This window comes from Pezoporus flaviventris, unplaced genomic scaffold (genome assembly GCF_033815535.1).
Source record: "Pezoporus flaviventris isolate CSIRO_AGI_PZ_B2104156 unplaced genomic scaffold, CSIRO_AGI_Pfla_v1 ptg000040l, whole genome shotgun sequence".
In the NCBI taxonomy this organism is placed as follows: Eukaryota; Metazoa; Chordata; class Aves; order Psittaciformes; family Psittacidae; genus Pezoporus; species Pezoporus flaviventris.
Window position 1 is genome coordinate 2,384,416 of NW_026892588.1, and position 72,089 is coordinate 2,456,504.

The 72,089-nt window shown below is 44.1% G+C and overlaps 2 protein-coding genes across 3 annotated transcripts; one reads left to right on the forward strand and one right to left on the reverse strand.

Annotated features, from left to right (window-relative positions):
- Positions 1–2,113: 2,113 nt before the first annotated feature.
- On the reverse strand, positions 2,114–42,359 carry CAB39 (calcium binding protein 39). The gene is made up of 9 exons (XM_061465429.1): positions 42,336–42,359; positions 19,865–20,021; positions 12,728–12,892; positions 8,881–8,999; positions 6,081–6,249; positions 5,317–5,376; positions 4,036–4,101; positions 3,587–3,730; positions 2,114–2,769 (listed from the first exon to the last, which is right to left on the reverse strand). The coding sequence occupies exons 2-9, from the start codon at positions 19,976–19,978 to the stop codon at positions 2,581–2,583; spliced, it is 1,026 nt and encodes a 341-aa protein (XP_061321413.1). The 5' UTR covers positions 19,979–20,021; positions 42,336–42,359; the 3' UTR covers positions 2,114–2,580.
- Positions 42,360–53,668: 11,309 nt separating this feature from the next.
- Positions 53,669–56,387, forward strand: LOC133275462 (transcription cofactor HES-6-like). Of its 2 annotated transcripts, none has more exons than XM_061465431.1 (4): positions 53,669–53,766; positions 54,221–54,316; positions 54,456–54,534; positions 55,231–56,387. In XM_061465431.1, the coding sequence occupies exons 1-4, from the start codon at positions 53,704–53,706 to the stop codon at positions 55,674–55,676; spliced, it is 684 nt and encodes a 227-aa protein (XP_061321415.1). In that variant the 5' UTR covers positions 53,669–53,703; the 3' UTR covers positions 55,677–56,387. The 2 variants fall into 2 exon arrangements, with proteins under 2 accessions (XP_061321415.1, XP_061321416.1); XM_061465432.1 differs by having other exon boundaries at positions 54,459–54,534.
- The last annotated feature ends 15,702 nt before the right edge of the window (positions 56,388–72,089 follow it).

The following is a 72,089-nucleotide window of genomic DNA, read 5'->3' on the forward strand; positions in this document are numbered from 1 at the left end:
AATTACTTACATCTCTAATGCAGCACTTTGTCTTTATTCCTTAAAAATGCTTTTGCAAGCCATAATTTTCCATGATTTCAAAAAGCTGAACCCCTCCAAGGCAACGGAGGAGAAGAGATGCACATCCACAAGAAATTCATCCTGTTCAGCAACAACAGTAAAGACGAGACATTTTTCTTCAAAATTTTATTTCAATTTAAATTATGGGGCCAGCCAGATTTTTTTGGATAAGAAACGCATTTTCCTCAGGAGAAATGAAATGCTACCACGGAAATAGAATTACAATTGTATACATCTCTTATTTAAAAGAAAAAAAGAAGACAAAACAAAAACCCAAAACCCGCTCGCACTTAAATACCTTTTAGTAATACCCTTAAGCCTTCAAGCAGATAAGAAACCACTTCCAGAACAATAGGTTTTTAATACGAAGAGCACGTCAAATGAGCTGTAATTTAAATACAACTTCTTCTCAAAAGCCAACATTCAAATGTTTCCACATATTAAAAAAAGTCACCATAGCCATTGTTTCCAAGGCCTAATATAGAGTAACCTCCATCTCCCAGTCCAAATGTTTTCACTTCTTTACATATATAAATCTTTAGCATGTCTACGTTTTTCTAAAGAGGAAGCCTTATATGTTATGGTGAGTAACTTGGCAAATAATGTTTTCCTCCACTCAGCTATGATAAACCAAAAGGTAATAGACTGTTTGTACTGAACTATAATACCATCTCATAGCCAATTCTGCTTGCCTGTGATCTTCAGAGTAAGCTATTTTCCTTCTCTAGGCAAAATGAATCGGTTTGCAAAGGACACATTAAAAACCTTTGTAAGACCAATTACGACGTTAAGAGCAATTTTAAACACTCAATTTACTGGAGCTATCTGACTTCCATTGTGAAGGCTTTCAAACCAGCTTACACATCACTTTGGAGTTTCATCTTGCTGATTGCAGAATATTTTAATTAGGAAGAGAACAGGAAGCAACAAACATTTTCTATAGCATTCGCAATCGGATTCAGCCATGCAGAATTTGAACTCTCAGGCTCCAATCCATAAGTTTGCTTGGTTGTGATCTTAGCATTACTATATGACTGATAAATACAACTTTAATAACATTGAGCTATATTTAGTAGATTCCTTTTGTATGGTCACAGTAACAAAACCATGGTGCAAAATCAGTTGGTTTTTTTTGTTGTTTTTATAAATACTGACAGTTTGCAGCATTAAAGAACAAAAGCAACAAAATTAAATCATTTTGTTACCCTAGGACATCTATGAAGTTGTTTCCTGAAGTCAGAGGGGTCAGAAGGAATTGAATCACTCACTCACACAACTACTATACTGAGTTATTTACTATAAGAAAGAAATGATGCACTGCAGGCTCCCCAGCAGTAAGAGGAATCGATATTAATTTTGCATAACCTTTGCCGAGCTGGTGAGCACAATGTTAGTTTAACTGAATAAGGCCAATATTATCCAGTAAAAATGTAGTATAAAGGGTTCCAGTTCTCTATTTCAGCCTACCCTAAGCGATGGCACCCCATTAGATAAGTGAATTTTTTTGGGTTTTGGTTTTTTTTCCTTTTAATGCTGCAGGATTTAAGATTGTTAAATCAGCATTTCCATGTGATCTTAAGTATTCAATTACATATGAGCATTCATTTTGCAAAACTCAATATTAGGTAATAGTTACAGACTAATACAATAACATTCCTCTGCTGTACAAATTAAACCATATTTTAAAGAAATGAGCAGCCTAGGAGTTATATACAAAAGAAACCAGCAAGCGTTGTTGAAATGAAATGCAAAATGTCATTGCTAGGTCTACTGTCTGAAATACCTTTAAAGTAAAATTAACAAAACCCCTTAGAACATATTTCCAAGTTTACAAGTCAATTCTCAGAAAAATCAAATCATGTCAAAAAAAAAAACCAAAACGTTCTATAAAGCGGTGAAAGGCATATATACATTTTCCTTATGAACCTGGAGATTTCACTCTTTTAAAAGTTGCTAAGTTTCAATATCAGTTTATTTGCAAGACAACTGTTTATCCCAATAAGCTCACATCTTAGATACATTTCCCCTTTGATTACAAATAAAGCACTGCACATTTTTGTTTTTTTAAATCAAGGCATATAATCTTATACTATGGTGCCAGGTATGCACAGGTCACATTGTGCTCATGTCTCAAACAAGGTAAGTGCAAACATACAGATTTATTCAGATTCGCAAGCATGCAACCTGTTACTTAACTACATTAATACCTTCTCTCCTAAACCAAACTAGTATCTATATGTTTGCTTTCACGAACCTAGAATCTTTCTTTTCAGGACTCCTAAAACAAGCAGTGTCTTTGAATTCTGAAATGACACAAATATCAAGAAAGTCCACATTGTGCAAGAAAGCAGCAGCTATGTTTTTCAACTTGGACTAAAAAAGAAAAGAGAAAAACAAAAACCGTTCACTGAACAGCAGATTAGCAGTAATGTTCCTCATGAATCGGTAAGAGTGCCTGATGCTGAATATCTAACAGCAAATGCTGAATTTGGGTTTAATATTTTAAGGGTTTATTGGAGGTTAAGCTTCTTGCTGTGCTGGTCTCTTCAAATCCCTGATCTGTTTAACTAAATAGGTCTTCTCATCATTAAATTGTTCATCCTCGGTCCTGTCATTCTGAAACTTGCTGAGGAACTCAATAAGTTTGGTCTGATTCTTTAGAAGGATGTCTAATATAGGCTGTGTCTTGTTAGGATTGGCTACAAACACCTGCAAGAAAATAAAAGGCATTTAGCATGATAATAGGAAACAGAAGGCTAAGTTAAAAACAAACCCAGCCAGCAAAACAGTGATGACAATAACTTAAAATGTTTTCATCATTCCACATTCCAGTATCACTACAGACAAAAACTAATGGAGTAAATGCAGGCGGGGTTTTATTAGAAGCTGAATACCAGTACCAAAGTAAATTAAATTTTTAGGAGGTGACCAGCCAAAATACCCTCTGCAAAACCACTGAACACACCTTACGGTTAAATTGGTAGCAAATGCATGTCTTCCTGTTATATACAACATCGGATGTTTATCTTAAAGTTCCCTAAAACATTTATACTCAGGTTACATCTCCAAGCTCTTAGGTATTTGCTTGTCTGCTGCCAAGTCAGAAGTTATCTGCTACAATGTGCAAATTGCAATTCAGGCTTTGAAATTTAGGTGACTTGACAAAAATACTGCTACCCTTCATCAATCATGCAGCATGATAAAACCACTTTTTAACTCCAGGTTGTTTCATGATCTCATGTGAAATTATGCATTCCTCCTTATCTTCCTGCTCGTCAGCCTTCTGAATTCCAAGATTTTCTGAGAGACATCACACACTATCATACAGAAATCCCTAAGTGTTTTCTCAACTTTTTTTGTTACTTGTAAAGATAGATCATGGTAAAGACAAACATTATCTCTCTATTTAACCACACAGTAATTAAGATAAGCTCCATTTAGGCTCAGCTAAGTCCTTTACTCAACTAAGCAACTTCTGCTGGGTTTCTTTTGTCATTTGTTCTATGGTGGGGCATTTTAAACATACCTTAAACACGTGAAAGGCCTCAAATTGAATGTTACGACTCTTGTCTCGTAGAAGGTTCATCATGAGTTTGAGATTTTCAGGTTTACTGATGTACTTTGTCATAATTGTGAAGTTGTGTCTGTCCAATAACAATTCACCAAGGAGCTAAAAGTGGGAAAAGAAGCCCAAACAAAAAAATGACTTGACATTAGACGTAAGAGACAACCAATTAACATGCACATAGCCGTTTCTACACAGGGAAAGAAAGTAGTTGGTGTGTGCTGGACACCAACTAATGGAAGGACTGGACACTAAGGCAAAGTAGCTCATCTCAAGCACTAAAATACATGAAAAAATAAACTAAATACTACCCAAGGCAGTTACTTAAACCATTTCAATTCAAGTCAAAGCACATGAAATTAAAGGAATTCCCTAACTTTGCATTGAAGAAGAAAATGAAAGTGCCTTACCTTAAGTGACTGCCTCTTCGTCACATAGTTTTCCGAATGAAGCAACTTCTCATATTCACTGAAGAACTGAACACAGAATAAAGAGAAGGGTTAGGACCTTCCCAAGCATCACACACACTCTTCTTCCACATGATTATAACAAACTGGAAGAGACGCAAATCCACAGCAAAAACGCAAACAAAATCCGAAGTCTGTAGGTTCCTGTAAGTGACTACTGCTTAAACACTGCATATGCCTTATAAAAAAATCAATTACTCTTTCAGGAGCATTTAACAGTTAGATTGTAATGTGGTGGAAGTAGTTATCTCATTAGAAAATCATAGAACGTTTGGCTGGAAAAGACCTTAAGATCATCCAGTTCCAACCGCCCTACCACAGGCAGGGACACCCCTTCCAGTAGACCAGGCTGCTCCAAGTCCCATCCAACCTGGCCTTGAACACTGCCAAGGATGAAGCATTCATAAATTCTTTGGGCAGCCTGTGCCACTGCCTCATCACCCTCCCAGTAAAGAATTTCCTTCTTATATCTAACCTGACCTTCCCCTGTTTAAGTTTGAACCCATCACCCCTTGTCCTATCACTATAGCCCCTGATGAAGAGTCCCTCTCCAGCATCCTTGTAGCCCTCTTCAGATACTGGAAGCTGCTCTGAGGTCTCCAGGCAGCCTTCTCTTCTCCAGGCTGACCCCATTTTCTCAGCTTGTCTTTGTATGGGAGGTGCTCCAGCCCCTGATCATCCTTATGGCCTCTTCTGGACTTGCTCCAACAGCTCCATGCCCTTCTCACTCTGGGGACACCAGAACTGAATGCAGTATTCCAAGTGGGGTCTCATGAAAGCAGTGTAGAGGGGCAGAGCTCCTTTGACCTGCTGGTCACCCTTATTTCTTAAACTACAGTAAGTAATTCCTGGTACTGGATGCTGTTCATTAGTTTCAGGAGTCCCCAGCAGGTGGAGGGGGTTATCTTGCATTCTTTGGTTGTTGTGAGTTAATACAGCCAAAAGACAAAGACAAGGAAAGGGTTCCCTCTAGTGGAAAAATCAGATCGAGTTTTCACAGAACTAGATTTCTGCCACCTTCTGTTCTTTTATGTCTTTCTACATTCAACAGTAAGGTCTTGATCTTTAATTACCTGCTTGGCAGAAATTACTGTAAATTCAATTCGTTTATATTCTGTGTAAATTTCCAAACACAAAGCTAAAAACAAGGAACGAAAATACTGATTTCTTCAAATAAGATACACAGCGCTAGAAAATTCGGGGTATTAAAATGCATCTGCTCACCCTATCGTAATGTTGCTCCAAAAATTCTGCACTTAGCAACTTGTGTCTTGTAAGCAAATCCTGCAAAACAGCACAAAACCACTATTTTCACTAAAATATTTAAACACTACATAGGCATTCTCATTAGACAGTGAGTACACATAAGACATCCAACAGAAAATGTTGCTATTTCATTAAACGAAGAAATTCAGGACGCGAACGCATTTACCTGGACATTGTCAAGGATCTTGTCATCACTTAGGAAAGGTCTGGGATGTATTATGTTAATTGACACAGGTAAACAGTCCATGGAATTATCACTGAAGAATGCTATTTGTAGATTAAGGCTACTCTTGCACACAACTTCACACAACCAAGATTAAGACCCAGTATTTAATAACGACCAATACTATGCGTACAGTCCCAAAAGTGGTTGGTTTAGGGTAACAAAAGATTTCCCCAGAGTGAGTATCAGCATCAAATACACTCAGGTATGTAACAGAATATATTCACATATATTCAGTTAATGCATGACTTAAATAAAGTTGAAATCTTGCTTTCTGGAATAAAAGTTATTGGGAACACAGCACATACATTTAAAGTTATGTCATGCATTCTGAGAAATAAGGAACAGTGTCCTGCCTACCCATCTGCATCACACCTATTTTTTTTTTACCCCTCTCCATAGGCTTGTTTTGCCCAAGAACATAACATCCATCATCTGGATTCACACAGCGGAGAGAGCTGCAGAAGTAATAACAATCCAAATGTTCTATGTAAATTACCTTGAATGTGGCAAATGCATCTGAAGCAATGTCAAATGTTGACATTTCCACGTATCTGAAGAAATCGTAGAACTGTTCTGACCACAAGATTATTTTAGCAAGTGGCTCATGCCTGATGCATTCTCTAAGCATTATTCCACAATTTAGAGCAATTTCTGGAGACTCGTACCTATTAAAAGACAGACCAACAAACAAAAGAGCAAAAGAAGATTCTTTACAAATACCATCACAAGTTCGCAATGCAACACCACCCTGCTCATAACAGGTTTCAGTGTTATCAAGTAAACCAAAAGCCAGAAGTTAGGGGTACTTGTTTCCACATTAACCTCCGCTTTTACACATTTCTAGGAAATACTACCAAAATTATTGCCAGTTAAATGCCAAATTAACAGCCATTGCCAATTGACTTTCACAAACTGAGAAACAAGACTAAATGGAGTATTTTCTTCATACTCACAATCAGTTATTTTCGTATTGGTGGGATTGCAGACAGCTGGAAAAGCAGTGACTTGTGTCTTAAAAGCTGTTTGCTTAAACGTGACAGCAATTACACCAAACTATGTATGATACGAGCATGAAGAGTTAACAAGACTAGACATAAATTTATATCTCCTCTTTCGTTAAACCATTTTTCCAACATTACTCCACATATCATGGGCTTCAAACCTGGAATGCTGGCAACATCGTCTTTGTATTCTAAGACCAGTATCAAACACCTGCTTCTAAATCTGCACCTTCTTACAAGAGACCTTCGGATCATGTCCACCAGCGATTTGATGGAAGTGATGAAGCCATCTCTGATGGTTTCGTTTCAAAATTGTTGCTACATTTCCTTGGCAGGCTTTCTTGCTAAAATACTGTCGGTTCTCTCAGCTGATGTTAGCATACAGAAACAGCAGCTGTCGAGATCGCAGAACGGTGTGTTTACAATACATTTGGTAGAAATACACCTTTGTACTTACTACTAGTTCCTTGTTTCCCCAAGCAAACTAATAGTAGAACCCTGGATGAAGACAAAACTACCTTTCCAAACCAAGAACTCGTCTCAACATGTTGCAATATAAGCTGTTCCAGTCTAGAGAAAAGTTATATCTGTTATCTACCTGGTTCTGGAGTAGTCAAAGCCTCTTTTATATACCTTCCTGCCTCCTACACCTAAAGAATCCTTCATCCTATACTATTGGAAGCTAATTCAGATTCACCAGAATAATCCAGGAGCAAAGCATCATTGTGCATACTAAACATTAACTCTATTACTATACAAAAAACATTTACTTATGAATTAGTGTTAAGTCCTGAAATACTTTCCCATTTAAACTGTCAGGGAGATCTGAAATCTACTGAACTTTTTGCAACTCACCTCATAGTTTAGAACAAATTGACTTAGTTGGATATCAGATGTCACAATTAAGTTGCTAAAGCTAACTAAATGCCCATTTCAAACATCCTGACTTATGAATGTGTTTCAACAATCCATGTCAGAATAATGCTCTCTGAAGGGTGACAACAGACTAAAAATGAGGACAAACATGTTACAGCCCTCATCTAGTCAGAGATCAGCAAGAACATGCTGAGAAAGTAGTTTCATCTCTCTGTACCTCATACATCTTTGCCTTCTTTTGTAAATTATTTTGAAGAATTACTGAATCAGTATTTCCTTTGTGTTATGCCACAAGTAATAATCCTTTTGTCCCTCCAAGTTTTGCTTCCCCCCTAAATCAGGGCTATAATGCGGAGGAGAGGGGAAATAACAAAGCATTTCTGGTAGATGAGTGTTGATCTTACACACTTGTAAGAACTGAAACAAATATTCCATACAATTTCTTGTGCTAAACCTTTGCAGTCAGCATGAAACTAAAAGACACAAAACTCCTGCCTTCTCCATACAGAACATTTCTTGCATGATGCATTTTGCAGTGGCTTACACGAATGACCAAGATTACGTAGATTTAGAGATACTACAACAAAACAGCTTAAATAAACAACTTGAAACAACTATAAAAGTAGTACTTGAAATAGCTGCATTTTTGAAAGGACTGATGAACTCTTCTATCACAAAATAACACACTGCAAGTGCACTTTTCAGAACTTTCTTAACGCATGTAATTAGAAACGTGAGAAATTCTTTTCACATATAGAAGCACATTCTCTGTTTTGCATCTGTCTTTAACATGAAAATTTTACCACCACCTTTCTGTTTTCTTGTGTGAAGCCCACAGCTCTACGTATGTAACTACATATTCAGTATGGCACGATTCTCCAATATCCAGCACACCAGATAATACAAGAATAGAGGAAGAAACAGCCATTTGGCATGCACCATATGCCCCAAACTGCTCTTTGTCCAGTCAAGTCTAAGTTGGTGTATTTGTTATCACTTCAGGATTATAAATCACTATGAATAACAAGTCTAAAACCAAACTGAGACGAGGAGATAGGACAGCAATCTGGCAATGACAGGTGTTAAAAGGGAAAATGCAGCCTTCAGCTCTTGATGAATAAGTTCACAAGGAAATTGTTTGAACAGGATCAAATAGTATACTGAAAGGAAAACGTTTGTACTACCCCAGTAAAAAGTCTTTTGGTTCCTAACAGTTCTCAATTTTCAGTCATATTTTATGCAGAAGTATATTTTTTGGTGGCTTATTACTCAAATTTTCCTTTACTTTGGGGAATTACAGACATGAGAAAAGAAATCTAGCAAAGAAAGAAAAACCATTTCAGAACTCACTACTTCTTCACAAATGTAGAAACTTCTTACTTCATGTAAAGGTGTATTTATGCTTCGCAACATACATACCCTTTTAATAGCATGAACAATATATTCTGTTGAGTGCAGATGTATTCAACTGTGGGAGTTCTTGTACCAATTTGCCTTCTGAGGATGTTGTTGAAGATTTGCGCAACATCTTTTTTGCCCTGTCAAAAACATCAGCGGTTAAACCACACAATATTCAAATCCACTGGGCAAGTTTACAGTTAATATTATTATCATCGCACACATTCATACCTTGTGAGCTCTGGAGCTCAGTCAGCCTCTGTACTCTGATCTTAAACAGATCAAATATCCTGTTTCTTTATACCCATTTCAAATACACCAAAGCACTCAAAACATTACATCAGGTTACAGCCATATCACATTTTACGTTAAGTAAAGCCAGCTGATATCTCATCAATCTCCTGGCCTTGTTTTATACTTGTTTTTGATGATAACATACCAGCTTTTAACCGTGCTCTTGCCTGTGTGTTTCTTCCTTATTCCATTATTCTCTCCCTTTGTCTAGAAACAGACCTTAAGAGTGTTCAGAGCATTTCTGGTGGCAGTGCTAACATCGGACTTAAAACTGCAACTTATGGAAGTTAAATAAATAAATCAAAACTATAAGGAAAAATCATCCACTCACCTAAAATGCAAGTCTCACATTTTTCAGTGCACAAAAGAAGTATTAATAAGACCAGGATGCTGGAATTCAGCACGGATGATACAGAAAGAAAATGTATAAGGATAGCACCAGACAGTTTAAAAGTGGCTGGGAATGTTCTCTGAGTATGTATACACATCTCCTATTAATTTCTTCTGTCAGACCATAGCTAAAGATGGCAAATTCATACAGACATCTAACAAAAAGCTGGTTATAAATATAAGCACTTTTCAGTATCATTCAACATGCACCATTTAAAGGCCGGATTTCTACAATTAACTTTTCATTCTGGGCTGCCATAAAGATAACTTTAGGACTGTGTTATCAGATCTAAGCCAGAAAAAAACAAGGTATATTAAGCCCGGACTTGCAAATAAAGACCTGCTCAGCAACTCCACGTGAAGCTTCCCTAAATGTTATACACAAAACCCAAATGTAGATAATGTTTCTTGACAATCTCTAGCTGTAAAATGAATGCCCCGGGTAACATCAGCCAGTCTGCGAAGTAAAATATAGGCTTATTTAATTAGAAAAAAACTAAAAACCAGCACTTATTCAAAATTATTTCAGTTTCCTAATTAGCATCAAGAAAAAAAATCACGTTTATAAAAACGTAGGGTGTAGTTTTACAAATGAGATGTTTGTGAATTACCATGGGCAGTTTTGTTCGAGTGTTGTTTTCAGGACATAAGAGTTTGTTTGTAAATGTTTGTTTTCTCAATTACAATTCCATTGAAAGCCAGCCCAAAGCAACACCAGAACGCTTTGTTCTGAAATGAGTGGAGCAGTGTTTCCAGAAATTGCTTTACTCAAACTCCACATAATATAGTCATCAAGTCTCATTCACTAGCACTGCCAATTTTGCGCTGGATCTCACAATTTGTTTTGGCTCCACCAGCAAGAACAGCATTTCCTTATTATGCACAGAACTGAGCTGATAGTGGTACACAGTAATACCAAAGCTAGTTATTGTTAGAAGGATGTATTACTAAGTGATCTCGTGGCCTAACAAGGGCAAACAGGCACTGAACCCTGTGCCAACAGTCACGACTGCGAGAGGTGAGAGGGAGACTGTGCTAGTATTGTCTTCTGAGCAGAAGGATTCAGTCCCCCTTTGTCTGGGTTTTTTTCCTTCGTTTAAAAGAAATAATAAAACTAAAAAAAGAACAAAAGAACAAAACCACCAGTTGCACAAGGGAAACCACCCCTTCTACAGGCACACTAGCGCAAATCTGAAGGGAGAAAACTGGTAAGACTGCTAAGTGGATGGTTGTGTCGACTGCTTTGCCTGGAAAACAAGCTGCCAGATGAGGAAATAATTTTAAACAGGTCTTTACATACAGCAAGGTCTGACCTTAATTATATCATTAAAACATTTAGTTACTATTTTGAGGGGGTTGGTTTAGTTTTTGGTTTTTTTTTAACCATACTATTCAGATTCAAATACACTTCAGACATTTTACGAGTCAGAGTGAAGAGTCCCTGTCAATTGTTTAGCTGTCTGTCCCTGTCCTACAAAGGAAACCTTCAGGAATGAGAGTGAAGTTCTTGACTTAAAAAAAGGACATACCTACTCTTCAAGTATAAGAACCAACAGAAAATCCACTTCCTATCTCCACCGGTTATGGAGAAATCACTTCAAATGCAGCAGTAAGCCCACAACCATAGAGATTTGGGATATCAAAGACAACATCTGATGGACTTTGTAACAACTGGGAAGGTAGCATATGCTTGGAGCACAGGTGTGTTGACATTAACTCTAGGTAACAACAAAAGCTGGACAACCTGCCAGATCCCATCCTTAAAGAGCAGAAGTGGTCAGGCCTAGAAAGCAGCCTGAATGACTTGTTCTCAAGGGGGAACTGTCATACCCTCATTTAACACAGCAGCATAAAGTCCTCAAGTAGCAAACTACTCGCAATCTTTTCAAGTCCCCTCAGAATACAATGAATAGTTCTCCTTAATGAGAGCAAGCCTGTAGGAATTGTTATCATTCTCCATTAATCAGGCGATGATGAAGGTTTCCTTCACTAATAACCAGGCTGAGTAAACACCAAGCTGATAAGAATCTAGAGGTCAGCAGAATCCAGATGACGTTTCATGACTTCCTTTCTTCAGCAATTAAAGGTCATCACATTTCAGCATTCCCTCTCAGCCTTCCCAGGTCTCCTTGCTTATTTAACAACCTGAATGTTTTATGTTTGGCATAAACAGTTGTGTGGGTAAGGAAAAAATACCACTGTATTAAACACAAATCACAGGGAGTTACGGGTGGGGTGGAAGGGAGAGAAGAAAGAAAAGAGAAGAAAGCCATTGTTTTTGGAATGTCATACAACAATAGGACTTTAAATGGTTGTGTTTGCATCCTGAACAACTTGTTTATGAACAATCCCATTTTTAAGCAACCTTAAGCGGGATGGTCTTTATGGTCAAGGCTGTGGAGATACACGGGGTTTGGCTCCTTTCCTAGACCACATGCCTCTTGTGGGACCTCAGGGAAAACAGGAAAATCCAATTATACTGCCATTTCTTATAACTAAATAGGGTGATTTTTCACTGTGGCATTGAGAAGCTAAATTATTCCATGTGATGTGGTGACAAGTGCCAGATAAAGGTTTGCATATAGTTTGAATATAAATAAGTGTTGCTATTTTGAAGTAATCAATAAAAACTTGCACCTGTTGGGGCTTTTAAATAAACAGAGAAAAGATGAGGAATACAAAAAAAGGTTGGATCATTTGTTTCTAAAAAGAGCAAGAAATACTGGACTGTTAACAAAATCCACAGCTTTAACTTAGCTAATTCTCCATAAATGTTACAATAATTCTCTTTACCAAGTACTTGAATTTAATCAGAGGAGAATATAAACATGCCCTCTAGTATTATAGCTTGTGTAAGCTATGGTAGGACAACTGAGCGATTAACCCTTCTGTGTACACAACAATCAAGAATTATTCTATTATTTTAACAGAACTGTACCATCAGAATTAGTGGTTTATCTACTTCAATTCTACACTGTTTATGTGCCTAAATTCACACATTTCATGTTCTATATTGGCTTAATTTTCCAGGTAGTTTGGAAAAGGGAGCTCTCTTTTTAATTGTTATGTCCCAGCCAGAAATAAAAGCTGAAGATCAAAAGATGTCTTAATCAACTGAAGTGGCAGGAAATCAGATGTGTATATTTTAACATACACAATGTAAGTGCCAAGCTTCTTTTCTTACCTCAAAATCAATTAGTTGCAAGTCGGCTACTAAGGTACTAAGAAGACCACTGTTGTACAGCTCTTGAGCTAGCTGTGCCACAGCTTCTGTCTGTGGTTCTTTTTCATTTGTGCCATACAAGATCTCTTTCATGGCAACAAGGTTTTTTGAGACCTCCTCAGTGGCCTGAAGAAAATGGGAGAAGAATACAGTTAGAACACAATGTCATTCGTCTTTGTAATCACACACATCTGCAAGCTTCCATTAAGGGAAAAACAAGCAGGAAATGGCAACCTGTTAAAAACACAATATATAATCTCTCTGCAAATAGGACTGTTACAGGTTATTTAAAAAGGGCAAGACACATGCAATTTATTTAGCAAGTTACCAGAAGTAAAAATCTCTTCCTTTTTACTCCCTTCAAACTTCCCATTCACCCCCCCCCCCCCCAAAGAATAACAATAGGGTGTAAAACAGAGGAACGAAGGATCAGATTGGAAAACATGACATGGAGGCACATGTCTGTCTAGTGAACTGTTCAGAGAGAGCAAATGTATCCCTCCAACAGGTCCTGACTCATTAAGTTTTGACAAATGCTAGGCTCCCATTCCAGACACCGGGGATGATTTTTTTCCTTTCCAACTAACAAAACCCAAAAGAAATCCTACTTTATACTGAGTTATCTCTGTATACAAGAACAAACTGGCCAGACTGGATGGGGCTTGGAGCAACCTGCTCTAGTGGAAGGTGTCCCTGCCCATGGCAGAAGGTTGGAACTGGATGAGCTTTAAGGTCCCTTCCAACACACACCGGTCTGTGGTTCTATGAAACAGACCCAGAAACTGGTGCACTTAAAAGAACACAGTGATACAGGAGACAATCAAAAGTGTAAGATGCTTCCCATCTTACAGCAGACAGACAAGTCTGACCCTTCACTTAGAGAATCCAGTGTAAGAATTCCTAAGGTGCTGTGATGGGCTGGAGCAGCATTTAACTATTGAAGCAGAGTTATCTCATGAAAAAAATTAATTAAATTTAATTTTAAATTTAATTATTTAAACAAAAATTTAAACTAAATTTAAAAAAACAATGAGAACACTTCTAAACACTCACTTAAAATTTTAAAACACAGTTTTCTTGGAGAAAAATAAAAATAACTACTCCTTTCAATATATATGTTCACATATCCTGGCGGAGCAAAATGCTAAAAATGATAATCATAAATAGCTGGTTTAATTATATTGTATTAGTTCTGCATATGCTTTAAAGGTATGAATGATTGGTAAGCGCACTAACGTTTTATATTTAGATGAACCTACCATCAAGGTATGCGTACACTTTCATTTATGTAAGGTATTCATGATTGGTGGCACATGGAAAATTAATCAACTGAAAAAACAATCACATTCTGGATACTGCCCATCTTGTAAGGGGCACGTAAAAAGATTTCTCATTTGTGCATTACACCTAAAGAGGCTCAACATCAGCATGACTCACACACTACTCAACCCAAAGCCATTCCAGCTTTGCTAGGTATGCAAGTAAGAAGTCCATGACCTTTAAGGAGGCTCTGTATTATCTTTAGCTCCTCCACAACTTTCCACTCCCTGTTGCCCCCCCTCTTTTTTGCTAACTGCAGTTACTAGTCCCAGTTGTCTCCATTCAAAATTCCAAAGGATTTTCTGTGTACTGCGAGTAAGACAGCAAGAAGCAGGTGCTCGACAGCTCCTGAAGATGTTAAATGAGAAAGCCAGCTCATCATATTGCAATATTATTATGCCACACAACCGCTCTATTTCTTTAAAATTCAGATGAAATATCCTTTACTAAGAACAGGAACATCTGTCAAATGTGGAGATAGGAAGAGATGAATTGATGCATGGCTACAAGGAAAAGAGGAAGCAGCAATAAAAATTCTATTGCAGCTTGTCCCTGCACACTAATTTAGAAAGCAAGATGAAAGAGGAAGAAAGGCAGAGGTTCAAGTAGCTACCTATTTTAAGTAAGATGGTGGCAGGCCTGCAATTAAGAAGAACGCCAGTGGAGAATTTTTCCTTCTGGCCTAACATGAAGATACAATTCAATAACTTCAAGAAGACACACCAGGACTTTAAATTATTTCCCACACTCTTCATAACTGTCAAGACCATCTCAGCATGCTTCACTTGAACTTGGAATAACACATGACTTCAGCAGGAAGTAATGGTTAGAGACGCAGAAACACAGCTTAGGTTGGAAGGTACCTCAGGAGGTCATCAGGGTCCAACCACAAGCTCAGCCTCAAAAGTCCTGTCAAGTTGATCAGGCTCAGGGCCAGCCATGCTCTGAACAACTCCATGGAGGGACACTCTACAACCTCTCTAGGCAACCTGTACCACCTTCACCATGAAGAGACTCGCTTGTACCACTTGAACTTAGGCCAAACTATTATTAAAGACCAAGGTCTACTGACACACTACAATTCCATAAAATACGACATTTCTGTATTCCCTTCTCTTCTGCTCTAAAACTCAACATCAAAAGGACAAGAAATAAACTTTTACAAATTTGTTCTAGAACTCTACTCCTTTATATTCCATGAACTCTCAAACATATTCCAAATACATGATGCACAGAGCTCTTTTTGCCATTTCAGATGCAGAATGGAAATTAGATAGCTACACCAAAAAAATTATTGGCTACATTAAGTACCAGCCTTAAGAGCTAAGTGACAAACTAGTGGAAAAAAAGCAGGACAGACAAAAGAAGGCCAGCTTGCATCACCTAAAAGCTTTCCTAAGATACTGGTATCTCAATTGCCTAATGTGCTGCTTTAATCAAAAGTGGAATTAACAATCAGACACCATATATAAAAAAATATATTCTAACATAAGTAATGGATATTTTTAAATATATGGAATATATATACACAGACTATAACATATATTCTACATATTACACTCCAGAAATATATATTTATATATTATATATTTTCTATGTATTGATTTTTTTTTATCTATATCCTCAACTCTGAGAAGGAGCAGCCAGTGTTTTCGAGAAACATTCTGTGACAAGTCACATTTGAAATTCAGTGGTGCCAGACAGTCAATACAATGTGAGGACAAGTCAAACTAAAAAGTAAAATGTAAGGAAAATAAAGAGCACTTATTTTTCTATCAAACACAGGAAGACATTATTTAAAAATAAAACCAGACACAATGAAGTCACATGTATGACTGTCAAACCAGAATAGCAGTGTGCCTTAAAAAGCCTTAAAAACTATAAACAATGATGGCTTATTCCAGTCTTTTTTCACTGATATTCTCAAAATTTACAATTTCTTTAAATGCTAAGCAGTGCCAATACTTCATTTTGACTTGTAGAGCTGCAATATTTGAGTTTTATGAAGCAACACATACTTGTACTTTGAGAAACAGTAGAAAAAGATGAAGGACAAATAGTCCTGAAGTATTTAAGATGAGCTCAACACGCTTCAGGTCTATGGGTTCTATCCACACCATAATGCAGTTACATAGCAGACTGTTAATGAAAACATCCATCAAAAAGTAAACTAACTGTAGATTTGAGCCTGTATGTGGTGACTGTTCTTACTAATCTACAGCAGTATCTATCATAAGTAACAAACACCACTGTAATAATTCTACATAAATTTGCAACAGAAGGGGTGATGGTTTTAAACTAAATGAGGGGAAATTCAGACTGGATGTGAGGAAAAAACTCTTTACAATGAGGGTGGTAAAACACTGGCACAGGCTGCCCAGAGAGGTGGCAGATGCATCATCCCTGGAGACATGGAAGGCCAGGCTGGATGTGGTTCTGAGCAACCTGATCTAGTTGAAGATGTCCCTGATCATTGGAGGGGATTGGACTAGATGAGCTCTGAAGGTCCCTTACCACCCTAAGTATTTTATCATTGAAGGGACTGAATTGAATGGATTCCAAAATGCTTAAAAAAACAATTGAAATTTTGTAAATACACAATTACATCAGTGTTACAGGTTTATTTTAAAGTCAAAACTGATTTTTTTCAGCAGACATTTAGCATGAAGATATCACTGAAGAGCTAAACTCAATTAAAAGGGTCTTCTCACCCATTACTTCCGGAAGAAGTCCCATCTTTACCCTTTGAGTAACAGCCCCATACCATAGGCAAGGAAGATTCCTTAACCTTCAGCCTTCTTTCAACCACAAATCAACTGCATACACAAGTTACAATGCAGTAGAATTCTGTACTTGTTAACAACGTTAACTCATTGAGTGAAATCTTTTCTATGGCATATGACATGGTATTACATGTGGACAGCTGAATCAAAATAGCATACTGCATTGTCCCATACATAGAAATATACTGTCTATTGTATAGGGCTGGTAATGTGAAGAGAAACCAACCATACCTGCAATAGTCAACCCACATGTGTTAACAACATGGCAGAAACAATCATCTGAAAGCCAAAACGGGGGCTGTTATGAGCAGGTGAACCCAAGGTCAGAGGGTAGGGAAGAACAAGTTTGTTACATGAGTAAATATTTACCTTCACAACAGTAAATGTGTGCCACAAAGGGAACTGACCGTATAAAAATAAACCCTGATATCAGCCAAAGAGGAGGAAGAGATGCAAGTAAAAGACTAACTAATGGACTACATAAAGGGTTGGTCCCATTTATATGAAAGTGTTCCTTCCCCTTCCCTTTAGCCCTTCTCTCTGAAAATACACAAGCAATGGAAAACTAACAGCATCTGTGATGAACACTTTTTCAGTAATAAAGCACTTGACATTTCAAGCTTCCTCAAGACTACCTCACAGGCCTCAAAGGGGGCCTACAAGAAATCTAGGAAGGGATGTTTTACAAGGCCATGTAGAGACACGACAAATGGGAATGGCTTTAAACTGACAGAGGGGAGGATTTAGACATTAGGAAGAAGTTCTTCCCTGTGAGGGTGCTGAGGCACTGGCACAGGGTGCCCAGAGAAGCTGTGGCTGCCCCATTCCTGGCAGCGTTCAAGAACGGGTTGAACGGGGCTTGGAGCAACCTGCTCTAATGGAAGGTGCCCCTGCCCATGGCAGGGGGTTGGAATTGGATGAACTTTAAGGTTCCTTCCAATCCAAACCATCCCATGTTATATGGTCTAGTGGAAGGTGTCCCTGTCCCATTCTATGATTCAAAATCTGTATTTCCAAGTCTGCTAGCAAGCTATCAAAGAGCATCCTCTACATAGTAGCAAAATCTGTATTTTCATAACAGCATTGTGCTGCTACTGCACGGTAGGAACTACATATAAAAACAAACCCACTGTGGTACTGCAGTAAAAAAGTACTAGTTTGTCTTTGGAACCTCACCCAGCTATAAGGTATAAAACAAAAGGGGCATTTACAATTATTTTGTGGAAGAAATACATATACATTTCAAATTCCCTATGCTCGAGAGTAAAGAAAATCACAACTGTGTGAACTCAGGTTTAAGAAACAATGTAGTGTAGCAGCCACAGCTTCTCTGGGCAACCTATGCCAGGGCCTTACCACCCTCACAGGGAAGAACTTTTTCCTAAGATCTCATGCAGGGAATACTCACACTTCTTCAAGCAGAATGTGTTGCCTTCTATATGACACGGGAGAAACAACTCTACAGGCTTAGCATATTATTCCTTGTCAAAGAAGCAGCCTTGCATAAACAAGGTCTTTAAAGAAAATGGAGATATGGGATTAAAGGCCAGCAAGAAGCAAATGGTACATAATAATCTCTAGCTACAGCTCAGGAACACAGGCATGTGACACAGTGCACAGCTATGCACAATGGAATGAAGCCAGTCTGTTCCCCATTAGAGATCTAAGAAAAAGATGACACAAGAGCATGGATTTTAAGATCAAGCCACATCTCCAGGTATTAATAATGAGGCTGAGATGAAGGAGGTAGTACCATGTTCCATCAAAAAGCACATACCCTTCCTCTCCTGGCAGATGTCTTTATTAGGGACAGAAGAAAAGCAGCAACAACTGAAAATCTTCTCAGCCTCCATGGTGGCCTGCATAATAGGCCATAACATTTATCTCTCCAGTAGGAGAGAAGCAGCATCAGTAAAAAATACTATGGTATACCACAAGAGACCTGGAACATACCACATGCTGGCACTGGGGCAGAAGATGCTGATTTTAAAGAGTATCTGGATAAAGACATCAATCCAGTTAAGACCTGGATTCTCCTGCACTTCAAGCAGCAGTGCCAAATCTAGGTAAAACTGGATGTGGAGAAGCTGGCCACACTGCTTAAAAATGCTGGTGAACATAAAGAAGGTTGTGACTAACTCCTACATAGGACTATGTAAGGATGCCAGGAATGGCAGAGAACAGTTAAATAATGCTGGGAGAGGATCCAAGGATGGTATCATAGCCTGCTTCAAAAGCTAGTAAACTGGAGAAGGACATGTTTTGTTTGCTTACGTTTTTTTTGCTTGGCTTTTTTTTAATGTACTGAAATCTATGTCCTTGTGTTGAGTTTATCAGAAAAAAAACTTCACCTAAACAAGTAAATACCCTTTTATACAAGTCACTAGTTGGGATGCAGCTGCACACAGGCTGAACTTGAAAGTACATTTTAGTAAAGCTATCAAGACTATCTTTTGAGAAATAAAGGGTTGTTGACAGGTACAAATCCTGAAGCACCAAACCATCCCATCTAAAGGAAACTGCACTCACACAGCAACTTTTCACCACATCTTCATGTGGGCTGTAGAAGAGTTAAGGAAAGGTGAATGTATATCCTCTACTGACACCCACTGAGAGACAAAGTTCCTTGGTTTCAGTAACAGAGACACTCTGCTCTCAACAAGTGCATCAAGAAGCACAGACAGAACTACTGCACAATAATAAAGCCATTATGGTGGACACAAGCACCAGAATACTGTATGGCTGTGAGGTGCTTATTAAAGAATGCAACATCTTACAGTTCCAAACCAAATTACTTTAAGTATCATATTAGCTGCCAGTGGCATAAAAACGCAAACCCAACTAACATGAAACGCATGTTCAAAGGTACATAGTAACTTACCCTTTATCAGAGTATAAAACTCAAAGCTAATGACTAATTTATTCAGTTTCAACAGCTGTGAATTTCTCCCCATCTTTCGATTACAGTTTAGCAATTGAAAAGTCCCAATGGTACCTTTTCTGCCTTTTTGTCAGAGATGTCTTGCTTTTCTAGAACTGCCATACTTTCTTTCAGGTTCTTCACTATGTCTGCAGGAGACTTGTGGGACTTGCCAAAGGGGAATGGCATGATGGCGAGCCACAGGGTCCTCCTTCTACAGCTCCTGCTTCACCTGGAAAAGGAGAAAGAAAAGCATGTCAAAAAAAGAAGAGGTCAGTGTAACACCACACATAAAGATCAACAGAGCAGCAAAGGTATATATTCATACACGGACTAACCACCCCTGGCAGCTGAACTACACAGCCGAATGTCTTACCAGGACAACTTGTGCTTCTAATTCTTTTAAAACACAAGATACAGAATCTAAGAACTTGCATTACAATCATCTTACGCTACAGGAAGAAATAACAGAGTATATTAATTGTATCCAAAGCCACATACTGGCAAGACTAAACAGGAATAAATTATTCCAATTGATGCTGTCAAGCAAAATACCTTTGACACGCAAGTCATCATGTGTCAGTGGCTCTGCAGTGACTGACCAGGTACATGCTTTCAGCCATATTCATTTGACAACAAATGTAAAGTAGACGACAGAGCCTGCACCTCAGCACAGGAGCTAGGAGCACAGTGCAGATGTGGCTACAGGCAGCAGCTTATTTCCATGTCAAAACACTTGGTAAGTCCTGGCTTTTTTGTATCAACATTACTGTAACTTCATACTGAAATACAGTCTCACCCCACTCATTTTAAGGGAACAGAATTTGTCACCAGTAACAGGGATAAAAGAAGGCACCTGAAAACACTAGAACCAAACTCCTGATATTTATCTTTTTCAAGAAGATAAAACTTGTCTTATGGGAGCAGCTTTCCTTTCCTAAAACTATTTGCCTCTTGAACCCAAATACATTAATTCTTCTCTATATTTACATACATTTGCTTTTATACACATAAACACCTCTACATTCACTTCCATATACAAAATAGAAAAGTACTACTAGCATACACAAGCATACAAAAGCTTTTGTTACTAAACACATACAGCCCCACTTAATAATAAACAAGTGAATTCCATAAAGCATACTTCTATAAGTCTAATCTAGACAGAAAAAAAAAAACAGGAAATCCTGTATTAAAAATGCTGACAGTGCTACTTCTGCTGGACACAAAAGACAGCTGAAGCTGACAGGGAGGAGATTACACTGTCATTACAACCAAGGGATACTACCCTGAAAGTCGGTGAAGTCAGTAACAAGTCAATTATAACCATTACACAGTAAAGTTTCATATCTAAGACTGCACTTTGATCCTTGATTAAAATACCAGCTCGTTCACCATGAATTCCACAATGGTCATCCTGATTTTATTCAATCCTGTTTTGATCAAGGATTAAAAACACCCATTTGGTTCCGTATTTGAGTTACCATGATTTTTAACACAAACAAGTTGGGCTGGCCGAACGGCAGCAATTTTAAGGTGAAGGACAGAAGCACTCAGATCTTTAGCCAACAAAATGGCTCTCAAAAGGTATTTCAGGTAACCAGCTACAGAGATCATGCTGTTACATGCCTGCAACTGACCCAACACAGCTGATAAAAAGCATAAGGTAGGTAGTAGCATGTAAGGTAGGTATGGCTATACTTTCAGATACAAGTATCAGCTTAAGATTTAAAACAAGACCTTTCACCAGCTATTTCCACTCTCTAACAGCTTAAAACTTCCTGTTGCCTTTATTTTGTAGTACAGAAATTCTCATTACAGAAATCTTCCATTCACAATCTGCACTAAGAAGAGGACGTAACACTGAAATCAGAAACACAGGACTGGTACCCCGAGAGATATAAAATGGCCAATCCTTAGGCAAGAGAATTTTATGCCCCAACTTGGTCACATGTAATGGAACAGAAACCTACCTTTAAGAAAAGCATGACTACTAATTGTTATTTTATGAAAATGTAATGGTGTTTAAAGCAATGTTTAATGAAAATCACTCTATTTTCATACAGATATTTTATTCCTAGAAAGAGGCAGGTGTGAAATAAGTACAATTTCTCCACAACATAGATCACATACCTCGAGCATCACAGCAACATTTGAAATGTTCCCTTTATCTCTCCCTTCAATTACTACTCCTACCAAATTAGGACAGGGCCTGAAAACAAAGCTGGATCCTTTCAGGCTTGCATATCATCACAGATACTAATAGTATATACCAACTATGCAGCATATACACTCTGGAAGATGGCTGTGCCAGTGTAATAGAGCAAGATTGGCTCAGAAAGTTACTAGGTTTAATTCCTTTGCTATGTGTTAAATCCAGCAGGAATCAAAACAGTTTTTTGAGCAAATAAAAATATTCTATGGAATCCCAAAATCTGGTATTACAGCAACATATAAGAAAATAAATCAAAACCAAGGAAATACACCTGCACACTCATTTTATGGATCACAAATATGTTACTTCTAAACTACAAAAGTACATGGACAATATAAGTAACATAAATACAGGATAATGACAAGCAACTGTCCTCACGGTGTGCCCAATGTTTAGGCTTGCAAAACTTGATTTCCCTCCAGATAGTGCTCAATTTCTCATTTAAATTAAAAATAGTCTACAACTGGGACTTGAAACCCTCCAGCTTCTGCAAAAATCAGATACACACTCATGCATACACAACTCATACACAAGTTTTAGTGTAAGTACTAGCATGACTAATGGAAAATAATCATAGAATCAGAGTCACAGAATGGTTCGGGTTGGAAGGAACCTTAAAGCTCATCCAGTACCAACCCCCTGCCACAGGCAGGGACCCCTTCCACTAGAGCAGGTTGCTCCAAGCTTCATCCAAACTGGCCTTGAACACTGCCAGGGATGGGGGCAGCCACAGCTTCTCCGGGCACCCTGTGCCAGCGCCTCAGCACCCTCCCAGGGAAGAATTTCTTCCTAATGTCTAATCTCTATGTACATTCTGTCAGGTTAAAGCCATTCCCCCTTGTCCTGTCCCTATCTGCCCTTGTCAAAAGCCCCTCTCCAGATTTCTTGTCCACCCCTTCAGGCACTGGAAGCTGCTCTAAGGTCTCTCCAGAACCTTTCTCTTCTCCACAGGGGAGCACCTCTCCTATGGAGAGGGCCGGAGCAGCTCTGTTCTGGAGACAGGCTGAAAGAGCTGGGATGGTTCTGACTGGAGAAGAGAAGGCTCCTTAAGGGGAGACCTTATAATGAATTAATAACAGTTCACCAGCATGTATTTATACTTTTTTTTCCCAATTCAGGTAAGTTCCTGCATGAATTTCTCAGAAGCAATTTAGAAAAATCAGGAAATACTGCCAGCACCAGCAAGAAGGAAATCCACATCCTTGATTACTGAAGGTGACATTTTGCTTCAAGGTATTTATTACATAAAATGGACTAAATGAATTGTTCCTGCTACTTCAACTTCATTACTGGAAGGACTACAGCAGTGACAGGAACATGCTCTGGGGTCTCAAGACCCCACCAACCCTGACGCAAAACTGTATTACTGAAGAACCTGTGCCACATCCAGCCTAACAAAAAAATAGCAGGAGCAGTCCCTTTGTCTCTCTGAGCTGTACTTGATGCAGCGAGAACATAGACAGACTGTTCTCTTTTCAGCCCAGCAAAACTACCCCAAGCACCATTCTGTGCACAATAGACAATGACAACATCTGTGTGAGATCGGAAAGAACCACAACGACCCACATCTGCAAAGTGAGGAAAAAAGGAAACATCAAATGGCATCTTCTTAAGGACAGACCTTACATCATGTCAAGTGATAACTGTTACACACTACTGGCACCTGGCTGCCTTGTAAATTCATGATAAAGTTTTGACTGTGGCTTAATGAAAGGGATCAGAGGACTCTTGAAGGGTTAAACTGCAACAAGTGTACATGGACAGCTCTGTACTCTGCTGGGCTGCTTTGCTTTACCTCACCTCCCCAGAATCCTCACTGCTTTTATCCATTTGTTAAGAGAGACTGTGATTGATATTATTCAAAACTCAGGCTTTCATCACCATGTATTTTATTTTAGCAATACTCAAGCATGCCAAGTGTAACAAATTTGAAGGTACTCAAAGCACTCATGTCACGGCCACATTTAGAAATCTTAAATGCCATTGTAAATCCAAATGGACGGTCAAACATCAGTATGGCATGCAGCCAACACCCAGAGACTGAAGCTGGACTGACACACACTCAGGCACACTGGGACATTTGGGCTTTTGTGATAACAAGAAATAGTAGCCCCACTGTTTCACATAGTATATCATTCCCAGCTCTGTCTATGCAGCATGCACCAGTGCAGTTTGCTTTATGTAAAAGGCTTTATAGTTTTTATTCACCACATTGATCACACAATCAATTAATGTCTGAATGAAAACCAAGGCATTCCGTAAGTAGGACTGATTTTTAACTAAGCAGACAACACTTAAAAGCATTTCTCTGTGAGGACAACCTGCTTGCAACAAGACCAAATACAGAAGCACAATAAACAAATCCCTCTATTAAAGTAACTTTTAATAGATCTAGCAGAGAACATACCCCAGCCTAGTATTTGTTCACTTTTTATTTGAAGGGTCAGAAAATGTGCTACCTATTTAACAGAAACGTGCTACAGTTGAAAACCTGATTATGTAACAGTAGAAGGTTGGGGGCTTTTTATTGAAGATGGTATGTTTTGTTTTGGCTTTAAATAAAGCATACTGCAAGATGCCTGCATGGCTATCTTCAGGAAAAATACTAGTACAAGAAACGAACAGTAGCACTCGTCACTGCAGTGCAAGGAATTACTCCACAGACGAATGACCACCACTGAAACCTGCCCAATGCAGTCTTTGAAAGCTACAATGAAGGTAACAGAATACAAGCTGTGTAAGCAAAGACACAGAAGTAAACTCAGCCTTTCTGCTTATGAGATACCAAAAGTGACCACAACATTAACAAAGCTGGAACTTCCTTCTCTGCGTAGAAGCATAATCCATAAACAAAATACTAAATGAATTCAAGTATTCACAGTATCACAGCTCAGGATAGCAAACGTCCACTTTTCCCAAAAGGCAAAATGCTACTTAAATAGCAAAACCCAGTTCTGAGAAACAACCAGGTAAAATAAATTCAATTTCTTATCCTGCTGTAGGCCCCACAGCAAACCTGTCTGTGATTCTACGTTATAAAAATCCAAGTCCAGGGAAAAAGCACCTGTAACATCCAGCTAATGTGCACTAAAGAAAAAAAAAAAACAAAAAAATCATTTTTAATAAGGCCAAGCAATTAACAGTAAGGCTCCCCAAGACAAATGAGCCAACCCAACATCTGGCTGTGGCCAAAGAGGTCCCATTTCCCCTCTGCTCCCAGCACCACACTCCCACTTATACACCACAGCCAGCTCACCCATCCCTGAGCCAATACACAGAATAGAAACCAGACTGGTATGGGTTGGAAGGAACCTTAAAGCTCATCCAGTTCCAACCCCCTGCCATGGGCAGGGACACCTTCCACTAGAGCAGGTTGCTCCAAGCCTCGTCCAGCCTGGCCTTGAACACTGCCAGGGATGGGGCAGCCACAGCTTCTCTGGGCACTCCGTGCCAGCACCTCAGAACCCTCACAGGGAAGAATTTCTGCCTTGTATCTAGTTCAACTCACTAGGCTACCAGACAGCTAACACGTAAAAGAAAAGTAAACAATAGTGTAGGGAACGCAGAAAAAACTTCCCTTTGACCAGCAATAGCTGTGAATCAGCTCCTTCATCTCATGATCTCACTGTAGGGGCACTTCATGGTAAGGCTGGAGCTGAATCTAGAGCAGGAGTGAAGAGGGAGAATCGCTCACTGTCAGTGATTTTGAGTGATGTGATACTTGTCTGAACGCCCTGCGTGCTGACTGAACTTACCAACATGGCAGGAGACAAACCCAGCAAAAATGAGGAAGAAAAAGATTTCTGAAAGGTCCTTAAGACAAACCAGCACAAGGCACTCTCAGCCGTAAGCCAGAGACAAAGAGGAGAGGGCTGCGGCACACCACCTTCTCCTCCAGGTAGAAGCAGGCTGCCAACCTCTATCCTGAAATCATGTGTCCATTACAATCAACAATGCTAATACCACACAGGAGATGGCCTTAAGGAGATACAGTTAAGTTACTGAGTCTACAAAGGACAAAATACCTAGATTCACAACAAACAGTTGGGTCTACTCTGTCTGCAGATTTTTAACTGTCAATTTATCAGTCTATTACTGAAAACATGCTGCATCCTGCTAGAGAGAGGCATGTTTGTATTCAAAATATGATGCCTCCAGCATGTGTTTGTTCCTGATAGAACTGATTTCCCCTCAGAACCTGTTCTTTTGTTGTATGCCTCGTGGATTAACAAGGCTCATTAGACCAGTATTGAAAACAATAACATAAATCAGTTCTCATCAGGTCTTATTGTTACAAGCAGCTGTTAGTTCAGCTAGAATTCATTGCTGTGAAGTCTGCTTGAATGATAAAAACAGAAACAGATCAAGATATTATGCATTTTTAGAAGTGTTGCCTCACTCTCAGACATGACCACCATCCAGCAGGAAGACTGACAAGCCATTCCTTTGATCCAACCATTTTTTATGCAAGCTACCATCCTCTTTGGGAAAAGAATATTCAAGTACTTCAAAGCCAGAGGCAGACACTACATTAGTTATTCAGCCTGCTTGTACAAGATTATGGAATTCTCCTGGTTATCAGAGTAGCTAGCCAGACTTAAGTTACTGTTTTTCTTTTCTGTACAATTAGCTGTAAATACCATTTCTGTAAATCCCAGGGCAGGTGCCCCAGCTGGTGTGACAGGACAGCAGGCAAGTGCCACTCCAAAGCATCCCAAATACCACCATCAGCTCATCACTGCCAATTCCTGGATGCAACGGATCTCCTGAAAGGCCTCACACTTGCTATTTCATAGCATTACAAACTGCTTTTTGTTGGAAGGGACCTTAAGGCTCACCCAGTTCGAACCCCCTGCCATGGGCAGTGACACCTTCCACTAGAGCAGGTTGCTTCAAGCCCCTTCCAACCTGGCCTTGAACACTGCCAGGGATGGGGCAGCCACAGCTTCTCTGGGCACCCTGTGCCAACGCCTCAGCACCCTCCCAGGGAAGAATTTCTTCCTAATGTCTAATCTCTATGTACATTCTGTCAGGTTAAAGCCATTCCCCCTTGTCCTGTCCCTATCTGCCCTTGTCAAAAGTACCTTTCCAGGTTTCTTGTGACCCTTTTGGGCACTGGAGCTGCTCTGAGGTCTCCCCTTAAGGAGCCTTCTCTTCTCCAGGCTGAACCAGCCCAGCTCTCTCAGCCTGGCTCCAGAGCAGAGCTGCTCCAGCCCTCACAGCATCTCCATGCCCCCCTTGCTCCAACAGCTCCACCTCCCTCTTGTTCTGTTGCCCCAGAGCTGGACACAGGATTGCAGGGGGTTCTCAACAGAGTTCAGTAGAGGGCAAGAATCCTCTCCCTCAACCTGCTGCTCACGCTGCTCATGAGGCAGCCCTGAACTATTTGCAGAAGTACAGCTGACCAAAGGTAGCATCCACCATTCCCTTCAGTGTATTATTTACAGTGAGTACTCACATTCATCATTAAAACATTCCTTGACATTTTTCACATGATGTTTTCTACTACATCTTTCTGTATATGTGACTTCACACTAGATTAAACTATTTTCTAGAGCCTCAGCATTATACCAAAGTAAATTCTCAATTTTATTTTGGATATGCTAAACAAATTGAAACATGATGGCCTGTCATCCAAAATATTTGTCTAAATAGCATAGTTAGTTACTACAACATCACGTGCAAAAGCTTCCTCCCATGGAGGAAATGAGACTGATAGAGCAGAAATGGCACATACCTCAACCTCTTTCAGGGCTACAAGTATTAACTACTTAGTATAACCATGGCTTTACCTGCATCAGCATACTATCAACAGAATGGCTATAGTTGTAAATGGTATTTAACTGGCACTACCAGCTGGCAAAATCTAAGAACATACTCCAGCTCTAAGGCTTTTTTGCCATCCTCTAAATAACTTCACATCTTTTCAGCACTTTTCAACAACATTTTAAAACATGGATAGAAGGACTGGATCAACTGTCTCACATGTAAGAAGTAAAACTTTTGACATCCTAAATGGCTACAGCAACTATCTGTTTGGATCTGTTCTGGTATTTTGTGAGGAACACAATATATGTAAGTTTCCCTTCAAGACAGGTATGTTCATCTTATACCTGGCACATCCCACCCACCACTGAACACTAGCATCTTCCTTAGAATTCACTATTAACTTGCCCTATCAAGTCTGCAGCACACAGGAGCTTTAATGTGATTCAGAAGCAGTTTCACAACTCTGCATCACAGAATTATTTGTGCTGTGACCCACTTAAAAGATTAAAATGGAAAAAAAATCCCCTAAGAATGGTAACTTCATTCAGAGAAAAATAAAAATCAGGAAGGAAAAATCATCTGCTGTAACACAGATGAACAATTCAGTGAACAAAAAAAAAGGTCTATGCAGGGGGGGAAAAAAAGGGGTGTGTGTGGAATTTCTGTGTAAAAATTAAGTCCATAATGTGAGATGGCTTCTTGCTTTCTGGAAATTTCAAAGCAATTAAGTCCCCAGCAGTTCACAGCCCTGCTTGTTTCTTTAGCACCAAATGCCAGACGATTCCTTTCATTAAGCAGGCTTCTCTCTTCCCATTCAATTATTTTACTGATCCTTCTGCCTCTTCAAGAGCCCACTTCTCCAGCAGACACCTGCACCGTGCTGGGGGAACAGAAGGGCAGCTACAACCATTAGGCTTTCTAGTTCACCACAGCCTCCTAAAACTGTTACACTTTGGCTTGCACATCGCTATATTCACTGCAGCTTAACACATAGCTTTTGCAGAAACTTAAGTAGGAACTGGTTTTAAATAAGGCTGTGGCTTTTAACGGGCTTCTGACACCAAGGAGAAGCACAAAAGCTTGTTACTACGAATACTTAGATTTTGAGATCCCAGCTCTTTCTCCATATTCAAGGAAACCTCATGACTCAGCTGCTTTCCCTGGAGTACCCTTCAGTTACCCCACCCATTCGCTTCCCCACAAACCTTGCTGCTCCGTTACAATATGGTCTACAGATGAGCACCTAAATGCCTCACCCATTCCTTGCTAAACACATCTGTTAGCAAATAATCATCACAAGTTTCATTGCAAAAAGGAACTCCTACCTCTGACAGGCTGGGCACAGAACAGGAACTCACTGCTCACTCCAAGAGAAGCTGTCAGTCCATATGCCCACTTCTGGCCAGGCAGAAGCTTGACTGATTTTCTCATAGCCTGGCATCACAGTCAAACCCCTGTTGGCTCAGATGCCCTCACTGCATCATCACAAAACCCAGAATATTTGTTACATGACAAAAAATGCTGCAATTACTCACATGCCATTCTAACCACCCTTGGAAGTTCAAATGCAAAGCAAGCGTCTCCTTCATATAATGTTTCTATTCCTTTCCAGAGGATTTCTCTTTTCGTCATATTTCAATATACATTTACAGGTTAATTTTGAGAGGGAAGAAGTGGCAAAAGGGGAGGCAGAAGGTAAACTGCAGGTTCATCTCTAACCCAGTTTCACACAGGGCAAAGGGGTCTGCAGTTAACATGTTCCAGTAACTAAAGATGGCTGTACGAGCATCAGAAACCACACAGGCGAAGGACAGGAAACCTCACTAGCACCACAACATTGACATTTAGTCTTAACCAGAAAGACAGAGGAAAAGATATATTATCTAAAACATGAATTAGTTACATTATAAAGGAGGATGAGACTTGTAAGTACCAATACTAGTTGGGAATGGAAATGCATGTGGGCTCTTTGGTGCATTTTATTTTGAAGAGAAGCTGAGAACAAGTAAACCATGAGAATGGACCTGGGACTGCTTCAGATGCAATCCCCAAAAATACTACACTCAGTAAAATCATTCTGTAGAAGCACAAGTAACAAAGCTAGGGGGAAAAAAATCAAAATAGATAAAGTATTTACCCAAATGCAGTTTTAGTAAGAACCATGTCAAAGTACAACTGTTAAAAACAATGTTTAAGAATAATAATCTATGTGGCAGTTCACAATTAAAGACTTTTTATGTCAGACTACTGTAGAGTTCACCTCAGTCCCAACAGCCCTTTACAAACCAGCTTAGGTGATACTCAACCAGGCACAGCTTAGTGTCTCTGGATTTACTTTTGTGCATTACCTTGACATAAGTAGGGCTGAAATCCAAACCAACAAGGCACAGCAAGCTGTGCTGCAAAGAGATGTCAAGTCAACTGGTGAGACTCCTGAGAGGTGACTCCAAGGCCATGGATGACTCCTCAATTCTGCTATTTCTACTTCTATTGAGAGATCTCACTGCCTTGACACAAAGATTGAAATGTAAATTATTCTGAGATCAACTCTCATGAATCCCAGCTGATCCTTGCTACACAAAACCAAGAGAACTTGGCACATTGTTCAATGATTAAGAATCTCCTCTGTGAAAGGGAGTTCCTGACAACCTATGGGAGTTACGTACTAAGTCACAGAGAAAGCAGAAGGCAATCAATAAATGACCCAGAATCATGACCCCAGCATTACTGTGAACCCTTTTCTTCTAGTTCATTACATCCTCATTCAGAGAAGGCAAAAAACTGTTCAGTTCTTGGTTTTTATCCTTATCTCTTACCTAGTACTAGGAACTGACGCACAAGCAGTATCTCAGCTGATACAAAAGCCCATCATCCATTTGACGAATTTGCTTCCTGTCAAACTGTTTTTTGCCATGGTCCCTGGCACTTAAAACACGTTTGATGACAATACAAAGGGTTTACTGACACAGCTCTGCTGGTAAATCCTACAAGTACAGCTACAGCTTACACTGGTAAAAAAACCACCACCTCTGACCACAACTGCAACTGTGCTAGGGCTTTACTCATTAAGTACCTTTACAAAGAGTGCTCTTTCCTTCATGCTGCCAATCAGCACCAGCACCACCATAAAGCAGCTGATTTTCCCAGGCTAGCTGTGCGGAGGTATGCTTTAGTATGGAAGTTTCATCCAGCTTATCCTAAAATGAAAACCCTCAATTCTTCTTGAGTATGCAGTGTCAAGGACAATGGGATGATGGGAAAACACCACTAATGACAAAATCAGAGGCTACTCAGGGAAAACTCCTTTTTCCCTAAATACTCAAGATGGAGAACTAGTTTCACAGGTATTGCTTGAAAGAGCAAACAATCAAAATCAACACATTATAGGCTAGAACACACCTGTGATATTCAGATGTACATCTCATTGCTATCAATATAACAGTGTGTTTATAAGAAATAAAGAGAAATAGCTGGCTGTAATTCATAAGATCATAGGAATCATTGGACGGCTTGGGTTGGAAGGGACCTTAATTCAGCATGAAAAAAACTGCCATGGGCCTAGGAAAAAGAAAATACATTGATAATATTATCTTCTTTTTTAAACAAACTAGAAGTCATTACTGAATTCATGTCAAATTGTGCCACGGTAATAAAGAGACAAACTAGCAAACACAAGAAAACCCTAAAGGATAATTCACTCCATCCTCCCAAGAGGAGAACCAGGCAGAGTGATACAGGAATTCCACATAAATAATTTCAAGATCACCTAAAGAAGCTGTAAAAAAGTGTCCTTTACATGGTTCACTCAAAACCTCTGTCTCTCCTGCTGATTCACGTGTTTAGTCTACATCTTCACAGTCAGTAATGGCTTTGATTTTTGATACATAACCCACATGGCACCTCAACGGCCAAGACAGGTGTGTTCCTTTGGGGCAAGGCAGATCACAGAACACAGAAAGATAGATTTAAGGGCAGAGATGATGCATACCAGGGTTAGGAGAACTATCCATGGCACAAACCTTCAGGACAGATGAGACAGCAGCCAGAATTTTAATACCATGCCGTTGCATTCTCCCTCAGTATGTTTTGGGGCAGAGAGAGAGGAGTTTGAACCTAACCCTTAACTCCATGCTATGAAATGCTCTGCAGGATAGGAATCAAGAAGGGGGTATGATCTAGACTGCCCCCCAAAGTGTGTACAAGCTCTAGCTGTGCCAAGCTAAGAGTTCTTCTGATGGCTCCTCACAAGGCATCAGTCCAAATATCTATGAAACAGGAGGGTAAATCAGCATACACACTCTGAAAAGCCAGATAGTCCTAGGTGACACACACCAAAGTCCTTTTCCCAGTTGATACCACCTGAGAGTCCCAGTTACTGAGAATTACTTGCACATTAATTGGGAACAGAAGAGAAACAATACACCAGATGCCTGTGGTGAACCATCACTCCATATACACTCCACATTTCATCAGTCCTTCCCTTTTGAGGACACTTGAGTTATCTTTCCAGATGGACCATCATGGCAAGCAAACTTTCCTGCTTCCATCAGAGCAACAAATACAGAAAATAACAACTCTTTAGAAGTTTAACATTTAAACTGATTCCAGCTAAAAACCACAAGAAACACCTTATAGTTCTTTCTTCTTAGAACTAAGACAGGTTGCCCAGAGGTTGCAAAAAGCACTTTTGCATATAAGAGACGGGTAGGGGGAACACCCCAACAGAAAGGTACTTTTCCAAAACAAAGACTTTGCAACTGATTTTGCTTCAAAGCAGATAGAAGTAGCTGTTGTAGATGTGATTTTCTGAGGCAGACCAGCCCAGAAGCTTTGCAAAATGTAAGTAAAACCAGCACTGCTGTTACTTTCTCTATGGCAGTCAGCATCAATCCTGCAACACACCTCGAGCTCCACAAACCAAAAATGACTGAGAGCTATCTGTCCAGAGACAAGAAGTTAAAAGAACAAGGCTTGAAACAAGAAGCAACTAGTATCAGGCCAAGTAACACAACGGAAAAACTGAAGCAACTCTGAGGGACAGTTCCCTAATCTGACCTGCTAAGAGCAGCTCGACTTGAAAAAGGAACTATCAAATTGTTTCACAACACTAAAATAAGTGTCTCCCAATTCTCCTCTAATGCAGTTGCTGCGTAATGCTGCCAAGAGAAACTTGATCACTACCAGAAGTTATCTGTCTACAAGTTTACCAAAGGAATGATCACATATTACCGCTGTGACCACTGAAATAAAAAACATTCTGAAGCACAACAAATCTTTCAAAGGGCAGACACCAAGCTCAGGTGGAAATGCTGGCACTTCAGCTGATACTTAGAACCACAAAATAGTTTGGGTTGGAAGGGACCTTAAAGCTCATCCAGTTCCAACCCCCTGCAACAGGCAGGGACACCTTCCACTAGACCAGGCTGAGCCACAGCTTCCCTGGCCACCCTGTGCCAGCACCTCACCACCCTCACATGGAAGAATTTCTTCCCAATGTCTAATCTCAATCTCCCCTCTGTCAGGTTAAAGCCATTCCCCCTTGTCCTGTCCCTATCTGCCCAGGCTTCTTGCAGCCCCTTTAGGCACTGGAGCTGCTCAAAGTTCTCCCCTTAAGGAGCCTCCTCTTCTCCAGGCTGAACCAGCCCAGCTTTCTCAGCCTGGTTACAGAGCAGAGCTGCTCCAGCCCTCGCAGCATCTCCGTGGCCTCCTCTGGACTCGTTCCAACAGCTCCACGTCCCTTTTGTGTTGCTGCTCCAGAGCTGGTTGTGGGACTGCAAGCCAGAGTCTTCCCAGAGCGGGAGACACTGGGTATTATCATTTCAGCTACACCACTAACCTATCAATGCCTTATATTCCTCAGGGATATGTGGGGGAAAAAACAAACCAACCAACTCAAACCAACCATTATAATTGTTAATCGGTGCACCAGATTAACACTAATTTTATTTAAATACGGGATTATAAGAATTACTTTGATAAGAGTTTTCAACAGTATAACGTCATTGCTTTCCACACCGAGACACTTCAATCAAGAGCCCTTAAACAATCAAATACTCTAGAAATAAAATAACTGCAGCTACCAAAATTCACAGTCTTGATAAACTCTACATTATGCAAAATCTTTCCTATGTTCTAACAGACTTGTTCTAATTACAGAGGCAAGTCAAAAGAAATCATAATGCACACACAGACACAAAGAATTCTATATCCAAGTTCCATTTTCAACAACAAAAGTCATCAACATATTACAAAAATGCTACCTTTAAGAAGAAGAAAGTGAGGTTATGCTTTCAAGACTATCACCTAAGGTTTGAATGCAGTCAAACTGCACTCTTGGTTATAAATTCTGCAAGATAATGTATAATGGTATGTTTTAAATTTCTGAAAATAACAAATAAAATACAGTGTTAATTTTAGAATCTAAAACTCATCCTCTAAATACAAAAGGAAATCAGGGACTTCACAGAATTAAGGTATTCATCAAAATACTTCTTTTTTACACTACTAAGTCAGAGAAGATTTTAATAATGTGATTTTCAAACTATCCAGATTTCTCTTTTAGCTCTTAAAACACAGATTCTAATTATTCCATTCACAATCATTTTAATTTAGTTTGGTTACCTAATTTAGGGATTTGATGAAAGTCCAGATTTTCTCAGTTTTGGTATAAATCCCAAAGGCATGAATCCATAACACTGGAAGTTAAAGTACCATAATAAATAGCAGTGGCAAGCTACAGAAACTTCTGCTGTACTTATTAAGACTTTTCATGCTTGCAAGTAATTCTGAGAGTTAAAAATAACCCACTTAGAGAGAAAAGATTCTGTATTTCTGGCCAACAGCCCTTCTCCTTGTTCTCAGAAGAGATCATTAACAGCTACTTCTGAAACACAGGTTTGACATTTCTTCCTAGATTTGATATTGCTATGTCCCAAACCTGTGTAAATACATGAGATGCACACACACAAATATGAATAAACTTTTCCAAAACAAGAAGGAAAGCCCACTTAGCAGAGTTCATTTCTCTTTAGCTATAGATTGAAATGTACATATATACAGGCAGGAAAGAATAACTACAATCACCAATTAGAAAGCTGGGGGGGGGGGGGGCTGGAGGCTGTTTGGGTTTTTCCAAGTTTAAGGAAAGAAGAAAACTGATATGCAATTCTTTCACAGAATTTAAACTTCCAATACATTCACAAGTTTGTCATCACACACAAACACCCTGAAGTTTTTGTGACTTCTTAGGAAAATATTCCGTAAGCCTGAAATAAAGAAGCTCTTTTGGATCTAAGGATGTCAATCCCCACACCCTACCACATGGGTTAAGAGTAACACCAGTCTGACAGCACAGCTATGCCAGGACTCTGCCCAAAGTGCTCTGTGAATGGATGCAATTCCTAACAGAAAAACTGTTTACTCCAGCTCCACCCTATTACAGAGTTTGCAGTTTAAATATTGCTCAATGGCAATTATAGATGCAAACCGGAACTGTGTTAGTCAATACTGATGAGTCAATATACTGCTTTTCTTGGAGATTACCAATCTCAATAATTACAGCCAGAATAGCACTTGTTTAGAGAATTTATGATTATTTTCAAGCAGATTCCTTCGTTTTCAGTCATCATCCATGAAACCCATCGAAAAAGCCTATTCACCCCTGTCACTAGAGCCCGAGTTTACTTTCAGACCGTATTTGAAGCTGAATTTCTCATGCTCAATCAGCAAGCTCAACACCCAATGCTTCAAGATTTACGGTTTTCTAATTGTCTTGATAATTTTAGCTTTCCTGAATCATACTTTTTTCTTTAAAGAGAAGCCTTCATTCATCCCACTGACAAACTATATCAGACTACAGAAAAGACCAGTTTTTCACAAGTACTCTTCCTGATTTGATTTTTAAATAGGAAAGCATTCAACAAGGCAGAGAACAGCAAAATCCTCAGTCAAGACTCACTTGTCTACTACCCCAGAGAGCAGAATTCTACCCCAACTCCTCCTTTCTCATTAGGCAACACACAACTCAAGTGCCTAACATGTGGTCACATCCTCTTCTTGATTCTGAGACTAATACCACAGCACCAATTCAGGTGCCTGAATGATAAATGCCACTGCAAATGGCAAAGCTGGAGAACAGCACAGCTGGTCTCCAACTGCCCCATGAGAAAATCCCAACCCTCCTACCTGTCTTGGGCAGATGCCTTGGAGCATCTAAAATACTATTAGGTATCTATGTTTAGGTAATTGAATCTCACACCACAAATGGATGTCATTGGAAAAGAGCTCTGGAAGTGCATCACCACACAATACACACAACATCACACACACAAATACATGAAAAAATTCTTTGTGCTTAAGCATCATTAACTGAGAAAAAAAGAGGAAGAATAACCACACTGCTGAAGAATGCTGCGGAAAGTACTTTCATTAATATCTGTGAACCAATAAAAAGCCCACAGGACCTGAATCCTTCTGGCTTCAGTAAACTGAGTTTTATACAATGAAGTAAAAGACCAAATACCATGTCACAACTAAAGCACACAAAAAAGGATGCCCCTTTGTCAGTGTATGAGTGCTCTCTCCTGCACTGACAAACAAAAGGTCCTACTGAAAACAACCCAAGAACTATCACTTAAACTGTGTATCAAATAATAAGCAGAATTAAGTTCTGAATATGTTACCCTTTGAGAGATTCACTTTGCTCTCTCAACGTCAACATTTTTCTAACAGTACTGAGCATACACAAAGCCTGTATCAAGAACTGTGCCTCAACTCTTTCCCCTACAAGGTAGCTCTTTAAATCCCCCCGCAAAGTTTCTCCATCATACCAATCTCTGGTCAGAAGAAACTTGGGACTTGGACAGCAGGTGTTACAGGTTAGAAGAACGATGCATTCATAAACTGTGTGGGAGAGACTTCTCAGGGATCACCTGTGTTACACTCAGTGCATGTCTGTATGACTAAGGTCTCATTTAGATAGAATAACACCCCTACATTTTCTTTCCTAAACTCTTACTTCCCTGTGAACAAACTTTCATTTTGCCTTTTCTTTGTCTACACACTATATTCAAGAAAGTCCAAATGTTATATGCCAGTTAATTTTATAGCATTACAATACATCGGGGGGGGGAATATATCTTTTGACATACGTTAAAAGGAGTACCATCTGCCAAAGCAGTAAAGGGGATACTTCACACCTAACAACCAAATTCACGCGTAACAATAATGGTAAAATATGACACAAGTTACGTTTTGCCTAACTTCTACAACTGTAGCAAAACCTCTTGAAAATGCCTGCCCTAAGGAAGAGATCAGGGATTCTGTTGCACAGGATGCTCTGAATATGTGCTATCAGCACACACATCTACCACATCAATCCAAGATGCAATTGATAACTGTCTACCAGTTTATTTTGAAGCAACCTCCTCATCAGATGACCTGGGAAGCTGGCACGGCTCTGAGTGAATACCTGAAAGAACAAGAGGTATCCATCCATGCTAAGCCTTCCCAGGTGAGCTCTTGTCCAGAGGAGTGAAAAGGAAAACAACAGAGAAAGTCAGAGAGTCAACTTCTGCCTCGCAAAATCTGAAATGGCACCACCAGGCCTTCCTCAACTCTTTCTTCATCTTTCTAGGCACTAGCATGCTTTACTTAAAACCCAGTAAACAAAACAATGAAAGCTTTTCAGACAGGCATTTCTTTAGTGCCTGGGCACTTCTAGCAGCCAGAGAAAGATGATGCATTCCACATTTCTGGAAACACTTCTCAATATTTTCATTACATGTTTTAACACAGATATCTTGAAAGGAGCTAAGGCATTTCATACACACGAATGACTGAACATAAGTACTTCTCCTGCAATCACGCATATTCAACTCCCTGAAAAGCTGACATATTAATTCAATTTAATTTACAGCCAAGTTCTATCTTCAGTATTTTTAAGTGTCACATTTCAGATCTTGCAGGGTTTGCAGCTGAACTTTCAGTTACATTATTTTAGTAAGAAAAATGAATTTGTTACCAACACATATGGATCCAAAAACCCCTACACAACAGGGTACGGATCAAAGGCAGCACACAGCAATTTTTCACTGAAGCAGCCGTTTTCACTGTGAAACACTTGACAATATAACTGACCACTTAAAAATAACTCCAAGTAGTAACTCCTGAATAACTTCAACCAAAGATGTTTCCGAACTTAGAAACACACGTTAGACTAATAGTACAGTTCTGTACTAATTATAACTCCTCAGGTTTTGAACTGTCTTGCTATATTTAACTTTTTAGCGATGAATTCTCCAAGTAGTTGAAGGGGAAGGCGCAACTACAGAGTTAACAGATCTTTAGAAAAGAACTAGGTATTGTATGAGAAGTAGCAGATTACCAATAAACAGGAAAATTACCTACAACATTGTTGTGGTTTAACCCCAGCTGGCAACTAAGTACCATGTAGCCCTTGCTCTCACAGTGGGACAAGGAGAAGAACTGGAAAAAAGGTAAAACCATGGGTTGAGATAAAAAAAGTTTAATAATTAAATACTAATAATGATAATGAAAATAGAAATAACAAAAAAAAAAGAAAAAAGAAAAAAATAAAGGCAACAAGACAACAAACAACAGCGATGCACTGGAAAAACATTCAGTGAATTCCCCCAGTATTTTATGGCCTTGTGGATAGGCTTAAAATTACTTCCTTTTAGTATATCTGAAATCCACAGTCTGCAACTTTTTACAGCATCTTTTAAGTATATGAAGTATTAGCTGGAATACTCAAATCAAGGGATTTGGAAAGCAAATTGCAGCTGTTTATTTAAACCTATGCAATTTACTTTCTAAATTAATGCTGTCTGAAAAAAAAAAGGCCATGAAGGCTGCTGAGGAACAACCACAGTTATTCCTGGAAGCACACAGTATTTCATCTCCTTCCAGTCTGGATAAATACTGGATTCAATCCTTTATAGACTATTTAAATAGGGACAAATGAACGTGCCATTTTATCATCAGGTGGAATAATGAATGCACATTGATTTGCTCAGGCTAAGACTGAACTCACATGACACCAGTTTAAGCCTTAGGTACTCCATAAGCGTGCATTTTATAAGCCTAGCTCATGTCCGTTAAAATAACTCAAGACAGCCCCACCTTCTAATTTAACTTTGTGTTTGTACTTGGGGGGTGGGGGGGTGGGGAGAAGAAGAAGGACAGATCTCAGCACAAAGTTTCACCTTCTAACTGAAGACATCCAGCTTCTTTCTAATGCACACCTCTACATCTTGTGGTACAAGAACAGCAATACCAAGCAAGAACATGGGGAAAGAGACAGCCCACAAGGAAGAGAATGACAGCTGAAGTTGCAAACTACTCAGAATAATAAAACCCCTAAACTAGACAAGAAACCAGGGACATAGCATTTGTCTGGTTAGAACAGCACAATCTTGAGCACTAGCAGCAAATGGAATTTTTTATCTTGCTTAAGGTTTATCTACAGCTACAAAAATACAGTTACAGTGAACACTATGACTTAGGATCATTGGACTAAAAAGGATTTTGTCCAATGTGATGGGTATCTGGCTTTACCTTGCAGGTAAGAATTGACAAAAATGTGCACAGCCCATTCTTTCCTTATCAGAAATTGCTAAATTTACAAGACTTCAACTGTACAGTATCAAAAATACAGTATTTGAAAGTCAACCCATATTGCTGCTTTGCACATTATTCACATAAATAGCTGCAGGCTGTTGTGGTACTATTCATTCTGAAGGAGCAGATGAGTCAAATCTTATTTTTGATAGAAAGCTGCAAGATGCCTCCAATTAGACAAAGGTAATTATACTTTAATAGTTGCTCTTGTAATTAAACCATGTTTTAGGGTGTCAGAAGTACAGAAAAGCAGGGCCAAAAGGGAATTTGAAAGGTCATTTAGGCTCCTTCTTCAAACCAGCATCAACTACTAGAGCCCCATTCTACATGCAGTACAAAGACTACATGCAGTACAAAGACGACATCCTTTTAGCAAGTGTCTAATGCCTGTAAGCACATTACAGCAACTATCAAAGCTTTCAGAAAGATTTTACACAAAAAAATTAAGGCTGCAAACATCGCACTAAAAGAAATCTGCAAAAGCCCAATACAGAATTGATTCAAAAAGGAGGACACTGGTTGGCAATTCCAATATTAAAAAAAACTAGAAAGTACAGCATGGAGAGCACAAAAGTAAGGTCTCACTCAACTCCCATCCATTAATTAATAAGAGATGCATTAGCTTCCACAATAGAATGCAAAATAGACACCGTTCCTCCTGAATGTTTCATAAAAACAAACACGGAATTCCAACAGGTGGAGTTTTTCTTAATAATAACCCACCCCGATGGGAATACACATTTGTCTGTGCTTGATAGTACCCAATAAGCACAATTATCTCTCAGAGACATACTGTCACAAATTATTATTTAACTGGCACTTTTATTTTGTCTCCTTTATTTGGATAAATACATATATCTTAAAAAAAAAAATTCTGTTTTATACTTTTCCATCCCCAACCATGCATTAAATGTGTACAGAATGAATCAAAGTTTCAGAACTCTGTGTCAGTATAAAGAGAAAGCAATTGAAGTGAAATAAACTCAATTCTGCCAGCAGATAGAAATACTCAGCAGCACATCAGCCCATACATGCAAACTTACATTACAAAACCTCTATTCTGCTTACTCCCAACACCACCCAACACCATCTCCACCTGTACTAAGGTGCTTTTTCAGTGTGACCAAGTAAATTCCCCTACGGCACATGTATCACTCTACCACTGAGATTACAGTTTAAATACAAGAAAATTTAAGCCAAGCATATACTACCTTGCCAACTCAGGGTCTTGCATCACAAGACCACTATAAAGCTAATTGTAAAATACAATATTCTTACAACATCAAGCCCATGACAGATAGAATCCCACCAAAACACAGGGACAGAGGGCACCATGCCACTCTTAAACATCCAACGAGCTGCCAACTGATAAAAAAATCAAGTTATTTCTGATCCCAAAACAGGTGTCACACTTATAATTTCACAGAATATCTCTTAGCCTTTCTTTTCTCTGCAGTTAAAGGCATGTGCCACATCAACAGGTATTAGATAACAGGTATTAACTATAAATACACAGTGTTTTAGATAGTAAAAAACTATTATTTAAAAGCTTAGATGCCAAGGCACAAGCTCAGGATGATAAATTCCCTCTGACAGTATATGATTTCATGAGCTCTCTGGGTAAAAAAGGAAGACAGATTTCCTGATGGTGAACTATGCTGTTGAAAGGAAAACACAGACCCTTGAATTAGAGTTCCTGACAGGTTAGGTCTAACAAAAAACACACACACAAAACTTGGCCATATGTTGATGCTAACCGACTTTCATTTCTGATCCACATTTAAACTGCTCCTCCAAACATTGTTACTCTCTTCACTGAAACTAAAGAGCCTAGGTCATGTAATTTAATCTTTGACTCATCATGCAAATTAAATCACACCATTCCCATAAGGCTGCATATAGGCTTTAAATAAATCCTATGCACCTACATGATCACATACCAACAATTACATTTCCTTTGGTTAAAAAAGAAAAACAAAATATTGGATACATCCTGATTTCAGTGTTAGTGCTATTCACAGATTGGTAGGAAAAACAACAAAAAAAACTTTCTTTACTTAAGGAGCAGAGACTAGTTCGCAAAAATAGGATCTTCACAGCCCTCATATCCAGCTATTTCTGCACAGAGGCCTATGAGGACGATGAACATGAGTAACAATTGTACATAGAGGCCTTAGACCTGGACATTGAGAGGGCTGTGTAACTTAGTGCCTGCTCCACACCTCTCATCGATTCATGTAACACAAGACATAACAAAGAGGTTGTAACTGGGCGCTCTCCTGACCGAAGGGCTCAGTCTTCCTCGGCTGGGCAGAGCATTCATCGCCCCGCTGCCCACCCCAGACCGGACCGTGCGGCAGCGGCTGCCTCTCGCCCCAAAACCGGCTCCGCTGCTGCGGGCTGAGGTAAACCCGGCTCAGCTTTGCATCTTAATTAGCTGCCCGGCTCTGCATTTGAGGAACTCCGGGATACAAGGCGCTGCCGCATCACTAAACACAGACGCTGGCCTATGCCCTTCCCCTTCACACCGCCTCCAGCTGTTACACACCGACACCTCCACCCCAACCGCACCGGGGGCAGCACTCAGCACCCACTGGGACCTGCCCTCTGCTCAGGCCGACAGCAAGCCCCGGAGAGGCGGCACCGCCTCCGAGGCCAATCTAACCGGCAGGACCCGGCCGCCGCCGACCCAGGAGTGGGGGCCGGCAAGCGGCGGGCACCAGCCGGGCCAGGCCGCACTGCCCCGCGGCCCGCAGGACACGGCCCGACCCTGCCCCGACCGGCCGCCCCGCACGCACCAGCCGCGGGGGCGCTGCTTCCTGACCCGGCCTCACGCCGTGGCGGACAATGCGCGTCGAGCCCGGCGGCCTCCGTCCCTCCCGCCGGACCCTGGCCCGATCCCCGGCCCCACCGCCTCGGTACCTGCGTGCGGAGCGCGGCCTGGCACCTCCTCAGCGGCGTGTCCGGCGGGGCCTGCCCCTGGCGGCCCGACCGCCCCGGCTGCAGCGGCTGGCGGCGCGGCTCCGGCGGCTTCAGGCAGAGGCGCGGCGCGGCCCCGGCTCGCCCGGCCCCCTCCCCCCCCCCCGCCCCGCGCTCTGCTGCGTCGCAGCGGCCCTTCCCTCGCCCGGCGGCGGAGCTCGGCGGCGGCGGGCGGCGGAGCGCGGCGACGCTTCCGCTCGCTGCCGCACGATACTGCCCCCTGCCGGCTCGGAGGGTCGATCGCGGCGCACATGCGGGGGACACGCACCGGGGGGAAACGGAAGCTCCGCGGAAGTACCGCGGAAGTCCCAAAGCTCCCCCCCCGCCCGGAAGCACTCCGGCTCCAGTGGGAGCGGTGCGTTTGGCGCTGTGGCACCCCGGGGCTTGCGGGTCTGCGTCATCAGCGTTTGCTAACATTCCTTCTATTATTTACTGTTTTTCCAGTGTGATTAGTTATTATTCCAGTAATAATTGGAATTATATTCCAGTGTTATTAGTCTTTGTTTCTGTTATTATTTCTATTTACTGTTAACATTTTGTCCTGTAGTGGTATTTAATATTCTTCTAATTAATTACTATTTAATTTTATTATTATTTTCTGTTTTTCTTTATTGCCGTATTTTCATTACCTATAATATTGTTAATTTATACTCAATATTTTAAATTCAATAACTATAAGTACTTATAATAATGAATAATAATTTCCCCTCTCCTCTTTGCCCTAACCTCCTTCGCACCCTTTGCACTATCAGAAAACTCTCCTGGTTTTTCCATGTCACAAGCCCCAGGGCTCAGATGTGGGGCTGTGACACAGCGTCCTGCCTTCGATGTGGACTTCAGCCAGCCACGTGCACTAAGGCGCTGGGGCATTATGGTCGAAAGGTTGTTTCTGCTAATTCCCATCGTGGAATGGAAGGGCTTTGGGCTGTTGCTGTGGTTGGTAATACTCATGTATTGAGCAACCTGCTCTGGTGGAAAGTGTCCCTGCCCATGTCAGGGGTTTGGGTGAGCTTTAAGAGGCCCCTTCCAACCCAAACCGGTCTGGGATTCTATTATTCTTGCATGACAAATGCAGAGTAGCCTGGATTGAAAAAAGCCCACATCTCTCCCAGCACAGATCAAGTTGATGCTGTCCATTAGTGCAATATAATACACAAAATGATTTTAAACCAGAGAAATATATTTTTATGAAGCAAGCCATGAATTTCTTACAAGCTGGAAGGTGAAACCTGGCCCCTGCAGGTCTGACGCATTACTGCTGTGCAGCACTGTGGGACTTGCTGGCCTGGTTTCGTGAAAGGTCCTTAAGTTCCTCATGTGCTGACAGCTTCTATCTTCAGCTTATTTCTAATAACGTGTGTCCACATCACAGAATCACTTGGAATCTTTAGGGTTGGAAGGAACCTCTCGAGGTCATTCGGTCCAGCCCCCTGCCAAGGGCCACCTACAGCAGGTCACACATCTACGCGGGGTTTGAGTATCTCCAGAAAGGGAGACCCCACGACCCTCCTGGCCAGCCTATTCCCATGCTCTGCCACCCTCAGTGTAAAGAAGCTCTTCCTCACATTGAGGTGAAACTTCTTGTGTTTCTGTTTATGGCCATTGCTCTTCATCCTGTAGCTGGAAACCACTGGAAAGAATCTGGCACCATCCTGGCACCTGCCTTTGAGATGTTTATGTGCACTGATGAGATCCCCTCTCAATCTTCTCTAGACTAAAAAGGCCCAGCTCCAGCAATCTCTCCTCATGAGACCCCTGATCATCCTTGTGACATCCCTTTCCTGTCCTTCCCCATCACATCACTGTGGAGAGTTTGGGTCTGGCTTCTCAGTGCTATCATTTTTCCTGCAGCAGTGCGCTGCTGCTATGCACTTCACGCGCTGTGGCTGCCTCATCCATCGTACAACAAGCAAGTGCCATTGGTGGGAAAAGCTGCCTCTCACTGGGATGTTGCATGGGGCACAGCTCAGTGGTGGGGCTCAGAGGGGGTTAAACTCCTCTCACTTCAGCTGTACTCATAGCTCAGCGAGCTTGTATTAGAGTGAGAATCTGCTCTAGCCATGGTGAGGTGCTGGGAAGAGGGAAACACGAAAGCCTTTTCTCTACCTACACCTGAATTAGACCAATGGGGTGCAGGACCTACAAACTCCCCTGGGGACTGCAGGGTCTCCTCTCTTCCCCCATGCCTGACAGGCATTCCTCCAAGCTGGAAGTTTACCAAGTTAAAACCAAACAGACTCAAACATAAGCCAGAATAGTCTTCATACCCAGGCAACAAATACCATCCCCAGATGTCCGAGAGAGCCCAGTGCTCCGGCAGTGCTTGGCTGGCATTGTGCTGCCCCGTGTGTTGCATTTTGGCTATACATCCCATGTGCTCTGCTCTAGCTGTGTCTTTTAGCAGCCTTGCAGCAACCTCCAGTACTTCACAGTCCAACTTCTCACTCCTGTGAGATGGATTTTCTTTCCTGGACCCTTTGTAGTATATAGGCTTCCCTGCTCCAAGTCACTGTGTTTTCCTCCAGCTCCCACCGATGGTTCCCTTGGCTTGGCTGCAGTGTCCTCTGGGAAACAACTCCTTAACACCAGAAAAAAATTGATTCCTGGTACTATCTCTGTGGTGGAAAGACTTCACAGAACATGTGAAATGCTTGGCCAACAGGCCTTCTTGAATCAGCCTGCTTAGTCAGCTGTGTGCTACAGCTCGGATGCAGAGATATGTTTCTCACCGCACTTAACAGCCATCCCTGCATCCAGCAGCATGGAAGCACAGAGAGAGTTTTCACTGGGCAATATAATGTATATTATGTATATATATTTTATGTATGATATATATGCACACTTTATATATATACACAAATATATAACAACAAGTGTAAATATATATATGTTTATATTTATACTTACTTGCCCTTACATAAAGATATAAGAGATGAAGCAGCTCTGGACATGGAGCAGGCAGGGGGAGATGATGCCTGCCTGGGATGACAGCCCCTTGGGGAATGGGTTGCCAAGCTCACCTTGACCCACATTGCATAGTCAGCAAAACATTGGCAGTTCATATATCCCACTTGTGAGCTGGTTTCAAAGCCAGGATGGAAAGGGTGCGTATGTCTGCGTTCAAATTGTTAACCTGTAATTATGCTAAAAGACATTCAGGTTTAAACAGATAATACGCAGGGCACTGACTACAGTGAATACAGGAATTAAAGGCAAGCGCTGGCAAAGGGATTTGACATCAGCTGCTAGAAAATAGACACTATTGCTTTACAAATGACGGTTGGAAAAAAGATCATGCAAGGAATAGGTTCAGTGCAATTACCACCCCTGTGTGGTGGACTGCAGGGAAATTCCTGAGCAGAGAGAACATGATTTTCCTAAGCTCTTAGAAGCAGGAGTTAAATTGAACACGTGAGAGAGCTCTTAGTACACTAGCAATTCACTTATTCACAGCCAGGACTGAGACATCCATTGTGAAGTAATTAATCCTTGCAAATTAGGAAGTGAGTAAAGGTTAAAAAATCCAGGTTACTTCACTGGAGGAAACAAACAAAGGTAGTTAGAAAGGCAAGTACTTGGATGCTTTGCTCAGGAGGAACAGGCAGCTGAATGGGATCCTACTTTTTTTGCTGCTAGTTTGAGGCCCAAGGTTCAGCTCCATTAATCACCATCCGGCACTAACAAATGGTCAGAGTAGGGAAAAATAATATATCCTCCTATGAAATGAATCCTCCTTCAAGTAGCTCTGTTTTACTCACCTCTTTTCTTCCTTTGGGTGTACCTTACACAGAGCCGCTGTGTCCCATGCAGGATGCCAGGTCCTGCATGGCAGCAGCTCGCTCTGCAGAGCCAGCTTCCTTTGTGCCAGGTCCTGCACAGCAGCAGCTCGCCCTGCAGAGCCTCCCTCAACTCCACTTAAAGCCAAGAGGAGGTTGGCCAAGAGCAGGGAGGCTGCTGAGAGCACCACAAGCTCCTGTGGCTCAGCCAAAACCCAGGCCGGGCCAGTGCATCCCTGCAGGAGCATCCTGCTGACAGGATGCCATTCACACAGGGATGCTTTCCTGAAGAGAGCACCCACACAACCGCCTCTCAGATACGATTTTAAAGTAGGTCCGCAGCAGCCCCTAGGGTCTCTGTCCCACCCCATCCCCAGGGACCAAGGCTTATTTCTTAATCTCTCTGCTGCACCCTCCTCTTCCTCAGCACTACCAAATGACTGGAGGGCTCTGGTTATTTTTAAGATGCTTTCCCTGTTGGTTTAGGCTTTAAGGAAATTATGAGCCAAGTTTACTAGGTTGGGTCAGATTTAAGTATTCCCCCCCCCCCCCCTCCCGTTAAGGTTTGAAGCCCACGCCCTCTGGATAACACTGCTACATGCTTACTTGGTGCTTTACCCCTTCAAAGGACTTTGCAGAAGCTAATTAATTACCTCTCACAGCAGAGAACCACCGCAGTGAATGGTCTGGGCTTAGTGCTGCTGGTCAGCTGGATTCGGTCTCAGCTGCTGTGAAGCTAAGTTAATGCAGGAGCCGTTGCCGTGTCACACTTAAACCTGTGTTGAGCCACTCCAGCACATACACGCAGGGACATTCCCTGAGGCTCTTGTAAGCTTTTCCATGCTTCTCTTCCTCCTCATGGGAACCCTGGCTCCTGAGAAGGGCACTTCAGAGCTCTGCCTGTCTCCACTTTCAAAGTCAGGCACTGGTTTGGGGAAGGGCTCAGTGCGATTCACCTTTGAAAGAGAGATCATTTACATTCTATGGTGAAATTTGTATCACCTTTGAAACACACCCAAACACCCACCTGAGCACTGGTATTCGTCTGCAAAACTCCTTAGGGAGCTCATGTGTATCATGGCCTCTGTTGCTTTTTGACAGAGCAAACCCTAATGTTAAATGTAGACAAGAAAAGGGAAAAAAAGGGGTTGTGACAGTGGAGGTTTTTTACATGCCTCATTATGGAGAACCTGAAACAAGTGTAAGCTGCACTTTTCCCTTTACAGACCAGTGCATGGAGCATCATCCACCCTCTCACAGCACCTGACTGCTCTTCACCCCATCGGGGCTTTCATCTTCCTCACACTGAGCAACTGTGCCCCAAGAGCTAGCAGGGCTTCCTACACCCTTTGGTTCATCCAGAGGAATGAGGAATCCTCATCCCTATAAAAAAGGACAGGTTCCTTGATGGGTTTGAAGAGGGGGAAAAAAAAAGAAGAAATTAAAGAGAAGAGAGAGTTAAAACCAGACAGCATTTATAAAACAAAAAGCAGCATAAACCACTTTGCTTTAATTGGTTAAAAGAAATAAGTCTAAAACTATGGATACAAAAGACCAGCTTAGAGAGCAGGATGTGGTTTTATGTACCGTCCAGGACAGACCTGGCTCACGAATACCTCAGCTGCACTGAGGCTGACCCAGCGAGTGTTTCCCCACTTCCTGGGGTGCTGCAATCCCAGCCCTGCAGCACCAGAAATGAGCAGCAATAGGAAATGCCATTTGATAAGGACAAGGGCTGCGAGTCGCTCTCCCCACAGAGCATCACCAGTGAGCAGCCTTGTTGGTGCTGAAGGGGTGTTTTATGCCAGGGGGTCAGGATGAGGGGTCAGCACACACATACACACCTACTACACAAAGAAAGCTGTCACATGACCATGCGGAGATGAAAGCCATGTTTATCCTGGTTTATCATAGAAGGAACTAGGTTGGACAAGACCTTTAAGACCATTGAGTTCAAGCGTTACCCCAGGACTGCCAAGCCGATCACTAACCCATGGGACTGTGGGCAAACTGATCTTCCCTCATGGCTGCCCTTCATGATCCCCCCTCACAGCCACCCCTCATTTGCCCCCGTAGTGACCCACACTGTATAGCTATCACCCTTACCCCTTATGGCCACCCTTCATCTCCCCTTAAGATCTACCCTCATGGCCATCCCTCATGCCCCATGGCCGCCCCTGCTCTCCCCTCACGATTTCCCTTCACAGAAAATATATGTGTTTCACAAAGGTGAAACTTCACCCAAGCCCTGCAGCTCCAGGAACTGAGAAGCTAAAAAGACATAGACTTTACAGGACGTGCAAGGGCTAGAATATAGGATGTGCAGGGGTTGCCGTATGCGTATGCAGGGGCTGGGGTACAGGGTGCTGAGCGCTTGGTTCTGACATCTGGGGAGCCCAGCACTCCTGTTGCTGTGAAAGAGAAGCTTACCAAGCACTTGTTGCATTACAGGTGAGTCTTGTTATCACACAAAAAGCACGAGAAAGCCCAGAGCTGCCCTCCTGAGCACAACAACCCCTGTGAGGAAAGATCAAGAGCCCCCTTTGCGTTCTCCCTCAAAGGCCCCTAAACCCTCTCCACCAAGCTTGGCTCTTCCCCCTTACACTACCCCTTGGGCACAGGCAAGGGGCTAACCCTCATCATCCTGTCACCTCCTGCATGGCTTATCAGGTTTTCTTCTTCCTATAGGGCCTAGGAGCTGTGTTGCAAGCAGCAGCACAGCTGTGAAGCAGCAGATAACACTTCCTCCGGGGCAGGGAGCATGGCTAACTCACCAGGCAGGAGATAGCTTGAGCAAAGCTGATCCTTAACAGGAAGGCTGGATGGAGGTGTGTGAAAGAGAAGCTGAGAGTTACTCAGCTGGTGCCAGCCTTGTAATTATTTCCTATCCCAGGAGTCCACTCCCAAAGTACCTTGATTTCCTACCCCAGGTACCATTCCCTTGTATCAGGGAAGCTGAGCTGGGGCTACTGAGGTTTGCTGCACTGATCTTCATCAAGAGACATTCCAGAAGATGTCCGGTGCAGCTTCCGGAGCTGGACTTCCCCTATGATGAAAATGCTGCATGTCCAAAGCCATAGATGTGTTCTCTCTCTCCACCTGTAAACATCTCTAGAGCAGACAAACCTCCAGCTGCAGTCCTATCCCTGTCTACGCTATGGTGAATGCGTAGGACATTGCCCCGACAGGCCACCACTCGACCATAGACATCAAGACTCATCTCCCAGATCCCCTCTGCCTCTTTCCCACATGCCACACAGCACTTGCCCAGCCACAAACCCCATTGCCAACAATAGTGACCTGGTACCGAGAGCATCACCCCAGGCCCAAGGATTTAACCTTCCACCGCAAAGGGCATCTGGAGCAGCCTTCCCCTACACAGCCGCAGCTCCCCTCGCTTTTGGTCCTGTGTCCCATCATGGATGGTGACTGCAAATGCTCTTCTCCACACCCCATGCACAGATAAATCACGCTCTGCTTCTCTGCCCCAGCTTATTTCCAGCACTACCATGTCCTGGCTGGGCTGCAGGACATGTGGTCCCTCTGCAGACCCTGCTCACCAGCCTGAGGTGGAATAATACATAGGGTACCACATCCTGAAATGAGGAACTGCTGCAGTTTAAGTGCCCTCAATGGGGCTTTTCTTGACTCTGCTCCCTTTTCTCTAGGCATCCCATTTTCCTATGAAGTGCACATACTGAAACATTACCAGCTTTTCTAATTTTAAATCATTTCGTTTTACCACCTGGAGAGAAGGGGAGAGGGTGAACAAAAGGTTCACAGAAAACACTTCTTTCTCTCAAAATATTTATTTTCCATTAAAAAAAAAAATCCTCTTTCCTCAAAACCAGCTTTACGAGGATCTTTCAACTGGTCCTAATTGATAGGGTTGGGGATTCTTTTACTATGGGCAGAACCTCTTAGTTAACAGCTTCATTAAAGCCCCCACTCCCACAGGTACCTGCCTTCCCCCTCCTCTGCTGCCGCCGTGAGGCAGCCACCTCCCGTGCACCGAGTCTGCAGCCCAGCAGAGACCTCCAAAAGGACAGAGCTTGGCCAAACCACCCCACAGGGAGCAGGTCACGGGGGCAAGTAGGGGACACCGCTGTTTGCAGCCTTGGGGACACATTCCCTCTTCCTGTGGCCGCCGGCTGCCCCGGTCCCCTCGCCGGCAGGCCCGGGGGGCACTGCCCATTCCTGCGCCGGTTATTAGATTGTTCACGGCTCTCAGGTTTGTTTGAATAAGGGCTTTTGTTTGGCAGCACTTTCCCACGTCCCTCCGCTCGCTCGGCAGTCGCGTGTCCCGAGTCAAAGAGGAGCCCAGGCCCGCCAAGCCCCAAAGGAGGTTTTCTGCGGAGCAAGACATCTGCGTCGAAGGGAACCTGCCAACATCTGCCACACTTTTCCCCCTTTTCAAGAGCCTTTCTTTTCCCACTTCAAAAGTTGCAGGAACAGATGTTAAAAGTTGTTTTCTTTCTCCAGGGTGTGAAATGTGGACAAATAGCAAAAAAAAAAAAAAAGGAAACCTTTTTTTTTCTTTTTTTTTGGAAAGCACAGGAAAAAAAGAGAAAAGAGGCTTTGTTGGCGAAGGAGAATCCCTTTTCAGTGGAACCTGGCAGTGGGCAATGCAAAAGGAAAGCGGGAATTTGCAGAAAGCTCCTTTTAATGCTCATTTGCATTGGCCTGGTGGGTCCCTACAATCCCCAGCACAGATGTCAGCCTTCCCCCAAAGCCAGGGCAGCTCCCGCCAGCACACACACACACACACATACACACGCCCACCCCCCCCCCAGCCTCCAAAATAAAGGCCTTTGGCATGACTGAGAGGTGTAAAATAACTGTTTACAGCAAAAGCTGCTCCTCTTTTTCACTGCGGGGCTGTCTTACAAATGAGCCTTGAAATGAGCTCACCCAGAGCAGATGCCAGCAGGCAAGCCAAGGGGCTTGTCCCACCAAAGATAGGGACTCAGCTGCCCTGCATGGGCTGGGCAGGGACCATGGCTGGGCACAGGGGGCCACCACAGTCTTCTCGGACCTATGTCACACCTGGCTGTCCCCAGCACCCACCACCTTGACACCATCACCCCCCTGCCTGCTGGATTCATGGGAGCCACTTTGCTATGGGAGCATCCCTTTTGCAGAGCATCGCCCTTGCAGAGCATCCCTCTCATAGAGCATCACCTTTGCAGAGCATCCCTCTCATAGAGCATCACCTTTGCAGAGCATCCCCCTTGAAGAGCATCCCCTTTGTAGAGCATCCCCTTTGCAGAGCATCCCCTTTGTAGAGCATCCCCTTTGCAGAGCATCCCCTTTGCAGGGCATCCCCTTTGCAGGGCAAGGAAAGCAGGAGGGAGAGTAAGGCAGGAGCAGCAAGTCCAGGCCAAGGAAGAATGTGGGGGCAAGGGAGGAGATACTACCACCACCACTGAGACCAGAGAGACTTTTCCTCTCAAATTCCTGCTTTCCTTTTGCATTGCACACTTCCAGGTTTCACTGAAAATGGATGCTCCTTCATCAGCAAACCCTCTCTTTTTACCTGGGCTTTCCAATTAGGAAAAGAGAAAGGGGTGAGACCTGTTTGAAAGTTTGTTTGCTGTTTGTGTACATTTCACACCCTGAAGAAAGAAAACAACCTTTAACATCTACACAAGGTGCTGGTGGAAGAGTGTTTGTGGAGGCACTTCTCTTCCTCACCCACCATCCAAGCCAAACCCAGGTAGAAGCTGTGTGATAGGCAGCACTCCCAGCCTCCAGCACCCTAGCAGAGTGCCCAGAGCCAGGGATGCAGCCACTCCTTGTGCCCCTACCCCAGTGCAGCTGCTGCCTCTTCCATGCTGAGCCATGGGAATCGCGTGGCAATGCAGATACACCTTGTATAAACACTGGCAACACTCCACTTCCCACGTGAGCTGGAAAAACCTTGTACAACACAAGTTTTCATTGGTGAGCAAGCCGGAATGGCTGCATGAGGGGTGGTGGGATCTCCTTTCACTGCACGGGACACACCTGAGATAAGGAGCCCATCCCTGCTCCCTTTACCTGGCACTAAGGACAAGTTATCAACCTTCCCCTCCCAAACCCTCCTCTCCCGGTGCAACAACCGCACCAGCCCATCTCAGGGCCTTGCCAAGTAGGACACTTATAAAACCAGTCAACTGCGAGATACCACGTCTGGGGCCACATTTCCACGCTGAGCCCGGCAGCAGGGCGTGCAGGTATGTTTGCATTCACACACACACCCACAGCGTTTCAGCAAGGGACGTGATGTCCTCGCTGGTATCACTGGGGCACATCCCTACCCTGGGCTGGAGGAGGGAGAGGGAGCTGGGAAATCCCACTGGCTTGCGGTGCTTCTGAACCGCTGCGGCTGCTTCATCTCCGTATCAAAAAGGTGACATATTCAACACCAACCCAAAGGTATTCACCTGCGGGACTCAACAGGACACTGCCAAATCCTGCTCATTAGCAAAGCAACCATCAGAAAGCAAAAGTACGGTCATGAAAAATCCCTTCATACCTCCCCCCTGAACTAAACAGAAGGGAGGAAGCATCAAAGCACATTCTCACCCCGTGCCAAGTGTCCTCCAACGGCCCCTCTGCTTCTGCGCTAGTGTTTCAGAGGAGCAAACAGAAAAACACCTTTCCTCCCAATGCCACACAGGCCTCCTTGCCACATAGGGGAAAAACATAACAGAAGTAAAAACTCCATAGAACTAACTCACCTCTAGGTTTGTTTGCATCTGTAAGGGCCTGTCTGTTTAGTGTTCAATTCTACACACCAGCCAAAAACTAGAAGAGTTACTCATTTCCTACATCCATCCATGCGCAACAGAGAATTCGAGTTCCCAAAGGGAAGATAAAGTCTTTGTGTTTTCCCTTGAGGATGTCTGTGATCAAAACCACATTCCTATGGGTATCTGCTGTCAACAGGTTTTAATCAATCAACATTACCTTGTAATAATAATCCCTGGGAGCAGGAACTCCGGGCTCCAGTACTTGATGATTAAATTAAGAGTCTTCTTCAAAGATGTGAAATGGTTAGCAGGTACAAATAGGCAACACTTCAAGAGGCAGAGGGGGAAGAGCTGGGCAGAAGGCATTTTCCCAGGTGTAACTCAACCGCTTCCCGGCTATTGTTTCCCTCCCTGGGAATGTGTGGAAATTGAGCAAGGGGCTGTGCAAGCTGCTCAGAGCGCGCCCATTTTCCTTCCCTTCTTCCCTAACAAAAGCCGCCTCCAAAGCCCGGCGTCAGAGGCTGGACATCTGTCGCCGTTTGGGGGGGGCGGCTTGGTCATTGTAAGGAAGCAGTGACCTGTCAGCTTTGATTGATGGCCACAAACCTCCGGGCTCGACCCCTCGTGTGGGAAAAGAAGTCCCGCCAAGGCAAGTCCCCTTTCACATGCTAATTCTGGGTTATAAATACAGCACAGGAGCAGCAGAGCAGCAAAGAGCCCAGCGCGGGAACGAGAGACCCACTGCCTGACTGCCTTCGTCCCATCCCATCCCATCCCGTCCTTCCCAGTGCCTGGGTTACAATGACCGCCACGGCCACCTCCGGCAGCACCCACAAGCTGGCCAGCACCATGGAGGAGAGGAAGGTAGGTCCCCTTCACACTGCTGCAACAGCAGCCCCATGCCTGGCTGCTGGTGTGGGGCATGTGAGTGATGAGTGCGGGGCTATGGGCATCCTCTAAGAAAGAGAAAGGGGACTTGCTTTGTCATCTTAAGATGCTTTCTGTGATTTTAACCGATGTGGGTGTTTGTTTTGCTTCCTTTCTCCATCTTAGAAAGGCTCCTCTGTGTTTCATTTAGGTAAACTCTGCTTAAGATGAGTGGAAGTGAGGGAGTTTAGAGTATATAAGGGTTAGGCCATGAGCCATGAGTTAGAGATGCACACTCTCCATCCATCTCTTGCCCCTGCCGAGCATTGTGCCACCCTGCACTGGCGTCATGCAGGGGATGGGGCTTTCCGACCTCACTGAACTGCAGCAGAGATAGGAAGAACAAACATCAACTGCATTTCTTCCTCTCTCCTTTTCTTTTCCTTGCCAGTTACGGAAACCCCTCATTGAGCGGAAACGAAGGGAAAGGATTAATAACTGCTTGGACCAGCTGAAGGAGACAGTTGTGGGTGCATTTCACTTGGATGTAAGTGCTTCTTTTTATGCTGGTTTTTATCTTTTTGCTGGTGGGGGGTTGTTTTTCGGGTGGGGGGTGGGGCACGACAAGGGTGTCTCTTCTGGATGTGGTACAAACTGTTCTAACTGCTGCACTCTTTCCCTATCAGCAGTCTAAACTGGAAAAAGCAGACATCCTCGAAATGACTGTGAAGCACCTCCAGAACATCCAGAGCAGCAAGCTGATGGGTGAGTGCCTGGTTCCCCACCCTGCGAGCACAGTCAAAAGCATCTTTCAAACCCGATGAGGCCCGCCCGGCTGCTCGGGTTGAGTTTCTCCACTAGATGGGGAGATGGAGCTGGGCACTGGTTAACCCACGGAAGGTGGGTTTTCTCCTTCCAGAGCCGATTTCTGCTTTTCAGTCTGGTTTTGCTCTGCATTACCTTCCCCTTTGTGGTGGGTTGACCCTGGCTGGATGCCTGGTGCCCACCAAAGCCTTGCAAACGATTCAACTTAGAGTAAAGCCCAGTCAGCTTCTGCAATGAGCCTCAGGGAGCCCATCTGTGCGTATGCAAAACATACAACCATAGCATTGGAATAGTTTGGGTTTGAAGGGACCTTCGAAGCTCATCCAGTCCAATCCCCTGCAATAAGCAGGGACACCTTCAACTAGATCAGGTTGCCACATCCATCCTGGCCTTGCATGTCTCCAGGGACAGTGCATCCTCTCTGGGCAACCTGTGCCAGTGTTTTACCATCCTCATTGCAACAAATTCCCCTCTCATACCCATCCTGAATCCCCCCTTTTTTAGTTTAAAACCATCACCCCTCATCCTTCCACAACAAGCCCTCCTAAAAAGGACCTGGTGTATGCCTCTAAGCAGGAACACACTGGGCAGCTTTTACCTGCTCACCAACTCCCCTTTGTCCCCTCTCCAATGCAGCTGACTCCAAAGTGGGTCTGGAAGCCCAGCAGCGGTACAGCACCGGGTACATCCAGTGCATGCACGAGGTGCACAACCTCCTCCTCACCTGTGAGTGGATGGACAAGACCCTCGGGGCGCGCCTCTTGAACCATCTGCTCAAATCCTTGCCCAGGTCGGGTGAAGATGCCTGCAAAGCAGCATTAAGGTCTTTGAGCCCAACCCAGCACCCTCTCTTGACACCAAAAGGCCCCCCGAGCCCTAAGGGGAGCACACGGGGCACAAACCCATCACAGGAGCATTTCTATGCTGTGGAGAACAAGCAGGCTTCCAAAAACTCCTTCCAGCTGCCACTGCTGTCTGCTTTCAGCCAGGCTGATGCTGCACCTCCCAGACAGGTCCTGCAGCCCAATTTTTCCCATAACAACCCTAGAATGGGGTCATTAGATATGTGGAGACCATGGTAAAGTGAGTTTTAAAACGTTCATCCTAACCTTAGACACTCTTACGTATGTATCTTATAGATATGTTTCTTTAAAACACTTGTGGAGCAAGTCTGTTCCTGTAGGTGTACTAAAGACCAGGGTACTTCAAGCCGAAGTAAACCTATGTGTAGCCTGCATTGTAGAAGGCTGCTATTATTGTTTTATTTATTTAATACATCTAAATTATTGTATAGAATCCTCTTGTGCTCTTTAGTGTATATCGATTATACAGCTTGCTTACATCCTTAAAATAAACTTCCTATTAATAATGATACAATAATAAAAGACAACAAGCAATGAGACTCTCTGGCATCAAGCTTAGCTCTCAGGTCTCACATAAGCCACTGAGATCACTGTGTTGGATGAAGGTGGAAATTGCCCATGTCTTCTCCTTTTTAATTTTACTATTATCTCAGTGCAGGTGAAGGAGATGCTGGTTCTGATTCCTGTAAGAACACTGCTGTGATTAGAAATAGAGAAAGGGAGATACTATGGACCATTAGGGCTGTTTAGAAATGCTCTCTGGATTGCTTACTCTGGCCTTGCTCTTCCCAAACCCAGACATCCTGACATGATGGTTAAACCAGTGAGCTGCGTGTATATATGTATGTAACACATAGTTATATTTAGGGATTATTTCTTTTGTCTCCAGAACTGAAAGTTCTAAATCAACTTTTGGAAGATAACAACTGATATTTCTCCCAGCCTTGTCCTGTCTACTCTGAATAAACAGTTCTTGAGGATCTGCTTTTGTTTTCTTCTCTCAGAAATGGTTTATTTCTGAATCCCAGACTGGTTTGGGTTGGAAAGGACCTTAAAGCTCATCCAGTTCCAACCCCCTGCCACGGGCAGGGACACCTTCCACTAGAATAGGTTGCTCCAAAAGAGAAAAGAAATCAGGAGTTGGGTTTATGAGCCTGGGTCGATGCTTTAGCTTGTACTTACAAGGGAATGGCGGAGATAATCTAAAGGGCAGAAGGTAAAATTCCCTGCAAATTCGACCAAGGAGACTGTGACAAATCTGCGGGGCAACATTTGTTCTGAGTTCTCCATCTCAAAGGCACTTAAAAGCTCCTCACATTTCAAATGAAAGAGCATGGAGAACTTAAACAAACACCACACATACAAATTAACGGACCTGCAGTTCAGAGGGGTTCATTATACAGCGGGATCTATTCGATGGCATGCTGAAGGAGTGAAATCCATCACCTCTGGGTTTAGCGTCTTTTTCTCTGAAGCTCTCCCTTTTATCCAGCCCTCCTGAAAAGCCATTAGGAGCAGTGGTGTAAGGGTGGTAGGAGAAACAAGTGGCCTATGCATGGCTCTGTGGAGGCAAGGCAGGTTTCTTCAGCTTCATGGTCAGAAGGCTGGTAAAGACACAGAGCTGTACAGATCTTACCACAACCTCAGTTTCCACCCTCGGCCTGAAAACTTCCTCCTTTACTGAAGGTAACCTTTGCAGTGAACACCAATGCAGAAAATACAACCCTATCATAGAGTTATAGCATCACAAACTGCTTGGGGATAGAAGGGACTTTAAAGCTCATCCAGTTCCAACCCCCTGCCATGGGCAGGGACACCTTCCACTAGACCAGGTTGCTCCAAGCCCCCGTGTCCAACCTGGCCTTGAACACTGCCAGGGATGGGGCAGCCACAGCTTCTCTGGGCACCCTGTGCCAGTGCCTCAGCACCCTCACAGTGAACAATTTCTGCCTTAGATCTAATCTGAACTTCCCCTGTTTCAGTTTTAACCAGTTACCCCTTGTCCTATCACTACAATCCTGATGAAGAGGATCATCCCAGCACAAAGATCCAGATGAGGGTGGGAGCTGTGGCCAGCCTGCACAAATCCCTGCAGCCAAGCACACAGAATACTCATGGGCAGAGAAAACAAGCAGGCAAAGCAAACCACAAATCCTGGAAGAGACATTAAAGACCTTCCCAGTTCATTATCACACATAACTGCTGAGTTTAGATAAAGCACCTATGGCCGCCCTCACCAGAGGAACATCCGTCACCCAGAGCTGTGCTCTGCACACCAATGGGGCAGGCAAGAAGAGCAGCTTCTTGCCCAAGATCAGGCCTGAAGTTTTCTTTTACTTCTAGATGGTGTCAGTAACATATCTCATGGCACTTGAGGCCACCTTATTGTTCTGCTGGGAGAGGCTGTAGTAAAAATATTCACTATGGTTTGATAGCACCAACTCAAAAACGTACTTTTCCCCCTAAAAGCTGTAAATCCCCAGTGACTGCAGTGATCGGCTGTGATTACTGTGCTGGAAAGAGGTCAGTGGGAGATAGGCATTTCTCACCATCCCTGCTTGCTTACTTTGCGGTTGGTGAGTTCTATTGTTTCCTGTTTCTAATCAGTTCAGGGTTTCTCTTGTGCAGGGTGCAGAGGGAAGGGTCACATCGCTGCTGGCCAGAGGGCTTTTATAAATAGAACAGTGTGAGTGCAATCCATGGCCAGTGACGTCCGGGAACAGTTTTAGTTCAGGACACTCATTTTTCATTGCCTTCCTTTGCGGCCAATGGTGACCTTCTCTGTTATCTCCCTGCCGCTTACGCAGCGAATGCTGCGGGAATCTGTTGCGAGTCCCTAGTTTCCAGGGAAAGAAACACTTCTTCAGAAAAGCAGAACATTACTCATACCACTTCATATGCGCCAGTTTCAGGTATTAATGGTGTTTGACAAAGGAATTACGTATTTACTTCAAACCCACGCGGTTTTACCAAAACCAGGGCTATACAAGAGCAACCATATTTTGCTCTTGAACATAGGCGCCTCTCCCAAAACCAGATTGCCAGCTACTAGCATCTTCTTCCTGAGAAAAAGGGGACACAGAGAAGCTCCCCCAGCCAGCTGGCTAATGCAAAGTAGATAGCACTGTCATTGTGTCCTGGGTTCAGTCTTTGAAGCTGCACCATCACACATGCTCTACACACAGCAGCAGGGCCCCTACAGATGCTATTTTCACATCTGCAGCAAGCACCAGCAGCTTTATACAAGCCTGTGATGGGATGATCCTCTTCATCAGGGACTGCAGTGATAGGATAAGGTGAAATGGGTCCAAACCTTTACATAAACTGTGCTCCCAGACCAGCTCTCATGGAATCCAAGTGGAAAACTCCTACTTATTTCCAGAAAACAGGACCAAATCCTTTCCCACAAAGAAGGTACGGAGGCTTACAAGTACATGAGAGAACTCATGGCGCTGCCATACTATCTTCTCCCAGATACACACAACCCTCTGGGCTTCTGAACATTCCTGCCTTTTCCCTTACTCCTCTTCCCACCCTCAGTGCACTTGAGCAACTTCTTTCTCACCCACACAGTCCCCACAGCAACCAGGCCAAAATGCCCTGGGGATTCAGGTATGCTGCTTAAAAATGAGCCAGACTTCCAGTTAACCTCTTTATTGAGGGCTCACAGTGGCAAAGAGGAGCTGTGGAGGGGCTCCTGGTCCCCTAATCCTCCACACTCACAAACAAGCACCTTGTAAAACCCCATGTGAAAGCAATGCCAGGGCAAAACATTTGCAAACTGCTCTGAACCTCACTGCAAGTGCTTATAGCTCACTAGTGAAGTGTTCCTCTAGGGAGGGAAGTGAAAGAAAACCCACCAACAGCACAACAGCAAAGACTTTACCTCCATATGTGCCATTATCTCACAGCTTCCACTGTATACATTCCTGTCTTAACAGGGACATGCTCAGAGTTCATCTCATGAGAAGTAATGTGTTGAGAACCTAACCTTCGGGGCTTTCACATCCTCATGAACTACAGAAGAAGCTGAAGCCATTCTGCTCTGATGGGATGCTTCATTTATAAATCTCAGCCCTGGTGAGAGCACCACAGACTTGGGAGCCTGGGAACTTGCTCTGCTTCTGAGACTCTCCTATGGGCCCTGCCTTAGGTGTCACAAATCCTATCCATTTGGAGTTAAATAGCATGGTAATGCATCGTCAAGTTTTCTATGGCTAACCCCAAGAAGCAAATGGACTTCTTCAATCAGTCCCATATCTACTGCCACAGAGAGATCTGGTCCTCTAGAAGCAGCTCAAAGGGGCTCTTCTTTGGGGCTGAGGGACTGTCCCTTCTGCTCTACCAAATAGAAAATGCCCTCAAAGAGAGCTGGGAAAATGGCTTGTCTCTAGCTTCTCCTCCCAAGGAGGCCAGGGGAAACAGCAGGGCAGAAGCTTTGTGGCTGTGGGAAAGCTGCTCAGCAGGGAAGGGCTTCACTGGGGTAAGAGGAAGGATGAAGAAACCCCCGTTAAGCTACCCCTTCCTTCATTAGGAGCTTCCTAAAATCCTCTCCTCTCTCCATCTGCCCCTACCCAGCACCCCTTGAGCGTACCCACACAGCAGCCATCTGCTGTAGGAGCATTTCTCACTCACATTGCCATGACAGTATGACCTTGTTTTAAACCCACAACCTTGAAGCTTCCTCTGCAGAACAGGCCTAGGTGGTTGAGCTGCAAACTTCTTTGCAGGGAGGAGAAACTCAGCGGCTGGTCTTGTTGCTCCAACAGAAATGCTGTCTTGTGCTGAAAAGAGCCGGGTTGCTGCCTTCCACAGCCATATAATGAAGTGCTCACCTTTCCACTTTTATCCTCTCTGGGTATGGATACAGCAGCTCCCACATGGTCCTGGCACACCGTGTGTATTTAAAAACACCCTCTTGCCCCTGTGTGTCCCTCACCCTTTGCTCCAGGATGTATGGAGAAAAATCGTGAAGCCAGAAGCAAGCCCTGCACAAGAAACACAACAACAAGGTGAGGAAAAACCCCAGAGCGGCTCTGGAAAGCCATTCCTTTGTGTCCCAGACAAGCAGTGGATGGAGCATGGACCATACCAGGGAGCAGCTAACTTCCTACCACACTGAGCTTTCCAAACTGCTTAGCTATCCCCCAGCAACCTCCCTGCACGGTCACAGCCTCTGCCACTGCTCAGGCTGTTCCTGTCCGCCTCCTACGGACGGAGAGGGAGAAAGACAGAGTAAGTATTTCCTCAAGGTTGAGGAGAGCAGATGTCAGGCAGGACAGGTAAGTGAGCCCGGAGAGCCACAGCTGAGCTCCCTGGGACAGAGGAGGTCCCACAGCAAGGGCAGAGCATCTCTGCGGAGGCGCTGGGACTTTCCTAGGTCCCTCTGGAGCTGTGAGAAGAACCACTCAGGAGCAACCACATAACCTCAAACCTCTCTGCCCCTGCCCTTCCCTTGCCCTACCCTGTTTAGCCAACATGAGTATTAAAGTACAAAGCGAAGCGCTGTAAGATATGCACTCTTCCCAGCAGAGAGGCTGTGAGAACAAGCAGTCTGTGTGGGATAGCAATCATACCACCTCCTGCACTCCTCAAAGTGCTGAGATATTGATAGGTGAGACAGAAGAACCATCCAGACCACTGAATGCATCGAAAGCAATACCTGGACAGACAGGTTCTCCAAACCAGTCACATTGCTGTCAAAATCCTCTGGGGAAAAGGAGACCAATGCCTCCTGGCATTTCCCATAGTTTGGTGCTGCACCCATGAATACACACCTATGAGAAGACCTCTGCATCAGGCCAAGGTTTTGTCTAACCTTATCCACAAGAACCCATGAGTAGAAAATGCTTTCCAACGCAAACCAAAGACACTGGAGAAGAGCCCTGAGCCTACCAGTACACCTTACCTCGGCCACAGCTTTGGACCTGGTGTCAATTGCCCCATGGCTTTTCAGGGCAGACACAGTTATAGCAGTGTAGTGTGGGGCAGCAGCTAAGCGTGGCCCCACAAGAGAGCTGATCTTGTTCTAAGACCAACTCTCACCTCCACCTGCTCCACACCTGAATTTATCCAGTCTCATGTTTGGGGGTGATGAGTATATTAATCTCAGAGATTTCTAGATCACAAGCACTAGCAAGATGCCAGTGATTGCACAGATTAAAGAGATGAGGCAGGACTGAAAAGCACCTCTCCAACCATCATGTGAATCTCTTCTCCACTGTCTTCCCAGCTTCGGCACTTTCCTTCTTCAAAGTCCCTCTGTACCAACTGGAACCTTCCCCACGGTGCAGGCAGTGCATGGCCCAGCCTTCTCCCTGCTCTCAGCCTTGCCTGATCCACACTTCCCACCTAATTTGCACCACCCAGCTGCTCTCTCATTGTGTTGGCAATGGTATGGTTACCCCAGGCTGTGCTACCCCATCAGAACTGCCCAGCTCACACGATGCACAGTATCAGTCCTGTCTGAACTCACCTCATACATCCCCATCAGGTCAGGCACTGGTGGTCCTCCCACAGCTGGCATAAAGGCACCATGAAAGCATGAAGCTGTGCTTGGGAAGGCGAAGCTGTGGCTGGGTGATACCTTGGTTTTGCAGATTGACCCTCTGTTTCTTCCACAAGGAATTTTTTTCCAGTCCTAGCCCCTTACCAACCAGCTGGAGGTGATGCCTGTATCAGAGCAGCAGCCTCTGCTCAGCATCTCTGCCCCTTCCTGATAGAGGTGATGCCTGGTCACTCCGGGCACTAGCGATTCCTTTGGGAAGTGTGTGATTTGAGGAGATCTGCAGCTGGGCAAGGAGGAGCGAGGAAGCCTTGGCACTGCACTGAGTACTTGTTTGCTGGTTAGGCTGCCAGGTCAGAAGGACAGAACCTAAAGGTGGTGTTAGGAGGTGCTCGCAGGGGTATTCCCTGGCACAATGTAGTTGCTGGGTAGGTTCAGCCCGGCTTCGGCACAGCCAGAGCACAGTGCCCAGCCCTGAGCACAGCAGCACTGCTGGCAGTGAGGCAGGGCAGGGCAACACACCTCACCTCCAGCAAAAGGCTTCCAATGAACAACCCCAGTACCTCCCACACCCTGATCTTCTCCAGTGGAGGTGATTTAACAACCGGAAAGGGTGGCAGGGGCCTTCCCAAGGGATCCCAGGTGGCTGCAATTACCTTCCAGACCACAGCAGCCCCAGGAAAACCCCATTCTCTGTCCTGATGGAGGTCTCAGCAGAGACGGAGGAGGAAAACCCTTCTGGCCATTCTCTGAAACACCTAATGTATGAAAGAGCGGCCTGTGTTCTTGACAGCCCATGCTGACCCTACCACACAAGGAAACACTTGGCCCTTGCCCTGGCAAAGAGGAGCCTGCAAACACTTCAGCTCAGGCCATTCTGCAGCTGTAGGTGTGGGACGCAAGCGCGATGACCTATGGTCCCTGGAGACCTAAACTTCAACACCCACTTGAGGCCACTGCTCACCAGGGGCTCAAGGTCATGTAGCGCAAGGGCAGTGTCTAAATCAAGCAAATAGAGGAGGTCAGGTGGCTGAAGCAGTTGTTTTGAGGCTTCTGTGTCTACCACGTATGCTGCTCCAACTTGTTGCTTCCAGTTAGACTTAGTCGCCCTGACCAAAACCTGGGTCATGCCTGTCATTCACAGCTGCCCAGAGGACCAGGTGCTGCTTCTGACTACCACATCCTCCTCCACAGCTGGAAAACATCTGGGACAAGCTCAGAGCAGAGCTTCTGATCTAGTTTTCACCACAATGAACACAGTTTGTGAGCAAAAGAACTTTGACCAATACGGTGTGTAAAGAGTAAGGACCATCTGGAAACTTGCTTCAAAACCACATTGACTGCTCCAAAATGAAACACGAGGACAGTTAGAGCCTATGATCTCTCAATTCCCACTGTTTTTGGGGAGAAATATGGCTACACCAGATGGAGCCTAAAGTGTTTCTTTGGTTTCACAGCTTTAATCCTAGTCCCTTGGCTGTGCGGGGGGGTTGGAATTTTACACACCTTTCACCTTTCATCCAACTGTCTGTGTCTATATCCAGCTCCTGGCATGCAGATCAGAGGGGCCTCTCCCAGCACGCAGACAGTTCTCCTTCCCTAAAAGCGGGGCAGGCATTGCTCCAGCTGTAGAAAGCCAGCCTGCAGCACTGCTGGGATCGGGAAGCAAGTCTGAGCAGGAAGGGATCTGCCTGCCAATGGCACACCCCTGGCCCAGCAGTCTGGAGATGCTTTTGGGTAGCACCTACCTGTCCTCAGCTGGTCAGGGTCCCATCAGGAGCAGGGGTCTCTGCTCCAGAGCACCCAGTATTTCCAATTTCAGGCAGAATCCTATGTAGATGGAGAATTCTGTCATAGAATCATAACATCCCAGACTGGTTTCGTTGGAAGGGACTTTAAAGCTCATCCAGTTCCAACCCCTGCCATGAGCAGGGACACCTTCCGCTAGAGCAGGTTGCTCTGAGCTCCGTCCAACCTGGCCTTGAACACTGCCAGGGATGGGGCAGCCACAGCTTTTCTGGGCAACCTGTGACAGTGCCTCAGCACCCTCACAGGGAAGAATTTCTTCCTTGTATCTAACCTGAACTTCCCCTGTTTAAGTTTTAACCCGTTACCCCTTGTCCTGTCACTACAGTCCCTAATGAAGAGTACCTCCCCAGCATCCCTATAGCCCCCCTTCAGGTACTGGAAGGCTGCTATGAAGTCTCCATGCAGCCTTCTCTTCTCCAGGCTGAACAGCCCCAACTTCCTCAGCCTGTCTTCATATAGGAGGTGCTCCAGTCCCCTGATCATCCTCGTGGCCTCCTCTGGACTTGTTCCAACAGCTCCACATCCTTCTTACAATGGGGACACCAGAACATAACTACACATACACATAAGGAAATACCTCTCAGTCTGCTGGGGGTACCCCCAAAATCATCAGCTCCTCTTTAGCATCCCCCTCTCCTCAACTCAAAAAGAGTAACTTCAGAAGCTTGGTTTGCCCTGGCCATTCCTAGCAACAGTATATGTGCACGAAATGAAGGAGACGCTGCATTCCTCTGGGGCAGATAAGGAGACAGAAGAGAGGAATGCTTTCCCCTACATGTCTGTGCATGACCCAGACCTAAACAGCAGCAGCATGTGACTGGCAGCTCCCCAGCAGATGATTCCCAAGGTGCTTGAATGCAAGTCAAGGTGGCAAAAACCATCAGCCAAAAGCCAGCCTGTACAGACATCTAGGCCATGCATGGCACAACACTGTCTCCATGCTTGAGGACCTGGGGTTTACAGAGCTCAAGCTTCGGTTGCTGAAATCAGTCTCTTGGCCCTCTCGAGAGAAACCCTTAACCCCCAAGGTAAGATGGGTTATGGGCACATGAGCATGGGTCCACACATGCATACAGTTGGTTCCCTGATGAGTACTCTGTTCCCAGTGATGGGAAGTCCACCACATACTCCTGCTTCCAGATATGAGCAGGGATTAGCCATGCCCATGGCAGGGGGGTTGGAACTGGATGAAATTAAGGTCCTTTCCAACCCTAACTATTCTGTGATTCTATGATTGCATGCCCTACCCACAATGCATTGAATACTGGCTTGGGAAGCAAACATCCTCACTGTTCAAACCCCTGAGCCAGCAGTGACTGAACGGGGAGGTACAGTGTATTGGCTGCCAATCCATTGATATGCATCCAGCTCCTCTCACCTGCACTCAACCAGTCTTGCTGGTGCAGCTACAGTGGCAAAACTCCCCACCACAGCAAAATCCGCCAGTGCAATCAGCACATCAGACAAGGAAAAGCAGCTCTGTCTGCCCAGTGCTTTCATGCTGGTTTAACTGGTAGGGAACTGGCAACGAATCACTGTAACTCAAATCAAACAGATGAACCTTTGCCACCAACATCCTGCACTGACCAGACTTGACAGTGGGAGGCTGCTTGATCCGGAGGTCCTCTGCAAAGCAGGTACAAAGGATGATTCCAATGGCCAGCAAAAACCTCCCATCTCTGGGATGAAATACGGATGCAGAAAGTGCTTGGGCTGAGGTAACTGATCAACACACTGTGGCAGATGGAAATGGAGGAAGAAGCAGAATGAAATGGAGAAAGCAGGAGCAAACGTAGGAAGAAGCAGAGCCTCTTAGCATGAGGCTTTGGTCACCATACCTCTGAGACTGATGTATGTGGCCTGTAGCCTGGAGACCCTCCCAGGTGTGGAATGTACATGTGCAGGAGTGTGTCCAACAGGTGGGTTAGAGACAGGAATTTCCCATTTGTACCATTGCTTGAAATACCTGTTACAAGAGCATAAGAACAGCTTTAGTGAGAGCAGGAGCCCACCTAACACAGCATCCCCTCCCTGACAGTCCATAGAGAGCGCACAGAGATGTTATTCCACAGCACACCACCACCCCCCTTATGTTTTTCCTTTTCCTTTCCGTTTGCAGACTGCCCCGTTAGAATCCCTATATGTTCCAGTCAGAATTAAGTAGAGCCAAAAAAATGCAGCTTATGAAGACTTGGATTTCGGAGAGCTGCTGCTGAGGTTCCTATTTTAAGTCTAGCCCAGTTTAGGGCTGCCAATCAAACGGTCACATTTGCCTTCAAAGACGGCTGTGCTATGAGGCATTTCCTGATGCTAAGCGCCCTGGCTTAGCTGCCCATTGCCACCACAGGCAGAGAGCTGCCACACCAATCGCTCTCCTTTCAAATACCCGGCAGCTCAGTGCCCTTGTTCAGGGATATACAAGTATTTGCCCTCATCTCATTTTCCAAGTGATGGTGCGGTCCCGAAGGACACGTTGTCTGGAACAGCCTGCATTGGTCCCTGCAGCACCATTTCTCCAGAGGTGTCCCTCCACCTCCCATCAGTGAGGACACCTGATGTGCTGAGGGCCTCTATTTTGCTTCCATGGTCTCCAGTCTCCCAAGGAGAGGTTTGCTGATCAGCCAACACAGCCAAGAGGAAGGAGATGGGTGAGTACAGACAAGAGGTCCCTGCTGCAGCACTGACGGAGCAGCCAGGGCACAGATCTCCCCTGTGCTTCTCCTCCCCTTGCCAAAGCTTTTACAATTACTTTTATGAGTTTCCCCAAGGGAATAAAAAGATGAAGGTGTGAGTAAGGAAGCAGAGGCATGTGGAGCCTGGCTGCAGCGCAGGGGCCAGCTGAGGCTCCCGCCTGCACTGGAGGAGGAGCTTTGATGCCTGCAGCACACAGGAACTCCCGTTTCAACTTCTGGGGACCACCTTCACCGTACCTTGTGCTCCCACCATGTTACCTTCCTTGGCCAACGTGCCCCCAGACAGGGCCATATCTCACCTTGTCTGCCTGGGCACCGTGAGCTCTTCAACTCATGTCCAGTGGCTATCCACCGGGGGGGGGGGAGGAAAGCTGGTCTCAGAGTTGAGCTTTGGGACCTCACCCCTTCCCCAAACCAGGAGAATCTGGGATTCTGATCTGCTCCAAAGTCTGCACAACAGCCCCTTTACCAGATCCATGGCTCCCAGTTCGTGGCAGCCCTTATTTGCTTTCTTGGTGTCTTCTTTATTTGTCTTACAGGAACACAGATTTTCAGGTAAGGAGGTGAAGCGGCTTCTGGAGGAGATGCAGCTCTGGCAGGACAAGGGAAGCTCCACACTGGTCTCTTTGAAAGACTTCCTTTTGCATGTGATTTTGGCATGGTTGACCACCAAACCTGCTTTGGGAGGCAAAAAAAGCAATACATGTACATCACCCTGTGCGAAAAACAAGCACAGGAATGACTGCCATCAGCAAAGACTTCCCTGTACAGGTTGTGCTGCATTAGGAACAGCCTGTCAGAGTGACTCTGCATCCCAAGCCCAGAGTCAGAGATTCCAGATGCAGCCAAAGCCTGCTGAGGTACTGACCATGGGCAGCCCTTCCCAAACTGGCACTGGGGTGGTAACCAGCCTACAAAGTCCTATGGAGCATCTCCCTGGTGCTTGCCCACTGGAAAGCCTCAGCACGGGCAGGGATAGCAGCACCTTGCTGCTGGTACCTGAAATCAGAGTGCAGCAAGGTGCCAGCTCCCTGGCACCAGTGCTAACTGGTAGGGAGCATCCTGCTAGGAAGAGCACTTCAGCACAGTGTGACAACCCGTGTTGATGGGAATACAATACCCACAGCAATACACCGGGGACTAGCCTGGCTGGCGGAAACGCGGCAGCTCCTGCAATTACACTCGACGTAGGAGAGACAGCCACCACCTGCCTGGTGTTTGTACAGCACCACGAGGCAGCTGCTGCATGCCCCCTGCCTCCCAGGCTGCCTGGAAGGTAAATACAACAAGCATAGGATAACCCGACATTTCCTGGCAGCGAGGGCAAACAACTTGATGGGCTCTGAAAAAGAAGGGCACAGACACAGGGGATTTTACCAGGTTCTCTGGGAAGGAGCTACCAAAATGCCCGCAGGTATTTTCTTCTCTGAAAGTTGCATCTCTTCCTTGTCCTTGTTATTTGCCAAAGCCCAGTAAAGCCCTGAAATCACACCTGACTGAGCTCTGCAGAACAAACTCACAGCTGTTTGAAAGATGGGTTTCTCCCCCATCCTCCTTTGCACTCAATCAAATGCAAAAGGCAATCATGCCAAGCTCCAAACCCTTTCCTGGCTTCAGACCATCATGGGACCAGCTTTTACGCATTCTATTACTTAAGGGAAATGAAATAGAGAGAAATGTCCCAAGTTTGCTCTGAGCAGACTGGATTCTGCTAAATCCCAGTGCACAGCACTTAACCCACACGAAGCTCTGCTAAATTTAGAGAAGCCATGCTCAGTGACACCCTAGGTAAAAGACCGAGAAGTAAAGCTGTCAAACATATCCCCCTGGGAGGCGTGATGGACACTGCCCAGATTTCCACGGAGCGACAGCTAATCTAAAGCCAGAGCCGGTGCACGGAGGTTTCAAGAGATCCACTGGTTCCAGTGTGTACCAGGAAGACAGCTTTTGCCAAGGATAAAAATGGGATGAACTGAAAGAAAAAAACCTCAACAAAGGGGTTCCACGAAGGGTGAAATCACTGAGGATCCACAACTTGTGCCACTGTGGTGTAGGGTTCCCTGTTGTGTGACAGGGGCTAAGATCTGCTGCAGCAGGTCTGCAGTGGGGACACAGAAGGCATCTCTTTGTTTCCACCCAACTATGGCCCTGGAGAGCAGGGGCTGTGCAGCCCCCAAACCCAAATGTTCCCACTTCAAAGTCAAGCCCAGCAGCCAGCCTGTCTGTTGGCTTTTATTACACTGCTGTTGCTTGCGTGGTGAATTCCAGACGGGAATGTAACAACATATGGGCTAGGATCACCTCTCTCATGATACAGCTCAGGTACAATGTGTAGCCCATACAGAAGAGTACTCTGGGGTTTCGTCCTGAAATCACTGTTTTGAGTCACAGGGGTTTGCATAGTGCAGGCACAAGGGCAGCATTTGCCACCTTTCGGAGAAGGTGGGTTTTTAACCCAGTGCTGGAGATAGTAAGAATATACCAACCAAATATACTCCTGTTAATGGCTGGCTCATGGGCTGAAATCCTGGAGTGGGATGTTGGTTGCAAGAAGGGTGAGTTGTGGAGCTTTGTGTTCCATGTGGAGCCCTGCTTGTGGAAACCATTCCCCCTCCACCTCGCCCCACAGGCTGTAAAGGAAGAAAGAGCAAGGGAAGGGGATACAGACAAAGGGACATCATGGGCCATGTGTCAAGAAGGAAAAGTACAGTGGTAATGCACTCAGGTGGGTAGGGCAACAGAGGGCTGGGTTGTTACTACATCTGCCAGCTGTTTGCTGTGTGACTTGGGGGGAAGTCCACTCATTTCTCCACCCCACTTTTCCAGTCTACGGAAGCATTTGAATAACAGTATTTGCAAACTAAAGAACAAAAGTCCTACCTATAAAATAGGCCTACTCAAGCCCAAGTAACTTGTGTTTGCTGTACTCAGAAAAGGGCTGTTTTCTTCAACCACAGCTCTTACACACATCTAAAGCCCAAAGGTGTATACCAGTCTGTCATTCCTTGCAGTGTTATACCACTAAAGTGGCAAAGCAGAGAACAGCATCCAAATATCATGGAGAGCCAAAAACTCTCCCCCTCACTGTACCAGCAAGCAACGATAAGTGAGCCTTTGGAACTGCTGGCATGTCCCTATCAGACAGTGTCTCCAAGGGCTAATGTCCTTAGAGGATTTTCAGCAGCAGAGGCAGGGCCTGGTGTAACAACTCAGTCACCAGCTGACAGCACCACTCAGCTTTGGCACTATGGCAGAGATAGTAGCAGTAGCCAGGTGTACACATCTGGAGCAATGTACGCAGGGAAGATACTCCTTCTTCCCTTCCTAAGACAGGCTGGGCATCACTTGAGCATCTTAGAGCACTGATCCACCAAGGCTAACACTACTTGCGCTGACATGCCCTCAACAAAGCTGCAAATATGCCCTGCTTTGCTGAAGTGACAGGCTGGGGCAAGGAGCAGGCAGTGTAGGCAGTGCCTGCAGGCAGCCAGAAGCAAGTGTATGCCTAAATCAGCTTGGCCAGAATAGATCAATAGGCCCTAAAACGAGAGGGTCACCTCAGAAAGCCATGAAGCAGAGAGAAATCCATTGGAAGGAATGGAATGTGCAAATGAGCAGCTCTCCCCAAAATATGATCTGAATCGACCTGAAGCAGCCCCAGCCAGATGCACCATCTGCTCAGAGCATTCCACGAGGACATCCCAGTCAACAGTGTCAAAACCAGCAGAGAGATCAAGGAACTTTAATACACAACATACACCCGAGCCAGCTGGCAGGGAGAGATCACCTTCAAAAGGGCTGTCTCAGGCCTGTGCCTCCTGCTTGAGCCAGACTGGAATTTATCAACGGCATCATATACACAGAGGTGTGACTGCTGCTGTAATGCAATGGCTCTCTTGGAAGAGGGGAAGGAATGGCAGGATGGACATCAGACAGCAGCTGACAAACCATCCAACAAAAGAGATGGCTGCTGAGAGACAGAAGATGAGACGTCCAGTTGTTGGTACTCTGACAAAAGAATCCAGCAGTAAGGAAGCCCTGATAGAGGATACGGCTTCACAAGCATCACTGGTACGCCTGCAAGCAAAGGGTCACTCAGTCAGAGCAGGCATAAAGGCAGCAGTGCATTCACGTCACACTTCTAAAGTTCACCTACTTGGTGTGATCTCCAGAGAGATGCAGGATGTGGCTGATAGAAACACGAGGCTCACAAGGGGCCCATGCCCTGGTGATGAAGTCTGATCTCAGGATCTGCTGCATGTCTCTGGAGGCAGCAGGTTACCTCTGCTTTGCTCCTCCTCTTGTCATCTCCTGCAACAACAACATGCAGCATTTGAGAGCTTGTGTGCAGACAATACAACTCCTGGCCCTGTGTCACACAAAGTAAGGCAGTGCATGGACCAGCACCAGACTACATGGTCCTCTAAGTCTCACCTCCTGCATACTGCAGCAAGCAGAGGTTTAGACTATCAGCCTTTTTGGAAACAGCATGCACAGGAGCCCCTGAGTCTCTAGGGGATATAACCTGGAAGAGATCACTCTTGCCCTCACCCCAAGGAGGTGAGGCACCCTCGCTTCCCTCAGCTCTCTGGCCACCATCATTCATGAAACTGTTGGAACAAGCCCAGAGGAGGCCACGAGGATGATCAGGGGACTGGAGCACCTCCTGTATGAAGACAGGCTGAGAAAGTTGGGGCTGTTCAGCCTGGAGAAGAGAAGGCTGCGTGGAGACCCCATAGCAGCCTTCCAGTATCTGAAGGGGGCCTCTAGGGATGCTGGGGAGGGACTCTTCATTAGGGAATGTAGTGATAGGACAGGGAAGAATGGGTTAAAACTTAAACAGGGAAAGTTCAGGTTAGATCTAAGGAAGAAATCCTTCCCTGTGAGGGTGCTGAGGCCCTGGCACAGGGTGCCCAGAGAAGCTGTGGCTGCCCCATCCCTGGCAGTGTTCCAGGGCCAGGTTGGATGAGGCTTGGAGCAACCTGGTCTAGTGGAGGGTGCCCATGCCCATGGCAGGAGTTGGAACTGGATGAGCTTTAAGGTCCCTTCCAACCCAAACCAGTCCGGGATTCCTCAGGTGTCTGAGGTCCAGCAGCCAAGAACAGCACATCCCTACGCTTCACAATCATGGCACGTGAGGAACAAATACAGACCAGGTGATTTTCTTTCTGCACCTCAGCTCCTCCAGAGCCATATTACAAACCCAGCTTCCTTCCATAAGGGTTTTTAAAGAGGACAGGCATTAACAGGGAAGATGAGAATTATCCCTCTTTTCTTTATGGGGTGGTTATATCAGCAACAACACGGGTAACGCCTGAAACAGGCAGCTCAGGACAGAGGCTGGACAAGTTGCTTGTATCTTATGAGCAAGATGGCTGGGAAAAACAAACAAACAAGTGCTGGAGGCCAACCAAAGGCCAATTAGAACAGTATACAGCATCTGCCAGAAAAGCCTCCTGCTGAGTGAGCTACAGCCTTATCCTGGCAAAGGGAATCTCTGTCCAGATAAACGCATCCCAGATCCCACAACAGCTCATGAACAGCCAGAGAGCACTCCTGGGGGTACCCCTCATGCCACATCCTTGGGACATCCTCAGTGGCACCCTTTAACTCCCTGAGGACAAG

What these genes read in the sequence shown, in the direction of transcription:
- CAB39 (XM_061465429.1), bottom strand. Translation starts at nt 19,978, where the DNA reads ATGCCATTCCCCTTTGGCAAGTCCCACAAGTCTCCTGCAGACATAGTG. An exon ending in TGCAACTAATTGATTTTGAG is followed by an intron (nt 9,000 to 12,727) that starts GTAAGAAAAGAA and finishes TGTTTTTGACAG; the next exon opens with GGCAAAAAAGATGTTGCGCA. An exon ending in ATGCATTTGCCACATTCAAG is followed by an intron (nt 5,377 to 6,080) that starts GTAATTTACATA and finishes GCTGTTTTGCAG; the next exon opens with GATTTGCTTACAAGACACAA.
- LOC133275462 (XM_061465431.1), top strand. Translation starts at nt 53,704, where the DNA reads ATGACCGCCACGGCCACCTCCGGCAGCACCCACAAGCTGGCCAGCACC. An exon ending in GCACCATGGAGGAGAGGAAG is followed by an intron (nt 53,767 to 54,220) that starts GTAGGTCCCCTT and finishes TTTCCTTGCCAG; the next exon opens with TTACGGAAACCCCTCATTGA. An exon ending in TGGGTGCATTTCACTTGGAT is followed by an intron (nt 54,317 to 54,455) that starts GTAAGTGCTTCT and finishes TTTCCCTATCAG; the next exon opens with CAGTCTAAACTGGAAAAAGC.